Source organism: Castor canadensis, chromosome 13, assembly GCF_047511655.1.
Source record: "Castor canadensis chromosome 13, mCasCan1.hap1v2, whole genome shotgun sequence".
Lineage (NCBI taxonomy): Eukaryota > Metazoa > Chordata > Mammalia > Rodentia > Castoridae > Castor > Castor canadensis.
The window spans coordinates 50,697,867-50,769,955 of NC_133398.1; the positions used below are offsets into that span (position 1 = coordinate 50,697,867).

The window sequence follows — 72,089 nt, forward strand, 5'->3', positions numbered from 1 at the left end:
TGCAGACTGGAAATATTCCCACAGTTACCAGTTTCAAGCACAGTAAAACTTTTAAGAGCCCTTAGCAGAGTATTTCCCACTAAGTGAGAGATAACAGATTGTCCTTATTTTCATTTTTATTCATAAGGACCTATATGACAATAGTGAACTCTCCTATTTCTCTAACTGGTAGTAAAATGCAAATAGTTGAAAAAAGAGAAGTGGGACTTGTCCTGAAGAAGACTCAAATTAAATACATATGACATGAAGTCTTGAAGTTAATATTAACCAACAATTGATGAGTCTTAAATATCTTGTATACGGATTAGCATCCTAAACTGAAGTTTCACATAAACTAAAAGTGTATGTGAGCAAATATATAACATGTATGTGAATAATATATAACATATATGTAATAATACATTATATAGCATATATCATACAACATAGCAATAAGAAATAAACTGTACACAATTTATACATATATGTACATATATGTGAATACATGAACAAATTTAATTTTCGGATTCCAATATGTTCCACAATCTCCCTCTTTCCCTGCTTTTCTGGACCCCATTCTTCCACTCTAATATCACAACACTGTCCTCCCTTCCTAGTGTAAAATTCCCAGGTGCCCTCCTCACTTCTCCCTAACCTGCCCTGCTCATTCATACAGTTGCTTCCTCTTCCATCTTGGTTTCTCACTGTCAATTTTCCTTAATGTGTACACAACCACCAAGTGAAAGAAAAGATCGAAAGTTCTACTCTTGTCAGAAACTCCCCATGAGAAGCTTGTTTCTGCTCCTGGTAAGTATTTTTAGAAATAAGGACATTTCCTTGCTAGAATGATGTAACAGTAGCTGTTGCAAAAGGGAAACAAGCAGGATCCCTTTTACCCTGGGAGGTTTTGTGACACTTGGGAGAATGAGAGCCACCTACTGGCCAAGGAGGGCAAATACTGACGCTAAGTATAGCAATCCTGCACACCCACCCGCCACATCTACTCATCCTAAGAAGGGGCACCGGGAGCAGCAAGCAGACACAAGTGACAAGGAAAATGCAGCCAGGGACCAAGATGCAGCACGTGCTGGAGATGGCCAATGTTTTCAAGTTTTAGAACAAAGAATGCAAACGGGCACACCTGGACCCTTCCTATCATTTCAGTCTTGAGTTGTAGCGATCAAATCCACTGCTGTGCAGCCAGGCCCAGAAGCAGTAAGTACAAGGAGCTCTGGCCATACGTCCATACACGATGATCTGCTAAAGACTGCAGCTGCTCACCTGTTACCCTGTTTAGAGGTTTCATGTTCTGAATTCACTAGAAAGAGACTGCAATAGATACAGCACTCTCACTTGTTTAAAAGACCAAAGTGCACGTGCATAAACATGAAAACTTTGAAGGGTCCAGCTTGAGGACATAGCTGGAAACAGAGGTACTGAGGCAGTCTACTGGAACAATGGCAGATCCTCAGGAACTGGAGCAGTGCCTATTGAGTGAATTATTCCTTCAGATCCTAAGATCTGAATTCTGGATACAGAATCTTCCAGATTTTCTTCCATAAGAGGGAGAAGGATTAAAGTGGTGCTGAGAGCACAGGGTTCTCCCACCAAGACCTACATAATATTAATGTCTCCGGGTAGGTGACATGAGACCAAGCAGCCTTCATTGTATTGGAAGGATCCAGGGACACTCCAGAGAGGACAACAACACATCACAGGGAAAATTATTCCTGAGACCAGTGCCATCCAAGGAACCTCTTAAATTCTGGTCATCTGCAGTGTTTTCTAAAAACAAATGATGTAAAGATAGTAGGTTCACAGAAGGGATTTGAGTATATTTACAAAAAAAAGTTGAGACTATTCTACTCAGTTGCAAATGGGGGAAAAGTATGTTGAATCACACAGGAATATATTTAGGGTCCAAGGTTGTACAGGAAAACAAAAATCACTGTCAGTCATAATAAAATGGCCTGAATTTATCCTAATATGTTACCTAGGTAAAGTTGGTGAGGTAGGAAATCTATTTGGGTGGGTTACAGGAAGAGAAGACAAGTTCTTTAAATGAAAGCATTCTTCATTTTTTACCTATTTATAACGATATTTAAGGAAGAAACTGAACCTCCTTTTTACTGCAGACACATTGCTAAAAATGATCCATCCCAAAGTCTAATTTCACAATTCAAACTCAAGCAAGATATCATGCATTAAAGGTCACAGCATCATTGACTCTTTAAGGAAGCACTGAAGTTGGTTCCCAAATGCATAGTTGAAGTTAAAAAGTGGCCAAGAGGATGGGAATAAGGTCTTGGATCTCATTGTAAATTTCAAGTTGTGTCTTATGACCTGAGAAAAGGAGGAGAGGATAAATAGGAAGTTCACTGCAGGGCCTTGAGGATCATGAAACAAAAGTGGCATGTGAGTCTTCCTTTTTAACCAGGCCATTCATTTTCATCTCGTACTTAAAACATTTGAAAAACAAACTTGAAGGAACTATCCATTTGGCACAATGAGGAAATGCCAGTAGGATATTGCTTCCCTTCTTCCATTGTTACCACCTTCAGTCACGACTTTGTTATCTTTGCCCTTAGTCATTGGAATGCAAAAAGTGACAACTTTTGCTCTCTATGAAAGTGAAAATGAGAAGGAAAGCTTTGTGCTATATTGCATGCTATCCAGGAAAATTTTACACTCGCTCCATTTAGCTTATTGTGTTCATGTCCAATTACTCACATTAGTTCTCAGTTTTCTTTCCTTTTGTAATACTTAGCTAGATCTGGAATCTCTTAGGGAAATTTGAATTGTAAGGACAAAATTTTTCTTTAAAATTCAAATTGATATTTTCTCAATCTTATATTCTAATTGGGGATGATATACCTCCCAATTAGTTTGGGGGATATGAACAAATCTTAGATATTACAAAGTTTTGTGACCCTCCAAAGCTGAACTCTATTAAAAAAGTTTATAGTGATTATTTCCTCTTCTTGATTTTCCTCTTGTATCCTAGAGAAATATTGACATTGAATTCGTGGAATATGCAGAAAAATATATGTAACATCTGTGCTACAACCCTACAGACAATAAATGACGATAACTGATGGACGAAGTATCTCTCCTCATTACATGTTTGATCACAGTTTGCACAGTATTGGGCTGCCATTGTCTACATTGTACGTGTGCTTATGTTTAAACTTCTGTGCTTCCAAACGTGATGTGATCTATGACAGTAAAACACAAATTATTGTATTACTTATTTAGTATTAGTAAATGTATTCAACACATTAATAATTATGTCAATTGACTTTGATAATATTTATCAGCTAGTGAAGTTAAAAGTTACTTTCTCAAATGAAGGAAAAGTAAATGTTTTTACACAAAGAACAGATACTAAAATACTTTCTATTTCAAATATTTTTATGAGTTTATGGATTTCTTTACACTGCATTACATATTTTATAAATTTAAAATTGTATAATAATGTAATTTATTACATGTATACAAGTACATATATTACTTTAAAAGTCACTAAGTTATGAGTAAAATATAACTCATAAAACAGTAACAATTTCTAAGCAAATTGATTCCACTTAAAGCAAAAGTATGCTAATGAACCAAGATAAGGCTATTAAGAATTGGCACAAGAAATACCCTTTACAATGAATATATGCTAATAAAAATGAAAAGATATGAAGAAGGTAATTAATTAATAACATAATGTCTTTGCAATGTTTAAATTGTCAATTATCAATTTATCTACAATAGAAAAAATATTTTATTAAATTTTATTTGCTACCTAATTACCATTCACTTATGAAATATGCTAAAACATGTGAATATGTTCTGTCTGTTATATTAATAATAGGAATGGAAAATAGTATTTTATATAATATCCTTTATATTGAGAATGCTTTAAAGTACTTTATAGAGTAAATATTGGTAATGAATTTTTTTAAGTATGTTAATGAAAACAAATTAAATATTGATGGCTTTTAATATAACTTTCAACTGAAAATGTTTGCTGTCAATAAAAATTTTACACTTTCCTTTTTATGTATAAAGGAAAGATATAGTGTACATAAATATGTTACCACTTATCTGTGTCGTTGAATTGTAATCAGGATTTCTATTAGTACAAAAAGATCTAAAAGGCTCTGTTAGCACCAAGAGGGAGGGCTATGATAAAAGTAAAATGTTTGAGAAATACTTCTCTAAACCCAAGTACTGAAAGCATAAAGAAAGCAAAAAGAGAAGCAGAAAGTAAGAGCAGGGCATTGTGAAAGTGGAATCTCAAATGTCCCCAACGTTAGTCAAATGCACATGAAGGCCTTCAGAGACCAAGAGACAAAAGTCCAGGATCACTCACCTCAGCCAGGCCTGCAGCGTCTGCACCATCCACAATGACCTTGCCCTTTGCCTTACTGGTGGCCCTGGTGGTGCTCAGCTGCAGGCCAACAGGCTCCCTATGCTGTGACCTGCCTCAGATCCATATCTTGGGTAACAGAGGGGCCTTGACACTCCTGGGACACATGAGAAGAACTGTCCTTTCTTGTGTTTTTCCCGTTTTTTGATTTTGAGGTGTGTGTGTGTGTGTGTGTGTGTGTGTGTGTGTGTGTGTGTGTTTTGTAAGAATCTATTCTGTTTGGGACCTATGAAATTCCTTTGGATAAGTTGTACATAAATGCAAATGTACCTGCTGTCTGAACAATGACCTGCATCAGACCCTTAGGCTGGGTAGCAGAAGGGGATACATAGTCCTGGAACACATGAGGACAATGTCTATTTTCTCCCTCCTGAAGGACAGAAATCACATTGGATTCCCACAGGAGGAGGTAGACGGCAAGCAGGTAGAGAAGGCTCAAGCCATCTCTGTCCTCTAAGACATGACCCAGCAGATCTACATTCTCATAAGCACAAAGGATTCCTCTGTTGCTTGAGAGAAGAAAAATGATTCCTCAAAATTATTTAAAGGTCCTGTTTTAGTACCTTTCTCTTTTCCTTTTCCTTTGTTATTTCAATTCTAACGTTAAGTGGGGAGAAAAAAAAAAAAAACTGACTCCCAACCAGCATGGCACTCCTTCGCCCAGGGAAATCTGAAGTCAAATAATGTATAAAATAAAGATTCCGTTATCATAATAAAAGCTCAGAACCATATGTAACATTTAGCACCACATGTGAGCTCAAGCACCAGGAAAGCTGACCCAAGGAGCTCACACTGACCAAAGCAGAAGAGCCAGGACTGGGGGCGGGGTTCCAGTGAAAGAGGCCTGACAAGCAAGGGCAAGGCTGAGCCAACCTCAGACTGGGAAAAAAAAAAAAGTTTCTGTCTTTGAAGTGGAGAGGGAAGAGATCCGGAAAAGCGTGTCCGTCATTCCGTCATTCCCTCTACACTCTTCCCGTTTGTAAAATATTTTTCTTGGTGCCCTGTATGCGACCGACGCACTTAAAAAATTCATTTTAATATATCAAAGATGTTTCCATTAAATCATCGCACACACGAATACAATACAATCAGTACTCCAATAACAGTTCATTGGCATTTTAATTAGTACATGTAAACAAAGGGAGGCTACACAGTTGTTAACTTGTTGGGCGGAAGTAGGCAAGTAATTCAGTCCTCCATCCACCAAGGATGATGTGATGATTCCTGGACATTACTGGGTTTTTTTTTAACACGTTATTGAATTTGTGTCCTCACACGGTTTTACTGCAACAGATTTAAAACAAAAGTTCACTGGCACGGCCGCCGAGAATTCTTTTACCTACCTCCTCGCAACTTTCCTCCCGCTTCTGTGAATATTCCGCTCTCACGTGGATCCCGAAGATCGCCAAATTACCACGACGTAAAGGCTGACACACTTCCCATCCAAAATGAAAGTAGGAAACTGCATCGGCGAGACACAGTTACTCAAGACGTCAAAAGGTCAAAAAGTGGTAACCACCAGCTTCCATGCCACATAAACTATGGATCCCTTCTGGACAGGACCCTCTGGCCTCAGCAAAGCCCCCATCACTGAACCCCAAGCTCCCCTCCCTGACCTTGGAGTCCTTTTCTACAACTCAGCCTCCTGGGTTTCCCCGCAATCTCAGCCCAAAGCCGCGGACGTCCCCAAAGTGCGGCCCCGCGCTGCTGCCCACGAACACGCCGTCCCGGGAGCTGGCGGAGCCTGGCTGCTCTGACGTCCGGAGCGGCCGTCCTGGAGGATTAAATATGAAAGCAGCACAGGGCGACGTGGCCAGCCGCCTGCGCCTCGCTCTCCTGCTGCCGGACTCCCTAATCCTGAGAGCCGCCAGCTCGCCCCCTAGAGGCCGTAGAGAGAATCGCCAAACTCACTATGCTCCACACCTGCTCATGGCAGGAGTGATGCTCAGCTCCAGCCCTGCCTGCTCCCTTGGGGCACACGCCTTGGAGGCGTGGCCTGGAAAACAGGGATACCCTTCAGCTCTTAAGTCAGCTGAAAAGAATCCCCTCTCACAACTGCCTGACTGACGGATTCGTTTTCAAACGTCCTTGGAAAATGGGAATATCATCCAAACCAAGAAGACAGAAACCACCTGTTTCTATAGCCAGATGCTACAACAGATCTTCAAGCTTGTTCAAGGCACAGGACAACCGTGCTGCCTGGGACAAAATAGTCCTTTGTAGGCTTTGTCAGAGTCTGAAAGGACCGAAGAGGAGAAATGAAGAAACTCCGTTCCGTTGATACTAGGGAGTTGCTGTCCAGAGCTATTTCCATGTAATCCTCCACTATCTGCAGGGAGAAGAATACATCGCCTGTGCCTGAAAGGTGGTCAGTTGGTAAAGTGAAGCTTCGTGTTCCCTCCTCAAGGACCCTAAAAAAAAAAAGCCAGTCAGTAGACAACACTCATGGGTCTCTCTAAGCACTATAGCGTCATGTTTTCTAACTCAAAGAAGAAAAGTCAACTCAGATTTTTGCACCAGCCAAAAAATATTTGAAAACAAATCCATGAGAAAATTTTAAAAGTAGTTTTTACATTGGGCATTGTAAATTTGCACAAATGTTTGGCGTTTTTGTTTTAATATTGGGGTATACAATCTTGTGATTCCAAATTCTGCAATCTAGTTTTTATAGGAAACTTTTTTTTCTTTTATTGCTGTTCTGGGTTGAGGTACATGTGAGATTTACAAAAGTTCTTGTAATATACCAAATATATCATACTTGAATTCACCCCCTTCAATGTTCTACTTTATACTCCCTCCCCTCATTCCTGGAATAGTTTCAATAGGTGTTATGTTTATATTTACATACCATGCATACACAGTATTTGTACCATATTAACAGTCCTACACCCTTTCCCAGCCACATCTCCCCTTTCACTGGTACCAACTCTATCGTCCCCTCCTCTCTTCCCCCAGCAAGACCTGTTCTGCTCTCCTGTTTTCCAATTTTGTAAGAGAGAAAAGAAATAATGACCTTTTTTTCTTGTTTAAGATAGCTACATGGAGTTTTCTTGAGACATTTCCATATACACACACACACACATATTTATTATAGCCAGAATTTGTTCATCTTCTCTGTTTTTCTTCATTCTCCTTTAGTCCTTTTCTTAAGTGTCTGTACTAATTCTTTGTTTTTTTAGCTCCTCCACTGTGAGGCTTCCTCCACAGCTGGGCTCCCACCAGGGCAAGGCTCCCTCCAAGGCTGGGATACCTCCAGCACAGGGTACTCCACCTCCCACACATGCTCCCCATGAAGAATGCCCTGTATTTTTCTTGTATAGAGAGTACATCAACCATATTCACCTTCTTAATTTTCTTCTTTTACCCTATCCCTCTTGTACTTGACCTCCCCTTAGCATGGCCTCTTTTTCATAATGTTGCTATATTTTTATTAGATCTATGTTCCACATGTGAGAGAACACATAGGGCTTTTGGCCTTTTGAGTCTGGCTAACTTCACTTAGGATGATATTTTCCAGTTCCATCCATTTACCTGAAAATGACAAGATTTCATTCTTCTTTGTGGCTGAATAAAACTCCATTGTATATAAATACCATATTTTCTTAATCCATTCATCAGTTGTGGGGCATCTTGGCTGTTTCCATAGCTTGGCTGTTGAGAATAAAGCTGCAATAAATGTAAAATGCAGGTGCCTTTATTGTAAACTGACTTACCTTCCTTCAGGTATATCCCCAGGAGTGGTATTGCTGAATCATATGGAAGTTCCATTTTTTACTTTCTGAGGAGCCTTCATACTTTTCCATACTGGTTGTACTAATTTATATTCCCACCAACAGTGTATGAGGGTTCCTTTTTCTTCACATCCTTGTCAACATTTGTTGTTATTTGTGTTCTTGATGGTAGCCATTCTAACAGGAGTGAGGTGAAATCTAAAGTGATTTTGAGTTCCATTTCCTTTATGACCAGAGATGATGAGCCTTTTCTCATGTATTTTTTAGCCATTTGGATTTCTTCCTTTGAAAAAGCTCTGTTCAGTTCATTTGCCCATTTCTTCATTGGGTCATTGATATTTTGGGAGTTTAGTGTTTTGAACTACATGTATATTTTGATTATCAATCCCTTGTCAGATATCAAGCTAGCAAAGATTTTTCTCCCATTCTGTGGGCAGTCTCTTCAATTTAGAAAACATCTGTTTTGTTCTGCAGAAGCTTTTTAATTTCATGTAGTCCCATTTGTCAATCTTTTTTTTAGTTGCTGAGCTATTTGAGTTCTATTGAGGAAATCATTGCCTGTGCCTATTCCATCCAGTGTATGCCCTATTCTTTCCTGCACTAGCTTCAAAGTTTCAGGTATGCTATTAAGGTCCTTAATCCACTTTGAGTTCATACTTGTACAACATGAGAGACATGGATCTACTTTAAGTTTTCTGCAAGTAGATATCCAGTTTTTCCAGCAACATTTATTGAAGAGGCTGTCTTTTCTCTGTTGTATGTTTTTGGTGTCTTCATCAAAAATTGGGTGGGTGTGGCTGTGTGGCCTCATATTTGGGTCTTTCATTCTGTTCTACTGGTCGTCATGTATTCTTTTGTACCAGTACCATGCTGTTTTTGTTGCTTTGACTCTATCATATAGTTTGAAGTCAGATATTGTGATACCTCCAGCTCTGCTCTTCTTGCTCAGTATTCCAAATGAACTTTAGGGTTGATTTTTTCAATATCTGTAATGAATATCATTAGAATTTTGGTGGGATAGAGTTGAAAAAGTAGATGGCTTTTGGTAATATAGCTATTTCACTATGTCAATTCTATCAATCCATGAGCATGGGAGATCTTTCTAACTTCTATCTATAGTCTTCTTCAGTTTCTTTGTTCAATGGTTTGCAGTTTTCTTGTAGAGACTTTTCATATCTTTTCTTAATTTTATTCCTAGTTATTTGGGTTTTTGAAGGTATTGTAAATGGAATTGTTTTCCTATATTTTTTCTCAATCTGTTCATTGTTGATATATAGAAAGGTTGCTGATTTTTGTAAATTGATTTTGTAGCCTACTACTTTGGAGAAGCAGTTTATTGTGTTTAGCAGTTCTTTGCTAGTTTTTCAGGTCTTTTAGGTATAAAATCATGTAATCTGAAACTAGGTATAGTTTGATTTCTTCTTTTTCTATTTGTATTCCTTTTGTTTATTCTTCTTGTCTTATTGCTCTGACTAGGAATTCCAAGAATATGTTGAATAAGAGTGGAGAGAGTGGACACCCTTGTCTATTCCTGACTTTAGAGGAAATGGTTTCAGGTTTTTCCCTTTAAGTATGATATTGGCTATAGGCTTGACATATGTAGCCTTTATTATGTTGAGTTACATTCCTTCCATTCCTAGTTTCCTCAGAACATTTATCATGAAATGATGTTGAATTTTATTGAAGGCCTTTTCAGCATCCATTGAGATGATCAAGTGGTTCTTGTCACTGTTTCTGTTAACATGCTGTATTACATTTAATGATTTGCATCATGTTGAACTATCTCTGCATTCTTGCTGTAAAACCAACTTGATCATTGTGTATGATCTTTTGGATATGCAGCTAAATTTGGTTTGCTAATATTTTATTGAGGATTTTTGCATGTATGTTCATTTAAAAGATTGGCATGCAACTCCCTTTTTTATTGTGTACTTGTTCAGTTTTAAGATGAATGTAATACTGGCTTTATAGAGTGAGTTTGGCTGCATCTCTTCCATTTTTATTTCATAGAAAAGTTTAAGGATTGTTGGTATTAAGATCTGGTAGAATTCAGCAGAGAATCTGTCATCTCCTGGAATTTTCTTTTTGGGAGACTCTGTATTGCTGCTGTAATTTAATCGCATGTTATAGATTATAGAAAAGACTTTTAACAATGGTATATATTAAAAACATTTTTCAGAGAAGTTGAGGCTAGCTTTTGTAACTGATAAATAAAAAGGTATCAGTAATTAGCTCACAATACAAGTTTATCTTCCCCTCAAACATGGGTAAAGATGGTGGGAAAGGAAGTCTAGTTTGAGACAAGTTTCTTCATTGAGACCACTCTTCATTTACATTTTCTTTTTCTTTTCTTTGTGGAGGCAGTGCTGGAGTCTGCACTAGCTAGGTAGCTGCTCTACCACTTGATCCATAACCTCAGCCCATCCTTTATTTTTACTTTGCTTGTACTAAGTATTTTAGAAGGAAAAGTAACAAATTTTCTTGCTGTAAACATGACAGAAATATCTTTTCATATTCTTACTGAATTATTTACTAATGAAACCATATGCAAAATCTGAATTATTAACCTTCACATAATCTCTTGCGTATATTTGCACTGTGACTAATTTAATAAAAATACATTATTTTTAGTCAATTACTTATTTTGCTTTGTTCATTAAAGTTTTCCCTGGAAAGGTAGTCCTCAAAGTAAATAGCTCAGGTATTCAAAGCCATATGACTGACTGTGTGTCTAGTAGATAGACATGAGAGTATATACATGTATAAAGAAGAATGAGAACTATTGGAAGCATAGATTCAAAATCTGTTGATTTTAAACCTGAAGAACTGTAATTATTATATGCCAAGGTTTCAAAATCAAATTGAAAGGAAATGCATTGTCCCATAAAAACAGATGGATATGCAAGAAGAAAATGGTCATTTCCCATTTCTGTGTGTGTCTGGAGAGACTCCAGTGAGCCAAAGGATAAGATTATTTATGAAATGAAGGATCACGTCTATGTGAATATCTTCTGGTAGGAAAAGAAAATCTGTGAAATAGCTGCTGTATAAATTACTATTAAATGACCACACTGGATAGTGAGGATAACACAGTAGATAAGACTTTTTGGCAGTTTTTAAAGAGCTGATTTGTTAAAGCTGTTCCCATACCCAGTTAGGAAATTGTCTCTAGTGGTAGTGCAACTATTTACCAATCTCGAGGCCTATGATTCAATCCTCAACACCAAAAAACACAAAACAAACAAAATCCAAAATAAAGAAACAACCATCCCTACCCCCCTGACAAACAACATATTCCCATTTCTCATACCAACAAATGCTAAAGAAGGAATCTACAGTGCTAGGTGACCTATCTCCCTATTAAAAATGTTTATACAGTTATAAGCCTAAGACAAAGATGAATTCTTTTCTTTGATAAGAATCTGTTTCCTTTGGCACCTATGAAATTCTACTGGGTAAATTATCTTTAAATGCAAATATGCAAAGAACATTTCAAATTGATGACGTTGAATGAATCATATGTTATTAATGGTCTTCATATCACTTCCGCAAGTGCAAAAGTTTGTTTTTGGATTGCACAAATCTGAGAAGATAGGATAGTCTGTGGTCCTCCAAAGCCTGATCCTATCTATTAAATTCTGGTTCCTTAGTATTCCTTTTTTGCTCTTGGGTTAACATCTGCAACATCAGTGAAGCATAGATAGTATCTTATGGAAGACAGACAAAATATTTGCAAGATTAGAACATGTGGTGAGTAGATATGGTGAGTAGATGGGCGAAAGAGAAATTTCCTCATTTGTATGATATCAAAGTCATTTTGTTGAGGTGACCTTCAGATAATAGGGGCTGGTTTTGGCCACGCTGTTGTTTTGATTATACTTAAGCATCAGAGCTCAAGGTAGGTTTTTAAATTAAAGCAAATAGTTGACATATTATTGTATAATTCTACTGAAGTGTTTTAATAACACATCAATAATTTTGTGAAACCATGAAAGAAAGCTGGTGACAGTGTTTAGAAGAATAGCAGCAAATGAAGTTTCAAATCATTTTTCCCATATAACTCAAAAGAGTAAATTATCACCAAAACTATGATGAAAATGATTTAATTTTCCACCTTTCTCTCCCAGTAGCCAGTCACTTTCTGGCTTTCACTTTCACCGTATTCAGACCTGCATTTCTTTTCCTTTCGCTTCTGTATTCTGAATTGCAATGGCAGCGTTCTAGGAATTTTGACAAGAGAAAGAAAGAAAAAACAATCCCTCAAAATTATTGAAAAACCATTTTAGAACCTTTTGTTCTTTTCACATTTACTTTGCTATTTTATTTCTAGCATTAAGGTGAAAAAGAAAGTAATTCCCATGTAGCGAGATACCCCTTTGCCTAAATAAATATTAAATCAAAAGAATGTATAAAATTTAAAAGACTCCAAAATCCTAAAAATGTGCAGATTCACTATATTTGGCATATTTGGATGTCAAGTACCACATCATGTTTGTGACAGGGAGAAACTGACCCAAGGAGCTCAGTTGAACTACCTCACCCTGCACAGAGGGGAACAGCAAGGACTTGGACATGGGTCCAGTGACAGAGGACTGCTTAGAAAGGGCTGGGCTGAGCTGCAATCCTATGACAGGGGAAAAACATTTTAAACAAGTTAGTGTCCCTGAAGGTGAGATGGAAAAGGAAGAGATCCAACTGAAGCTGAAAGTGCATGAATAACATACATGAGAATAATGTTATAAAACATAGTATACAATATACAATAAGTAATCTACATGCACATATCTAATTTGCAGATTCTGATCTGTCACACACACCCTTTCTCCATGCTTTCCTGGGCCATTTTCCACTCTCACATCACAACAGTGTCCTCTCTCCCCAGTGCACAAATCCCAGGTGCCAGGCTCACTCCTCACTAACCTGCCCTGCTCATTCATACAGCTGCTTCTTCTGTCTTGGTTTTTCACTGTCACTTTTTGTTAAAATGAGCATGACCACCAAGTGAAAGACTCCCATATGAGAGGCTTTTTAACCAACCTGGTAAGTATTTTTAGAAATGAGGAAATGTCCTTGCCAGGATGACGTAACAGTACCTGCTGCAAAAGGGAAACAGCAAGCAGGATCCCTTTTACCTTGGGAAATATTTTAACATTTAGAGAGAATAAGAGCCACCTACTGGCCAAGGCAGGTAAAGACAGAGTCCGAGTATGGCAAAGTCTGTCCGACTTTCTTTAGAACTAAAGCAACGCATTCCTGAAAAGAACAGACTCCAATATTGAAAGAGTCCATTTACTTAATGTTTTATGTTAGAGATGGAAAATCCTTCAGGCTTCAGGCAGGTCTTGTCCTCTTTGGGCACTAGACAGCTCAATGGGAAGACCAAGGTCAGTATATATCCCTTGCTTGTAGCCTGCTATGGATTGAAGTTCACTGAAGAAGCCACTTCTGTGCCGAAAATCCTGAGCTCTGGTTGACTGACTAGAATGAGATGATTGTGGAGAGATGGAATTTTTCAGCTCAATAGCCAAATTATTTTGTTGTCTAAGTCCACTTAATAGCTATTTACTACCAACATCTGTATCAGCTCTAACACCATTGTGACTATCAGGCAAAACTTTTGGAGCATATTGGTAGTTATAGCAGTACACTGCCTTTCACTAATCATAAAGCTAAGAATGTTATAACATCTGAAATCTATAGAAAAGATTTCCCTTCTCAACTATAATCTGCATACCTGATATTCCCGTCAGTGTCTTTGCTAAATGAATTGATTTATGACTTTCTTTGTTCTGTGGGTATAAAAGTACATGAATATCTACCACACTGGAACATGATATTCATGTTAACCTGAATTTGTGTTCCTTGGCTGTGGTCATTTGGATATGGCCCAGCATAAACTATTTCTAATTTCCTTTGGAACAAGATTCATGTTTTGTGTTGTCACTATTAAGCAGGCCACAGCTTTCTTATCCTTTGGGTTCTGCAAGACAAATGGAGGGAGGAGGAGCATGCCCATCAGGGTGTGGAGCTGCAAGGGAAGTCAGGAAGGGTCCAGGGATGTCATCACAGAACAAGGGAAATATTTGTGAGACCAGCACCAACCATGGAATCTCTTATATTCTGGTCAGATGCAGAGTTTCTTAAAACGAATAATATAAAAAAAACAGGGTCACAGACAGGGAACTGAATACACTTAGAAAAAATTGAGCCTCTCTAGGTGGACAAATACTAGCAATGTGCATTCTAGAAGATTACAATTTCTAAATGGTAAAGACCCTTGTGAAAATACATTTATTTAACTTCATTCATTGAAAAGAGGACACTGGTGAATCAATTCTCACTCTTTTTCTTCTAGCATGTGAATGCTGCACTGTTTCGGCATGTTTAGAATTTGAGACTCTTGCTAAGGATAAGGGTCCACAATGCAAAAAATACAGAACATACACAAATAACAGATTAAAACCATTCACCTTTAATGTGAGTATCTAAAGAGCTATTTTATCTCATGCTGTACAAGTTAACCATAAATATAATGATGGGATTTTTTAAGAAGATCAAGTACAAAGAAGACAAAAAATTATTTTCTTTTAAAGGAAACTCCTGTGGAGACCTTAAGGAATCATCATGAGCTCCACCTGCTTTGATTCAGTGTAAAGCAAGCACATATAGTACTGAGGGCTTAGGTCACCTTCCCAACTCCCCAGGCAGCCATCAAGACTGGACAGAACTGTGTTGCCCATGCATCATGGTTTTTACCACATGTGATCTGTGAGTGTGTAGTCTGGGACCAGAGGAAAAGTTCTGTGTGACTCTGAGCCTCTGTGGGTCATTTATGTTGTGCATACACAGAGACAGGCCAACATCTCAGCAATGATGGTGCCTTTATTTCAGATTTTTGTAAAAGTTTGCACAACCAAAATGGCATCTTTTAATGCTAAAGATACATAGACAATATAGAGACCAAGTTGTGGGGAAATCATCAATTTGGATGCCTCATTTAGACAACTGTGTTAAGGTGATTGATTTCAGAGTAAAAGCAACCCTGGTTGGTTAAGGAGCTCTTTAAAGGTGCTCACCACCTTTAGATGTTTGATTTTCTATTATAGGAAGATTAGAAAACACATTCACTGTTCCATTCTAATAAATATTCTGTTTTGTCATTTATTATAAAAGTTGGATTTGTTACTTCTAAAATCAAAATCTAAATGCAGTTTTCTGAACCAAATAGAAAAATGGGTAGTCATATTTATTTCCTTACTCACTGTGTTCAAATCATATATATAAAGTATCCATGTAGAAAAATTTGGAATCTCCATCAAGAAATACAAATTAATAAAACACAGTTCCTTCTCTTCTGAAAATTTCAGACTTACAGAGAAAGAGACAAAACACTTCATAGCCAGGCACCAGTGACTCACACCTATAATCCTAGCTACTGAGGAGGAAGAGCTCAGGAGGATGGTGGTTTCTAGCCAGTCCAAGCAAATAATTCGCAAGACCTTGTCTCAAAAAAACACCACCACAAAAAAAGGGCTGGTGCAAGGGTTCAAGGTGTTCGCCCATAGCTCAAGCCCAGTACCACCACCACAATAACAAAAGGCTGTACAAAGGTCCTTACATGAAATATTACACAGAGAGGTAAGAAATCATTAGATACAAATGATGCCAGGAAGGAAAATAATACTAAATGTCCTTTCTAAAGTGTCTTGCAAGTACAAAAGTCCAGAAGTCTTATTGGCAGAAGGAATATGATCTAGAATGAATAGCAAATGGCATGGCATGGACAGAGAGAGTAGTTTAGGATTTTCCATTGCATGTCTCAAGGCATGGAAATGGATCTGGTTACCCGCAAATAGAGTGAATGAGGGCTTAGCATTTAAAGATAGGTCAGAGAAGGACAGTATGCAAAGGACACTGAGGTATAGATACCAATGCATTAAGAAATAGAAACAGTAAGTGTGTGGAGAGATGAATGAAGGAAAGACGGTAGTATTTTCAGGGCAGGTGAGAACTGCATTATCCCACTAGACATGAAAACAGATGGTTTTGGTGATGTCATCAGAGTCTGGTTTAGTAGAAACAATGGAGTAGAAACTCTTTAGGGGATGGTTGAAGAGGACACATAAAAGTGAATTAGAACACTGTGATTTGAAAATTATTTGACAGCTTGTTTGTTGAGTGGAAGAATGAAATAAGGTGGCACCTGGAGGAGAAGATGGATTAATAGCTCTTGCATTTTTTCATGCTTTTGTGATGTTTCCAAAGAATTATTTTCAAACAATGGATGTATTTGCACAAAATACTTGAACATTTTAAATACTTAAATAATTGCTTATTTGGTAAAATAGTAGCTTATCATAATTCGACTTAATATTACTTTGTAATAAACTTCAATGATTATTATTTCCTTGAAAATATCAGTCTTTTTTCAATCAAACATTACAATCTTTTTTTTTCTGTAAATTAACTTACTTTAGTCTTTATGTTGGTTATTTGCATTATGTTCTTATGATTTTGCAATTTCTAATCATTGACACACACATTTTCTGAAAATTAAAACCATGTTGTTTTGATCGATGCTTGGTTTTTAACTTTACTTGTGTACAAAGAGCTGGTATTTAAATTATGGAATATCAAGGTCAGATAGCCAATCCTCTCCTTAATCATATTCCTTTTTGACCTGAGTATATTCAGCACTATCTCTTGCAAATATATGTTTAGGTTCAATTCTTGTGCTTGATAAATTACTCCTCAGACTTAATCAGGGTCTGGAATATCTTAGGCTGAGATTCAAAGAAAATCTGTTTTGTCCTTATTTGGGGATAGCTATTAACAAGTATTTCCAAGGAATCATCCACTATTTGCAAGAAAAAGAATACAGACAACTCCTATGCCTGAGAGGTTTGAGAGGAGAAAGTTAAATGTCCTTTTTCCTCTTCATAAATCTTCAGAGAAAAGTTAGCAAGTAACTCTTTACTTCATTTCCTAAGCCCAAAAAGAAAATCTCAGCTCAGATTTGTGTACCAATTGAAAAATATACAAAACTAAAATTATGAGATTATTTTTAAAGTATGTTGTATAAGATGCATATGAATTACAAAACGTTTAGAGAGTAGACCATGTGTCACTTTTTATAATAAATGTGTTATGGTTTAAAACTTTATTTGCTTTAATTCTTGAAAGGTATTTGCAGTTCCCATGTTTTAAATTTTTTTTAGTAAAAAAATCTCCAAAATAGTATGTTTAAAGACATTCACCAGATATTTGAAGCTAGTTTCTATACAGGTTAAAAAAAATTACCTGATCATAATACAAATTTTTCTTATATGAATTAAATGCACTGACTCCTAATCAGAAGATTTTTAGTGATGTTTAAGGAAGAAAACTAACCAATTCTCTTGCAGCAGACATTATTAAAACTATTCCACGCAGAATTCTAATCCCAGAATTTAAACTCAACATGTCATTCATTATAATTTATAGCACGCTTGACTCTTTAAGGAATTGAGTGCACAAGTACACAGTTAATGTTAAAACGTGGCCAAGAAAATGGGGGGTAAGGTCTTGAATCATGTTGTAAAATTCAAAAAGTATCCTTATGACCTGAGGAAAGGAGGAAGGAGTGAATCAGAAGATTGTCACAGATCCTTGAGGATCATGAAAACAAAAAGTGTCATGTGAGACTTCCATCTTACCCAGGATCTTCTTTCTCATTCTTGTATTCTAAATATTAGAAACACAAATTTGAATCAAATATCCATTTGGCCAAATGATACTGTTTTAATAAGATTATCCACACAATCTTCAATTGTGACTTTTCTTGATAGACTATGAAGAATTTAAAATAACCTTAGGTCTACTGTATTCTAAAATCATATATGTACTATGTATTTTATTGCTTTTTCTACCATGATTACAATTATGTACCCTTTCAGAAACATTTACTGAGCTCCTGAAATGTTAGGGACTGAATAAAATACCTAGGGGACAAGGTTGGTAAGATAATTTGGGTTCAGAGGTATCTTATAAATTCCTTGATAGACATTCCAAGGAGAAAATAGCTCAACTCTTTAAAGGTTGTATCAATATGGTAGTTAGAAGTGAGAATACAATCATGCAGAAAGAAGAATAAGAACATTTGTAGGCAAGAACATTAACCAAGGACTAAAATCTCCTCACTTTGCCAGCTGAGGTAGCACAATAATTATTGCCTAACAAATGTTACAAATAAAACCTAAATAGATCCAAATATCTCATAGAAATGGGTAGATACAAATGAAGTAAATGATCATTCCCCAGTTGTATGTGAGAAGACCTCAAAGAATTGAAAGATAAGAGTTGGTAGTAATCATATCAGTTAATATCAACTACAAATGGAAAGTCAAAAGCAGATCTTCTTCCATTTCTAAACTATTTTGCCAAATTAATTAATTTTTTATTTTTCAAAATAATGTTTCATTATGACATTTTCATACAAATATGCAATGCACTTCAATCATATTCAATACCACAAGACACTGATTCACTTCAATAGTCCTTTTATATTCATGTCTTTTTTCATTTCTTTTAGGTTTGTGTTATCTGTGTTAGACAAAACTCGTAATACTTCTGACACAGGCTTATTTCTTTTTTTTTTATTCATATGTGCATACAAGGCTTGGGTCATTTCTCCCCCCTGCCCCCACCCCCTCCCTTACCACCCACTCTGCCCCCTCTCTTTCCCCCCCACCCCCTCAATACCCAGCAGAAACTGTTTTGCCCTTATTTCTAATTTTGACACAGGCTTATTTCATTTAACATGATGAACACCAGTTCCATCCATTTTCCTGCAAATTTCATTCTTCCTTATAGCAGATTGATAATCCATTCTCTCTCCCTGTCTCTCTACATATATATACATAAACATATATATAAGTTTATATATAATTTTTATATATTTACATATATAATTTATATATTTATCTTATATCTCTATATATGTATATGTATCTGTGCATATATATAACTTCCTTATTCATTCTTTCATTGATGGGCACTTAGACTGATTCCAAAATTTGTCTTTTGTGAATAGTGCTACAATAAACATGGGTGTGCAGTGATCTACAGTATGCTGACTTTGATTCCATTGCATATATCCATAAATGGCAGAGCAGGATCATATAATAGTTCTAATTTTAGATTTTGTAAAACCTCCCTACTGACTTCCATTTTGTCTAGACTAATTCACATTTCTACCAACAGTTAAGTGTTCCTTTCTACATGCATCCTCACCAGCATTTGTTATTGTTGGTTTTCTTGATGATAGCCATCATCAAGATGATAGCCATTTGATTGAGATGGAATCTTAATGTAGCTTGGATTTGCATTTCATTCATGGCCAAGGATGGGGCATATTTTTTCACATAGTTATTGGTCATTTGTACTTCTTTTTTGAAATATCTGTTCAAATTATTTGTCTATTTATTGGTTCTTTTGAACTTTTTAACTCTTCATATATCGTGGAAATTAATCCCTCACCAAATGAATAGCAAGCAAAGACTTTCTTCCATTCTAAATACTGTCTCTTCACTGTGGTAATTTTTTTCCCTTGCTGTGAAGAAGCTATATAATTTGATGCAATTCCATTCCTCAATTTTATACTTCATTTCCTGAGCTGTTGGAATACTATGTCAAATTACTTACTTCAACTTAAAATATATCTTTTGTCTCAACTCCTATTCTTTAGTTTGATTCTGGCATTGTTAAAATTAGGCCCAGTTCCTCACAGGGTATAATCAATCTATCATCCAATTCTACAAATAAAAGGCATCAAGAAGTTGGCAAGGCAGGTGGTCCTGCGTCTCTTCTCATCTCACTGCTTCCCCACTGATGTGCTGGACTCACCTCATGTCTCCAGAACTGATTCCTCTTCCACACCTGCTATCCCATCAGGAGCCCTTCCAGGTATGAACTCTGAGCCTTAGATCCCTGGTTTAGTTCTGGTTTATCTCATGCCCCTAGGTTGATCATAACCCCGGTCTTAAGCTTGTGGTAACAGGAATCTAAAGCCTTATAAATATGTAAATAAATGGTTAGAAATATACAGGAATTCAATACTTTTATGTAAATATATAACTGGGTTCCACAATATGTTATAAAGACACATTCAATCTTATGAAGATGCATTTTTGTCTCACAAACACACACCCACACACTGCCTCTCTTTATTATAAACTCTTGTGAGTTGGCTTGCATGAGTTTTCTTAAAGCAAAAATACATTACTGAAGTCAAATTAAATTTGGATGGTTTTTATTTTATACTTGCTTTTTGGCTTCAACATTTTTTGAAATTTATTGTCATATTACCATGCTACTAGAGATACACTGAGTCATTTATAAAACTTCTTGCAATACATCATAATTGAATTTCCTCTCCATCGTTGTCCTAGATCCCCCTCCTATCATTCCTGGGATAGCTTCAGCATGATTCATTTTTCCATTTTCATACATGAGTACATAATTTTTCCACCATATCCATATTCACCCTCCTATACCCTTTCCTTATATTCTCCCTTCTTCCACTGGCACCATCTACCAGACAGGACCTGTTTTACCTTCCTGTTCTTTGTTTTTAAAAAAAGACATTTTTATTAGATTAAGATAGTTACACAGGGAGTTTCATTGTGACGTTTCCATGTATATATAATGGCTTTAAATTTTAACTTTCAGCTTACATTTTTTGATATGATTTAAAAAATTAAAATTTGGCTCTTTTTCATGAATAAAGCAAAGATATAGACAATATCTATAGATATATAACAATATATTTTTGTTGTTCAATTTTAGTCAGGATTTTTATTAGGAAAAAAATCTAAAATGCTCTTGTGGCATGAGGAGGGAGGGCCACAAGATGAAAACCAAATTGTTGGAAATTCCCCTCTAACCCCAAGTGGTGAATGCACAAATGAAAGCAAAAAGAGAACAAGAAAGTAAGGGTAGGGCATTCAGAAAATGGAACCTCAAATGTTCTCTGCTAAAGTCCAATGAGCACCTGAAGTTCTTCAGAAGCATAGCAGGAAAGGTCCAGGACCATCCACCTCAGCCAGGCCAACAGCATCTGCAACATCCTCAATGGCCTTGCCTTTTTCTTTATTGGTGGTTCTATTGATGCACAACTGCAGGTTAACCTCCTCTCTTAGCTGTGACCTGTCTCAGAGGCACAGCCTGGGTAGCAGTAGGGTCTCAGTACTACCGGGAAAAATGAAGGAGAATTTCTCCTTCTCCTGTATGAAGGACAGAAATGACTTGATTCCCCCATGAGAAAGTTGATGGCAACCAGGTCCAGAAGGCTCAAGCCATCTCTGTCCTCCATGAGATGACCCAGAAGATCTATAACATCTTCAGTACAAAGTACTCCTCTGATGCTTGGGAGAAGACCCTTCTGCACAAATTCTACACTGGCATTTCTTAGCAGCTGAAAGACTTGGAAACCAGTCTGACACAGTAACTAGGGGAAGAAGGGCCTCTCCTGATACATGAGGACTCTACACTGACTATGAGGAAATACTTCCACAAGATCACTCTCTACCTGAAAGAGAAGAAATACAGTCCTTGTGCTTGGAAGGTTGTCAGAGCAGAAATCATGAGATCCATCTCTTCATCAGAAAATTTGAATGTAAGATTATGACACAAAGAATGAGACCTTCTCCATAATGGAAATGACTCTCAGTGACTAATACACTGTATTATCTCATGTTGCCATTGCAAAGACTCATTTCTGCTATACATGTGACATGACTTGCATCCATTTGATAGATGTTTTAGGGGTATTAACAACATTGTGTTCAACTCTCAGGACAATTTTCCCTTTCATCCATGCAGATTTATCTATTCATCTATTTAAATATTTATTTAACTATTTATAAGACTGCAATTATTTTTGGTGGTATATTATTTGTACTTTTACCCTGTGATTATTTTAACAAAGTGTCTTCTTTTCAAATTGTGCTTTTCTTATTTTGCTTTGTTCATTAAATTTCTACTGTACAAAACTTCTTATATGTGTTTATTCATTAAAAAGAAACTCCAGGCCAGGTGCTGGTGGCTCACGCCTGTAATCTTAACTACTCAAGAGGCAGAGATGGAAGTTTGTGGTTCGAAGACAGCCCAAGCAAGTAAGTTCGTGAGACCCTGTCTCAAAAATACCTAACACAAAAAGGGCTGCTGGAGTGGCTTAAGGTGTAGGCCCTGAGGTCAAGCCACACACACACTAAAAAAAGAAACTCCAAAACTTATTACATAACCTTAGAAAGTAGTGGAAGTTAGAATCATTTATCCATAACTAGTATACTCAAATTATAAATAATAACTGAATTTTTCACATGTTGGGAATGTAATTCAGTAGACAAGTGCTTCCCTAATGATATTGAGGCCCTTGGTTGGATACTCAACATGGCAAAAAAAAATGACTTTCTCTAAACCAGATTGAATGTTGACCTCATGCTATCGTGGTGAACCCAGCAAATGCAAGTCCTGCTCATTTGTTTCTTTGATTTTTAAAGGAAAAAAAGCCCAAACACAATGATCATACTTAGTTAATATCAGTTCTTAGGTGGTTCAATAGTAAAAAAGGAAAACCTACAAAATTCTTTCAATAAAAGGCAGGTTGTGGCAGGTGAGGACTTAAAAATGAAAGCACAAATATATTCTATAAGGTGATGTGACACGTTCCTGGAACACATACTTTCATTATGGAATCACAGGAAGCTTTTTCCCTGCCTTCTAGTAATCCCTACATTGCTCTGTTCATTCACTCCTCCTTGATCTGCCTTAAATATTTATACAGCTATTTTCACTGTCTTTGTGGCTTCTGGCCATCAATTTCCTCATAAGAGTACCAAGTAACCAGTTAAAAATCAAAGTTGATTGAAAGTTCTCAGTTTTTCAGAAATTCCTAAATCCCTATATTTCTTTTTATTTTGAAAAATATTTTTAGAAATGAGGGAATGTCCCTGTTACACTGATGCAATAGTAGCAGTAGCTAAAAGGAAAGTATAATCTATTTTACTCAGGGAGGTTCAAAGATTTTAGGGTGAGGGCCACCTACTGGTGGACAAAGATAAGACAGAGTCAAGTCTGGACCACAGGTTCTTTCTATTCATGCAGAAGCCTATGTCCTTCGACTGACTTTGCTTGTTTATTTTCAGAGCTCTTTCTTGGGGAAAAATAACTGGCTCCAGTACTGGAAAAATACGTTTCCTTGTCTTTTGTATCTGACAAAAGGAAAGCACTCCCAGCTTCATGCTGGTCATTTCCTATTTAGACAGTGAACAGCTCTGGTGGGAGAGAAAGTGTAAGAATGTGCCATTTGCCTCCAGTCTCCTCAGAGACCTAGATCTCCTGACCCCTAACTTTTCTAGGTTCTGTAAGTCACATGTAGGGACAAGGAAGCCTTCTCATCTGACAGTGGAGTTGCAAGGAAAGTCAAGGACAATGTACCGCTTGATGGTGCATTAACCCTTTCCTAAGAGTAAATTGTCCATTTGACAAATTCCTTCATACACTCAGATCTTGTCCCTTGACCTCCCAAATCAGAAGGAAGTTCTCTCCATCACTTTCAATAGGAATATGGTTGCATCAGTACAATCTTGATAGGGTCCTTAGGGAGAACATAGACATAAGAAAAGGAATTTCAGAGAATGCAAAAGCTGTCAGCTGTGGCCCATGGATTATCTGTTTGGACAGAACTGGAAAGAACTAAGGTGATGCACACAACACTTGGAGAAGGGAATCAGGAGATGAGGGTGAATAGTTCAGATAAGAAGAAGGCACTTCAGTTTGGATCTTATCATCTCTAATTCACAAGTAAAATGATATTTTGTCCTTTGCCTTCTTTCCTCTTCTACCACTTTGTGAGGGAAGTAGTTTAGGAGCGGGACTATCTGGACTTGCTCAATAAACATGACTGCCATTGTTATTGATTAACACCCTTCAATAATTAGGACTCTTTCTGCTCCTCCTTACTACTTACTTTTTTAATGTAATTTTCTATCTATCTATCTATATAATATATATATATACACAAATTTATAAATATATATATACAAAATTTATGATTTAGCTCCATACTATCACATTGTTCTGAAAATCTCCATAGCCATATTTCATATCATTTCCTGGATTTATTCACTTGCTATATGTTCAACAGAATGGGGGAACAGAGAAGCAAGGCTGGAGGAACAAGGACTGGGGTGGCAGTGTGGGGATGCTAGGGACTGTCCTCTCTCCTTGCATTGCCATACAGAGCCTGACTTTACTCCACTGACCTGCAACACCCACATGTGCATCTAATCCATCTAAGAAGCAGCACCAGGAATCAGGATTGTGCTCAAGAAGAGTTGGCCAGTTATCAAGATGCAGCACAAGCTAGAGATGGTCAAGTTTTCTAAGCTTTGAGGACAAGAATGCAAAAATGGGCACAACTGGACAGTTTCTGAATGCTGATTTCTGAATTTCAGGGGTCAATATTCATTTACATGCAGTTGGGCACAAAAATAGAAAGCATAGAAGCCCTACCCACACTTCTAAACCTCATGACGTGCTAAAGACCTGGGATGCCCACCTGTGTCGCTGTTTAGAGGCTTTCATGTTCTAATTCCATAAGAAAGACACTACAATTAAAACAAAACTCTTGTTTATTCAAAAGATCGATGTGTACATGATTAAATAAGAAAACACTGACGGAGCCTGCTTGAGTATAAGGCTGAAACAGTGGTGCTTCAAGGGTCTACTTAAGAAGTAACAGGCCCTCAGAAATTGGAATAATGTCCATTGAGTGGATTAATCCTTCACATGGTAAAACTTTAATCCTTCAGATTCTCTCCAATAAGAGCAAAAAAGACAAAAGTGCTGCTGAGTGTAAAGCATGTACCAACAACACCTGTTCAACATCACTGCTCCCAGCTGAGGGACCATGAGACCCAGCAGCCATCAGAGAATTGAAAGGGTACAGGGATGCTCAAGGCAGAGAGCAAGTGTTCACTGCACAGGGGAAACTCTTATAGAACCTGCGACATCCAAGGAATCTCTTAAATTTTGGTCAGTTGCAAAGAAAATACATGAAACTTGTGGTGTGTAGGGAGTTATGTGTGTGTAGATTTAAGGAGCAAATGACTGGAGGTTATGGAAGGTGACTAGGAGGAGAAAACTCCCTTGATCTTTTCTCTTCCAGTAGCCAGTCACTTTCCTGCTTTCACTTTCATCATATTCAGACTCTCATTTCTTTACCATTTGCTTCAGTGTTTTGCACTCCAGTGGAAACTTTCCAGGAATGTTGACGAGAGAAAGAAAGAAAAATTGATCCCTCAAAATTATTGAAAAACTGTTTTAGGGCCTTTTTCTTCTCATTTTTACTTTGTTATTTTAATTCAAGCATTAAGGTGAAAATAAAAGGAACTTGCCAAGTAGCATGAATGACACTTTTTCCCTAGAAAAATTTCAAGTGAAAAAAAAATTTTAGAGTAAAAATTTAAATATGTATCATTTAAAAAACAAAAAGTCAGCTTCCCAGGGTGCCAGTGGCTACCACGTAATCCAACTACTCAGGAGGCACAGACCAGGAGAATGACAAAATTTTCAGGTGGTTTTATCTCCAAAAAACACACCACAAAAAAAAGGGGGCTGGTGGAGTGGCTCAAGGTGTGAACCCTGAGTTCCATTCCCAATACAGCAGAAAAAAAGGGAAAAGTGACCAAAAGTACTCACTCACAGGAGAAAGAAAAAAAATGATTCCTGAAAATTATTCAAAAGTCCTATTTTAGAAACTTTCTCTTTCCTTTTTACTTTGTTATTTTAATTTTAGCATTAAGGTGGGAAAAACAAAAAAGTGATTCCTAACCAGCATGGCACTCCTTTGCCTAGAAAAATCTTAACTCGAATAATGTATAAAAATTTAAAGACTCCTACATCATAATAAAAGCACAGAATCACTATATTTACCACCATAGTTGGTCTTAAGCACCATATCACTTCTGTGAGAGCAAGAAATCTGACCCAAGGAGCTCAACTGAACTCCTCACCCTGGCAAGAGGGCAAGAGCCAAGACTGGGGGCTTGACTCCAGTGACAGAGGCCTGACAAGCAAGGGCAAGGCTAAGCCAACCCCAGACAGAAAAAAAAAAATTGAAGTGTAGAGGCAAAAGAAGAGATCCAGAAAAGCATGTTGGTTTTTCTGTCTATACTCTTCCCATTGTACAAATATTTTCTTGGTAGCTTTTAGGCAACTGACACACTTTAAAGAAATCACTTTAATATCAAAGATGTTTGTATTAAATCATCACATGCAGGAATACAATACAAGAACTATTACAATAACAGTTTGTCAGGATTAATAGTACCATTTAAACTACAGGAAGCTACATAGTTGTTAATTTGTTATACCTAAGGACAGAGATGTCTTTCAGATGCAGACAGGAGTTTCCTGGGGAGAAGAAGTGTCTTCTTGACCTCCTGCAGTCTGTTCTTCAATACAATATTTAATATATATCAAGGTTTGAAAATCAAACTGAAATGGAATGTGTTATCCCATAAAAATGGGTGGATATAAAGAAAGAAAATTATTCTTTCCTATTACTGTGTGTGTCTGAGGAGACCCCAAAGAATCCCAGAATAAGAGTACTCATGAAATGAAGGATAAGGTCTATATGAATACCTTCCAGTAGGAAGAGAAAATCTGAGAAACAGCTGCTGTACAAATTATTCTTGAATGATTATACTGGGTACCGAGGATAAGACAGTAAATAAGATTATTATTGAGTTATTAAAGAGTTTATTTGTAGTAGTATTCCCATACCAGTTGGGGATTTGGTTCCGTTAGTAGACACCTATGCAGAAAGCATGAGATCCTTGGTTCAAACCCCACTTCCATAAGTAATAATACACTCCCATATCAAATGTAAAAGAGGGAATTTAAAGGGTTGAGGCCACCTAACTTCGTATACAACGTACCCACCCAGTTATGAACTTGAGACAAAGATGGCTTCTTTTTTTTTTTTTTGATAATTATCTACTTTGTTTGGGATCTTAGACTATTCCTCTGGATAAGTTATACTTAAATGGATGTATGCAAAGAAACATTCAAATTGGTGATATTGCATGGATCACATGTTTTCACTGGCCATAATAGCACTTGCAAAATGTAAAAATTTTTTCTTAGAGATTGTGCAAATCTCAGAAGGTATGAAAATTCATAGCACTCCAGAGCTCAATCCTATCCAAGAATATTTTGTTCCTTAGCATTCCTTTTTCCTGCTCAGTTAGCATCTGAGTCACAAGAGAATCGTAGGGATTGTCTTGATTAAAGACAGACAAAATATTTGCAAGATTACAACATGTGGTGAGTAGATGAGTTAGGGGAGAAATTCCCTCATTTATTTGATCTCAAAGTCATATTATTAGAGTTAGACTTTGGTTAACATGGCTGTCATATTGATTTTGCTGATATTTGAGACTCTAAGCTTTTGAATATACATTAGGCTTTCAGAATTAAAGCAAACAGCTCATATTTTACTGAATAAACCTATTAAAGAGTTTTCATAGCACATTAATAATTTTGTGAAATCCTAAAATAAAGCTGTCAACAGTCTTTGCATGACTACTCTGTAGCAAAGTTAAAAATTATTTTTATATGAAGAAAAGTAAAAGTTAAGTACAACAAAAATATGAGGAAAATTATTTAATTTTTCATTTTTAAAATAGTTTGATTTTGAAGGAAATCATTCTGTCAACAAAATTATTTTGTATTTTAAAACTTTACTTTCAGCATAATTTTATGTATTATAATTTGTATATATAAATTGAATTAAAAGTCACTCTGAAAATTTAGCTATAAAATTAAAGTTGAAAAGATTAAGTAGAATTGTCGGCATTGTTTTGTCATTCTTAACTCCTCTTTGGTAAGAAGAGAAAATGTCACAAGATTGATGTATATAGTAGATATGTAGATATAGTACATAGATAAAATGTAGTATAGATAAATATAGAGTATATATATATGTCCTGTTAAATTTCAAGGACATTTCAGTAAGATATAAATTTCAACAAAACATTGGAGGAAGGGAGAAGAGGAGGGGGAAACAAATATGAAAACCAAAATGGGTAAGAAACCCTGCACAAAATGCAAGTAGAAAATGCTTAAAGGAAGCAAAGAAGCAGCAGAAAGAAAAGGGCAGGCAATCAGAAAACAGAACATGGATTGCTCTTTATTTAAGTCAAATGAACACATCAAGGTCTTCAAACAACCTAAAGTTAACAGTTACTGGATCACCCACCTCAGCCAGGCCAGCAGCATCTGCAATATTCCCAGTGGCCTTGTTGTTGCTTTACTGGTGACCCTGGAGCTGCTCAGCTGCAGGTCAACCTGCTCTCTGGGCTGTGATCTGCCTCAGATCCACACCCTGTGTAACAGGATGGCCTTGATACTACTGGAACAAATAAGGAGAATCTATCCTTTCTCCTGGATGAAGGACAGGAAGGACATTGTACTCCCCAGAGAGGAGTTTGATGGCAAGGAAGTCCAGAAGGCTCAAGCCATCTCTCTCCTCCTTGAGATGACCCAGCAGATCTACAGCCTCTTCAGCACAAAGGAATCATCTGGTGCTTAGGAGAAGACCCTTGTACACAAATTCTGTACTGTACTTTCCAGCAGCTGAATAGTCTGGAAACCTATCTGACACAGAAGATAGGGGAGGAAGAGCCTCTCCTGATACATAAGGACTCCACACTGACTGTGAGGAAATACTTCCACAGAATCACTCTCTACCTGAAAGAGAACTACAGCCCTTGTGCCCAAGAGGTGGTCAGAGCAGAAATAATGACATCTTTCTCTTCATCAGAAAAGTTCCCAAAATGATTAAGGAGTGAGGAATAACACCTGGCCTACTACTGAAATGACTCTCAATGACTAATGTCCTGTGTCTTATACCCTTCAGTTCTACCATTACAAAGATTCATTTCTGCTATATTTCTGACATGGTTTCCATCAATTTGTATTTCCAGGAGTATTAGCAGCAGCAAATTTAACTCTCAGGACAGTTTCACCCATGCAGATGTATCTATCTATTTATGTTGGGATAATTACTTACTTTGAAGTCAACCTTAAACAAAGACAAACATCCACACTTAGTAATTTGTCTGAGATTGGCAGTAAAGTCAGACTTTCCTTAGGAAATCCCCTCATTGCTTTCATAGAAAGTGCATAGTGTTTTCTATCTTACTCAAAGAAGATTTTTTGCTGACTGGAGAAAAGGGAGAAGAGAATCTTTATTTGCTTCTATCACCACTCAACACAAAATTAAGTTTGCCCTTAGGTCAGAAAATGAGTTATCACCCTTGGGAATGCAAACAACCAGCTGGTCTGAAAACATGGAAGCAGAGAGGACCTGAAAGAAACAAGTCAGTATCCACCTGGCTGAGGTGTCCTTAGAATGGAAATTATTTACTTAAACTCACAGGAATCTCAGGAGTCCAAAATAACTCCAGAACTGCAATTAATGGGTTAATACAGTACTTTGAGTGTATTTTATTGAACACATCACTCAAGTGTTAGACTGATATTCACATGTCAGAAACATCTATTCCATTATGACCATTTCAAAGGTAATTTGTCTAATTTCCTTTGAACATAAAGTCACTTTAATCCACATATTGCATAACCCCTGTTGCTCTAGAAAGCAGTGAACAGCAACACTGGCATTTGAAGTAGAGCTCAGATCTTTGTTGTTCTACCCTCCATGCTCTACTGATGTCCTGCTATGGAGTCTCCTGGTTCAGGAATCCATGTGCATTCCTGTTCTTCATTTCTTGTAATGAGTCTTTCAGACAAACCATTATCCAACCGCACTGTAAGGTGCTGAACTGAGATATTTGGCCTAGCCCTCCAGATGTATTTTTCTATCCAACCACTTGTATAAATGAGTGTTATCAAATAGTGTTACTGAGAAGATTCAATTAATATTAGCAAAGATCTTGCAACAGTTGCTTGTCCATAATTAGTATAAATCAAGTTTTACTCTTATCACTTTTTAATGTGAACATAATACTGTACAGATTAAGAACAAACTCTTTTGGGGTCTTTAATTTCCTTTCTTTTAAGTTACAGATTTATGAAAGGAGTCTTTTCTTTGTTTCAATGGATTATTAGCTAGGTGGAATACTAAGGCAAACTAATTTCTGCTATCCTGCCAGACAGTGTCTTCTTCATGAAATTCTCAGTGATTTTTTGCAAGATTTCTTCTTTGTAAGTGTTTATGTGGTCATCACTGGGTTCCTTTGTGTCTTTTATCATTGATTTTTGGGGGTCAGGAACTGGGTATCCATTTTTTACATTTCCCTCTGACTCCTGTATTGAATTATTTTTTTGAGGAGAGTGGTTTCCATTCCTTCTTCTTCCCATCACTCCACTTGGTGCTGTACAACTATGCTCTTGATAGCCTAGTTGGTGGTTTTAATTGCTTGATTTCTTTCCCTTGATTTAAATTTTGTGTTGTGACTGTCTTGGTTGTTAGCTAGGTTGGTGTGCTATTTCTGTCTCTGGCCTGAAAGTGTAATTTAGCAATAACTAATTCACAGGTTCAATGCCCGACCAGTTATTTATATATTGTACAGAAGACCCCTTGGTGGTATTATCTATAAATAGTGGGAGTGTGGAGGGGTTAATGCTTGTTGGACTTGCTATAGAAATTTGGGGAATTAGTTAGGTGGCACTAAAAGGGGAGGCAGAAAGTGGGGTGGGTGAGTGGGAGAAGCAATATGGGGGCCACTGGGTTTTGTGGCCCTCATGTGTGTTTTGGTGTATTTCTGTTGTTGTGGTGTAGGGTGCTTGTGTCAGGGATTTCAGGGGGTTGTGGGTGTGTAAAATTGGTATAATAGGTCAGTCAGCAGGTAGTGAGTGTGTAGGAGGGAGGGTGTGGTGACAGGTTCAGGGAGGATAGAAGGGAGAGGTGAAGGCAGGGGGACCGAGTTGATGAGAAGGAACTGAAAGAGTAGTTGGGAAGAAGAACAATGGGTTGTACCACAGGAGAAGGAGGGAGAGTGAAGGGAGTGAGAGTAGGGATGAGAAGATAGTGATGGTGAAGTTGATAGTACAGAAAGAAAAAAAGAAAATAAGAATAAAGATAAAAAATTTTAAAAACCACAATAATAAAATAAAATAACAACAAACAAACAAGAAACAGGGAAAAAATGTAATAAAAAACCACCAGGCTCAGGAACAGTATAATTTCAGTCTTAGTTTAAGTTCTGGAGTTATTCCTCTGGCATCCAGTGCTGGTATTGGCATATAAGCAGAAGCTTTGATGTGGTCTCACCAGGTGACTGGCTTGTGAGTAGCCCTGTTTTGGGAGGTGGCTTGTTGCTATGTTTATTCACAGTTTCTCACTGAGAGTTTAGTTCTTTGTCCCACCCCCTTTCTCTAGGGCAGGGTCAGCATTCCACCCACCCCCTCCACTGTTGGTGTTTGAGTACAGTACAGTGTTTTCCAGTTTTATGGGGCAGTTTGGTCTTGGATGCTGCTCTCTGGTTCAGGAGATCAGCTCTGTGGTCTACTATCTGGTGCCTTGCTACACACCCACTCTTAGCCTTTGTTGCCTTTCCTGTGTTTATTTACTGAGAGTTTAGTTCTTTGCCCCACCCCTTTTCTCTGGGGTAGGTTAAACTTTCCACTTACCCCCTCTGCTGTCTGTGTTTGATTACAGTTTGCTGTTCATTTTTTAGTTTTGTTGGGGAGGGGGGGATTCAGTCTGCATAGGGGCTGTGCTGGTTTATGTTTCCAGAGGGTGGGTAAGGGAGTCTTGCATGGTGTGTGGTGCTCACCTGTTCATTCTGCCAATTGACATGCAGGCAGGTTTGGAGCCTGTAGCAGCAGGGAGAAATAGCACCAACTTTTCTCAGTGCAGTGCACTATGGGGAAGCTATCCATGGGCTAGGGGCTCAGAATGTGGAAGAGTTGATTCTGATTGATTCTCTGTCTTCGGATTGATGGAGGAAAGAGAAGAGAATGAAAAAAAGAAACAAAAAAAAATAGAACAAAAGGAGAGAGAAATCTCCATGGTGAAGGAGGGTTTCCCAGGGCCAGACCTGCCTTACTGGCTGTGCTCCAGGTTGCAGCTGTCAGGTGCAATTAAAGGCTGATTTCAGGGTCAGTCTTTGAATTTTTTTCTGCACCTAATGTGATGGCAGTTATTATTGTGGCTAGAAGCAGTCAGAATTACTCAAGTATGGCTCAAGTATGACATATAGTATCCTATATGTCAATTAAAACCAAAAATTTTTCAATATGAAATGACACATCTAACATAAAATTTACATCTTAAAAGTTTTGAAATAAATAGTTCAATAGTGTTTATTATATGTTGAGGTTTGGATATGAAATGTACCTCATGCTTAGTATGTTGAGACATCTTTCTCAGTGCAACAGTATTCAGATGTTGAGCCTTCAGAGGTGATTAAGTTTTCAAGGCCGTAAGAAATTATGTTTATACTATATCTAGGTCTATTAAGTGGTCAATAGATCATTGATGCTCTAGCTTCATCAATAAACAAATCCACTGATGAATTCATAGCTGAATGTACTGTTAGGAAATGGGTCCTATTTGGGGAAAAATCACAAGACCCAGGTCCTTCAAAGGTACCTCGTTGCTGGTTCCTAGCTTTCTTTCTGTCTTTGCTTCATGAATAATATTTCATTGTACGTATATGCACATTTTGGTTAAAAAATCATAAAGTAGAAACATATTCCATTGTATAAGGCAGAATAATATCCCATGGTATGGGTGATAGAGTATAATATAATATTAATATAAAGCTTAATATTATTCCACTATACATGTAAATCATATTTTTTATCTTTATATATGCATTAATGAGCACTTTAAATTTTTATTGTTATGAATAATGCTGTTATTATTATGAATTACAAATGTATACTCAAGCCTCCTTTTAAAGAGGGCTAAGGTGTGGCTCCAGAAGTACAGCCCCTACCTAAGAAGGGTGAGGAACTGAGTTCAAACTCCAGTACTGTAAAAAAAAAAAAACAAAGAAAAACAAGATTCCATTGAAAACTTTTGGCTATATACCAAAAATTGCTGAATGTGTAAATTCTTTTTTTAAAAAAAAATAGTGCCATTTGCCTTTGTGACTGAATTGTGCCATTTTACATTCTCACCATCAGCTGCACAAGGAGTCCAAATACTACAACTCCTTGCCTGAACTTACTCTTTTGTTTTCTAGATAGCAGACCTCCTTATAGACAGGTGATATCTCATATGAGTTTGATATGCATGTCCCTAATGTTTAGTGTTGTTTCTTAGTCATTTGGGCTTCTGTAGCAAAATATCATTAGTTGATAGCTTATACATAATATAAATTTATTACTATTATGTAGGTTGGAGAGATCAAGGTGCTAGCAGATTTCATGTCTAGTGAAGGCGTGTTCTTGGTTCAAAAGAAGGTAATTTCTTTTTTCATCCTTACATGGCAGAAGGGACACTAGCTCTATAGATTCCCTTTATATGGGCACCAATCCCACTCATGAGGGCTACAGCCTCGTTACTTAATCACTTCTAAAAGCCCTATTTCCTAAAAACCTTATTCTTGGGTTAAGATTCTAAATACGAATTTTGTGGGGACACAAATACTTAAACCAGAGCATGTCGTTTTTAGCCATTTATGTCTTATTTGGGAAAAACTTTATTCAAGTTTTTACCTATTTTAAATTATGTGGGTTTTGTTGTTAAGTTGTAAGAGTTCTTTCTATATTCTGTTTATTACCCATTTATCAGAATTCATTGCCAAACACAATGTCATGGAGTAGTGCATGTAAATTCTTCCTGGGATTTTATAGTGTGAAGTCTTACTTTTTAGTTGGTGCAGAAATACCTTGAAGATAGTGCAGATACAGTTCAGATGTGAGTCACATGATTTTTTTTTGTTTTCAGGGGTACGTGAATATTATATTCACACCATGTAGGTCTACTGAGGGTTCAATAGAATTATATATAAAAAGATGCTTCCCTTAATTAAAAACTACTTTGTTGCTAAAAGAAATTCTAACAATCATCTCATCCCTCAACAAATCTTAATGTTTTGCTGGTGGAGGGACTTACCTTGTATTGATGGTCACTGACCAATGAGGGTGGTGGTTCCTATAGGTTCAGGTAGCTGTTGTAGTATTTTAAAATAAAACAAGACTGAAGTTTGCCAGATTGACTCCTTCTTTTAGCATGTGGTGCTGATTTTCAAAATCAAGTCAGTCCTCTCAAACCTTCCACTGCTTTACTAAGATTTGACAATATTCTAAATCATTTGTAGTCATTTAAAAGAATGTTTACTGTATTTTCAGGAGTGGATTCCACCTTGAGAAATCATTTTCACTGCTAACATTTAAGAAGCAACCCCATATCCATTAAACTTTTATTATGAGATTATTGCAATTTAGTTATATCTTCAGGCTCACTCCTAAATCTAGTTCTCCTGCCATTGCTATCATATCTGTAATTATTATTCTCTCTGAGAAAAATAGATAAAGCAGAAAGTCGGCTGGGGTCTTGGCTGAAGTGGTAAACCACCTGCCTACCAAGCATGAGGCCCTAAATTCAAATCCCAGTTTCTCAGAATAATGATAACAGATATCATAGTAGAAAAGTTCAACGTATTGCAATTACCAAAAGGTGGAACAGAAAGTGAGCACATGCTGTTAGAAATGTTGCTTAATAACAGAATTCCTGTGCCCCTTAATTTGAAAAAAATGCAATGTCTGTGAATCTCAGCAATGTGAAGTGCAATTAAGTGAAGTATTTCTGTAATCTAGTTGAGTTAATTTTAGTATGTGGTGTAAGTTAGGGGTCAAATTGTATTCTTATGCATCTGAGTGCACAGTTCTCCCTATGTCATTATTAAAGAGATCATGTCTTCTCATTGTGTAACCTTAATACCCTGATCGAAGATCATTTGACCTTATACATGAGGGTGATTTCTTGACTATTCCATTGGTCAGTATGTCTTGCATTGTTTTAGTACCATATTGCTTTAATTACTATAGCTTTGTAGAATGTTTTAAGATCAGGAAAGTTGAGACCTCTAGATTTTTCTTTCTCAGATTAATTTGGCTATTCTTGTCCTTTTGCATTCCATATGAACTTTAGAATAGTATATTCTATTTTGACTTAACATGACTTTTTTATCTTGTTAGGGCTTGCATTGTATCTTCGATTACTTTGTGTAGTATGAATATGTTAACAATAACATCTGTACCATCCCCAATGGCCTTGTTCTTTGCTTTACTGCTTGCTTTCATGGTACGCAGCTGCAGGTCAACCTGCTCTCTGGGTTGTGCCTTAGATCCATAACCTGGATAACAAGGGGATCTTGATACCCTTAAGACAAATGGCAAGAATCTCCTTCATTCCCTGAAAGAACACGGATGACTTTGGATTCCTCTAAGAGGAGTCTGATGGCAACCAGACCCAGAGACTCAAGCCATCTCTATCTTCCATGAGATCACACAGTAGATCTTCAACCTCTTCAGCACAAAGAACTTCTCTGCTGCTCAGGAGAAGACCCTTCTGTTCAAATTCTTAACCGGCCTCTTTCAGCAGCTGAATGGCATAGAAGCATGTCCCTCATAGAAGGGAGAGGAAGAGCAAATCTTGATGAATGGAGACTCCATGCTGGCTGTGAGGAAATACTTCCACAGGATCACTCTCTACTTGGAAGAGAAGAAATAAAGCCCTTGTGCCTGGGAAGTTGCAGAGCAGAAATGAGATCCTTCTCTTCATCAACAAACTTGCAAAAAAATATTAAATAAGGAGTAAGGAATAAGTCCTAATCCAACATAGAAATCACTCTTAGTGATTGTTATTGTATCACACTTCTACAATTTCTACCATTTTAAAGACTTTCATTTCCACTAGAGTTGTGCCATGAATTAAAATAATTTCTCAGAAATTTTCAGGAGTATCAGCAATACCATATTCAACTCTCAGGGCCAGTTTCCTTCCATGCATGCAGATGTAGCTTTCCATCTACTTGAATAGTCATCATTTAATGACTTATAAGATTTAAATAATTCCAAAAAATATCATGTATACCTATACATTGTGTTTAGTATTAAAAGATTTCTGTATGTTTAGTTAATTTATTTTGCTTGTCCATTAAATTTTTACCATAGAAAAACATGTAGAAGGCATCTTATGTTTCTTAAGCCTTTACATTCATTTTAAAATTTATTATTAGTGAGTACATAAAATGTAAAAATTATACATACTAATGGTGTACCAGTTACAATTTGGCACATGCACACATTGCATACTTTTTAAGTCAAGTTAAACATATTTATCAATTTTTTATTCATCTTTTCTCACTTTCTTTTGGTGAAAATATTAAAAATTCTCTAGCTTTTTGAAATATACAACACATTGTTATGGATAGTCAACTTACAGCACAGTTGTTCACCACAGCTCCTTGTCCAGTAACTTAGCACCCATTTATGAACACTTCACCATCACTGCCTCCTCTTTTCTCTGACCTCTGATGACCACTACTTTATACTGTTTTTATAAGACAAAGTCTTTCAGATTTCCCCATATGAGTGAGGTCATGCAGTGTCTTTCTGTATCTGACTTATTTCACTTAACATAATGATTTCCAGTTCCATCCATGTTGGTGCTAGTAAGTCTTTTATTCTGTATTTTTGAATAGTATTCCAGTGTCAGTATGTCCTACATTTCTTTAAACATTTACCAGTTAATTGGCACTTAGGTTGTTTCTATCTGTTGGCTGCTGTGAATAGGGCTGCGATGATCATGGAACTGCAGATGTCTCTTCCACAAATTGATTTCATTTCTTTTGAACACATATCCAGTAGTGTCCTGCTGATTATACTGTAGTTCTTTATTTTAGTTTTTTGAGGAATCTCTAAAAATACTGGTTTTCATAATAGCCTTACTAATTTACATTCCCACCAAAAGTGTACAAAGGTTCTCCTTTGTACACATTCTCATCAGTACTTGATGTCTTTATTCTTTTGATAATAGCCTTTCTTACTTGTATAAGGTAATATTTCATAGGAGTTTGGTTTATATTTCCCTCATAATTAGTAACCTTGAGCTTTTTTTCATGTGTCTATTGGTTATTTGTGTGTCTTCTTTTGAGAAATGTCTACTTAGATCTGTTGCTCAGTTTTAAGTAATGCTATTTGGGTTTTCTTAACTGCTGAATTTTTGTGGTTACTTATATATTCTAGTTATTAATCCAATGTTAATTCTTTTAAAAGAAACTCCAAAACTGGCTTGTAAACTGATTCAAGAATAGATAGTACTATTACTTTGAGCATGGTTTTTATATTTAAGCAATAAATAAAAATAGAATATTCTAACTCAAGTTGTGTGTTGCCCTCAGGATAGAAATATGATAATTATAGTTCCAGATTTCTGTGTCTTTGGTTTTTGTAAGAAAAGTAACCTTAATGAATGATCATACCTACTAATATGCTAGCTTATTTGCAACAACAAAAAGATGGAAAAACCATTGAAATTCTCTCAGCAGATGCTAGAATGAATCAGATCTAGGAATAAAACAAAAGAATCAGAGCTCCTTTGCAGTTGACTGGTAGATATCTAAGTGTGAATGCTGTTTGGATATTTGAATCCGTAGCTTACAAAAAATGCCATGAACTGAAAGCACAGTAATTGAAGTGTTCATGTAGAGACTATAAAGAATGAGAAAAAGATTCAAAATTCATTTGTGTGAACTTCAAGTTTAAATGGAAAAAAAGAAACAGAGTTGTAATGGCTGCATATTAGAAGGACAAGAAAGAGTGCTGATATGAGCTTATTTAAAACTAAATGCCTAAGAAAAATCAGTTCCACTTTGTCAAATGTGGATTGAAATTGTTCTGTGCATTGGAAAAATAGATGGCCTTGATGATTTTATTGATGAGTGTCTGGGCAGAATTAGTAAGTTGAAATCATGCTGAAGTAGATGGCAGGATAAACTAAAGAGAAGTTACTTACAGCATTCTATAGAAAATAATGTTGAAAAGTTTGCATTCTGATGTGAAAGAGAGAAACAGGGTGGGACTTGACAAAAAATATAGACATTTTATCACTACTTTCATTGTTTTCTTTTCTAATGTTAGACATCAAACTGAGGGCCTTGAGCATTCAAAGTATGTACTTTACCACTGAGATATACTTGAGTCCAGTTTTAACTCTTAGAAAATATCTGTGTCCAGGAAGAGAGCTAAAGATCAGCTAAGTGATTACTGTCTTGTCCCATGGCATATTCCAATCCATGGAATAAATCTCCTTCCTCTGCCCTTCACCATGACTCTGTGTTTGGCTAATAGGGATGAATAGCTAGATCTGATATATGGAAGTCCAGAAGTTTGGGCCCAAGATCCAAAAGTCCAGTTTCAGTTTTCCAAGCTGTACCAGGAGAAAAATGCACCAGTGACTAACAGCTCGTTGATCCTGAATAGACAGGAAAGATGGAATTGGTTCTGTAAAGCTGGTGGAATTACTTCTATTCCAGGACATTTTCTTAGGTTTTACTTCAGCCAGCCTTGACTATCCTTTATGCCCCTCCCCCCCCATTCCTGGAATAGTTCCAACTGGTATCACTTTTGCATTTACATACAGGTGTACACAGTTTTTGTGCAGTATTCACCCTCTTTCCCCCTTTCTCTGTCCCCTTCCCTCTCCCTCTGGTAAAGGAAAGAAACTAAGAAGGTGAATATGGTTGATATACACTCTAGATAAGAATGGATATAGAATTCTTAAACCAACTGAAACCACCATAAGGTAGAATAAAGACAAATAGAGGAGATGTAACAATTGGGTTTATAATGCATATACACATGGAAATATCACAAGGAAACTCCCTGTGTAGCTACCTTTATCACAAACATTATTTTACTTTTTCTTTTTTGTTCTGCAACAGTTCTATTGAAGACTGACTAAAACACTTTCCTAGCATTAACTCTTGCTGCACTATCAAAACCCTTTCAAAGTGACTCCAAAAAGGACAGCATTTGCACATCTCAATTTGTTCCTGAAATTCCCAAAAATAACTGAGCAATGTACTTGTGGCCAGTAAGTAAATTTTTGCATTTTCTTGGGCTCATCTATAAGTACTTGATATTTATGGCACGCTTAACTTAAAACTTTTTTGCACATGCAAAAATGTATGTGTTTGTATATGTGAGCATCTTGAGATGATTCTTATTGTAGATTTAATATAAAGGAACTGTTGCTTCTGTTCTGTTCTGTTTTGTTCCCTGTCTACGAAAACCAGTTTTACAAAGTTCTTATCTCAATCAGGCCTAACTAAAATACAGGCATTCAAGATTATCCTCTACCTTAGGACTGAAGAAAAATAACTGTATGGGACAGTAACTTTAATCTGTTTTATTCTGTTGTAAGTGTAATTTGCATTCCACTGTTTTATAATTGGATCTATTAAAATGTGTTTTTATGAATTACTATTATATAGAGAAACAGCTTAAGATTGCTTTTGTTCCTGGGTCTCCATTTAAAATATAAGGCTACTGAGAGCATTTTATTTCATTAAAAAAGAAATAATTTTGTCTAAATTCAAAGTTTTATAAAATTATTCAAAATGCAGATTAGAAACTTATCAAAACTTTGTGTGTGTGATTAAATTGGCTATAATTTAAATATTGCCCTAGAATTTTCTAAGGTCAAAAATCTAAGATCAAAATTTACTGTACTGATATGAAATTAGAACCTAATTCTCTTTGTTTATAATAAGGATATTCTAATATTCTGCTGTTATTAATATTTGTAAGAAATTGATTTTAAAGAAAGATTTTATATTTTATCAAAATAATTGCTTGTGTTTTTTGTTAATCTTGTCTACCTTTGACTACTTAGGAAACTAAACCTTAACTGAAAAAGATTTCATGTAAAATTCTCTTAAATGATCACATTATAACTGCATTCTAACACAACTAGTGCTCTATATATCTGTGACTAGAATTTGTACAGCTGTGTGTCTAGGCTTTGTTTAAATATTGTGTGAATATTTATTAAATTAACTGTGTTAGTTTAGTACATGTAAAATGACCAGCTAATGTACTTATTAATTCAAACTGTATTACACCTAAACCTATGACATATAAAAATGATAAATTAAATATTTGGCATTTCAACTTACAATCAGTAACACTGAGGAAAAATCTGTCATTTGGGCAATCCAGCTACTTAAAATCTGGCCTACAATTATTTGTCTTAGCCAAGTGAAAGTTACTGTATGTATGAGTCACATTTGCACATTAGTATATAAGACTACTTGGGATCATTGGCACTGCCTCCCTAACTTAAAAGAGATCTAAAGGCTTAACTTTTGTCAGTGTTATATACCTAATTTGAAAATCTTGCTGGCTCCTTTGTAATGTACTATGCTGACAAAGTTTATAACCCTTCTGAAATATAAAGCTTAGGAAGAAACTTTACCAAGCAGGTATACTCTAAATTACAACTGTTAATATGACTAGATTTTTTCATGTTTATGTCCATTGTTCCTAATTGTAATAAGAAAGGCTTGATGGTGATGTAATGCTGTCAGTCAAAATTATTTTCCTAAAATTCTGTATGCAGTGGAAATAACTAGATTTTCTGTCCATTGGTAAACTGCTTTTTAAAAGTTTAATTACAGCTCTTCAAAGTCTTGTCATTTGTAATGAGGGTCCTTCTCTGGAACATTTGCAATCAAACACATAAAAAATGACCCTAACAAGTACTCATTTGTCAAAGGAGTTAATTCTTTTAAATTTTTTGTCTTTCTTTTTTGGTGCTGGGATCGAACTCAGGGCCTCACACATGCTAAGCAAGCACTATACCACTGAGCTACATCCCTGTCCCAAGTCTTTTAAATATTTGCTGTTGTTGGCTTTGTTTGGCAATTTCCTTCAAAAATACTTTGTAACTGTTGTCTGTTGACTTTCTGCAGCATTTTTAAGATACTAATCCATCATCCATAAGACAGACATAATTAGACTTTAAAATGGACTCCAAATATTCACAGCCTAAGAGTCACTCCTTCAAAACCACTTTGCTGCTAAAGTTGACTCCCACCTGACCTAACTGCTACATCTCCTCTGACTTGGGATCAGAGCAGCTCATCTGGAAAAAGCTTATCCTGGCAATGATGGGCTTTCATTAACCAGAATGGTTAATTGGAAAAATCTTCAGAGAAAACCTGTTCAGAAAAGAAGGGAAGCTGTCAGAATCCAAATGGAGTTAACTGTGCCTGATCTCACAAAGTTACTAAATCCAACAGATTTTAAAAAAGTGTTCTTACTCATAACTACTAGACACTAAAGTCCTCAAGGCATCTGTGAAAGAAGGCAAACTCATATTTTTGGCTAAGCACTTCTATTTAAATAGAGACAAAAATGACCATTTCAATTGACTGCAAACCAACCTTTTAGTAGTCTATGTTCATGGAATTATTTTATGTTTTCTCTTTTATCATTTTTACATTTACTCACATGTGTACATATTGTTTGGGCCATGTCCCCACTGCTTCCAAGCAGAACCTGTTCTGGCCTCTTATTCTCCAATTTTGTCAAAGAGAAAACACAAGCAATAATAAGAAAGACACAGTGTTTTTTCTAGTTTGAAATAAGGATAGCTATACAGAGAGATTCCTAGCATTGTTTCCATGCACATGAGTATTGCAACCCACGTTGGTTCATCTCTACCAGACCTCTTCACTACTTCCCGGTCACCTTCCCACAGTGGACTCTGCTAATTTAAGATTACTATATTCGCTCCTCTTCAGTGAGCACATCAATCACATTCAAGTTTTAGATTTCCTTTCCTTTCCCTATTCCTAACATGTGCATTCTTCCCCTAGTGTGTGACCCATGTCCAATAATATTACTGCCTTTGTTCTAAGTCTATAATCCACATATGAGGTAGAACATGAAATTTTTGGCCTTCTAAAGCTGGCTAACTTTAGTTAAGATGATGTTCTCCAGTTCCATCCACTTACTTACAAATGACAAAATTTCATTCTTCTTTGTGGCTGAGTAAAATTCCGTTCAGTATAAATACCACATGTTCTTAATCCATTTGTCAGTAGTGGGCCAACTTGGCTACTTCCATAGCTTAGCTATTGTGAATAATGTTGCAATAAACATGGGTATGCAGGTGCCTTTATAAGAACCTGAGTCACATTTTTCAGTTATATCACTAGGAGTGGGATTGCTGGATCATATGGCAGATCTATGTTTGGTTTTTTAATGAAGCCTCCATATTGTTTTCCAAAGTGGTTGTAATAGCTTACATTCCCACTATCAGTGTATGAGGGTTCCTTTTTCCCTGCATTCTAGCCAAACATCTGGTGGTGGTGGTGTTTTTGATGATAGCTATTCTAACAGGAGTAAGAACCCTTGTGCGGTTTTGATTTGCATTTCATTAATGGCCAGGGCTGGTGAGCATTTTTTCATGTCTTTTTTGGCCATTTGGACTTCTTCCTTTGAAAAAGTTCTGCATAGTTCTGTTGCCCACTTCTTTGTTGGTTCATTGGTTATTGGGGAATTTAGTCTTTCAAGCTCCCTGTATATTCTGGTTATCAGTCGTTTATCTGATATAGCAAATATTTTCTCCCACTCTGTGGGTGGTCACTTGAAATTAGAAACCATTTTTTTTTTTTATTGTGCAGAAGCTTTTTAATTTCATGTGTTCCCATTTGTCAATCCTTTCTCTTAGTTGCTGGGCCAGTTGAGTTCTACTGAGGATGTCCTTGCCTATACCTGTTGCTTCCAGTGCAAGAGCATCATTGAATCTTGTATGCCCTGCTTAGAAACTTAAGAATAATTAATGTTCAACAGTTTAATAAATTGAACTCAGTGTAGAAATCAATATTTGGGTAAAACAAATCAATTGCTCTTTAAGGTAAAAATCAAGCCTGTCTGGAGGCTATGAAAACAAATGACACTCTACTACATAGTCAAAAGAAGAGTAGATAAGAACTTCCAACCTAGGTCATTCACAGAAGCACTCTTTGATGTTGGGCTGTTGATTGTTGTGGAGATCAAAGCATTCACCTTCCAATAAAGGTGTGCTAAACCTTTGAAATTGTGATGCACTAACTCATGCCAGCTTATTAAGGGTAAGTTAGCGAAAGTAAAATTGGAACATATTTGCCTACAAGCACAATAAGTCACATTTCGTAAAAACGAAAAATATCTGCTCTAACTGGAGAGATGATAGGGAAAAGGAGAAAGGACAAAAATGCTGTAGGTTTTGGAATTAGATTAACACACTCATGTGCACATTAAATAGTAAATTTGATAGCAACCTAAAAATCACTAGCAAGAACATACTGAAAGCTGAAAACATCTGTTACTATTTTGGACATGAGGTCCTGGAGAAGCACAGGCGCATGTTTGCATTTGAAAGTCAGCCTGTGTAAGAGAAAATCTAAGAATATTGATTGTTATTGATAATATTTCAGTCATTACTATGAACATTGTGAAAATGATAAATTACGATAGAAATAAAGGCCTTTGTCTTAAGAAGGTCAATTTTCAAAATGTTCTAATACATTTTTCCTCAAGAAGACAAATTACATATAAATTAAATTACAGAATAGTTAAAATTACATATAAATTACAGAATAGTTAAAAAAAAGAGTACCTCATTGTCAGGCATTTTCTCATTTGAAAGACTTAAATCTTGCCAAGAATTCATCTCTATGATTTCTTTTTTTTCTGATTGAATTATGATTTTATCTATACATTGGGCAATGATTTCATAAAAAGCATAAATTCCTAATTATGAATTTGCAATGCCTTTAATAGTCTGGAATATTAACTGCACAAAATGGAAAATTGAAACTTAATCAAAAATTTTCTCATCACCCATGTCTAATGCAAAGCAAAATTGAGTGAAAATCAGTTTTTGTTTTTAAAAAAAGTTAGCAGCAAAGCATCTATCAATTAAAGTCAGAGAGAAGAAGAGAATGTGTAATTTGATAATTAAGATTGTTATAATTTCAAAAAATGAAACAAGCAATTACTTATAGTGAACAATGTAGGATTTGGTCTGACTACATTCTGCCAGGACTAAATTAAAACCTTGGTAATGAACTTAACCTGTCTGAGCCACAGTTTTCACAAATGTAAAGTAGAATGAAAATATTACTGTAGTTGTCAGTATCAAATGAATTAAATCATTGAAAACATTTAGAAATGCTTAACTGACTGAGGGCATAAGAGGTGGTGACTACTTTCTTGTTTTTTCATACATCTGTATTTCATGTAGGTCTAAATGAGAATAGCAAACTCATCCTATCCCTCTATGATGGAAAAATTTGAACTGTATAAAAAAGGTAATCTTCCTGGAGAACAGTCATTATTAGATAAATTTGAAACTGATGATAATTCTGATTAATACTCAATTAGAAAGTGATGGTTGTAAATATCTTGAATGTGGATTAATATCTCTCAGTGAAATTGAAAGTATGTAAATATACACACATATATGAATGAATATAGTATATCCAGTAGTGAGTAATATAATATATATAAAATATACATACATGTTTACATATGTGTGAATACACACACATATCTAATTTGCAGATGCCTGTTGTGCTGTAATCCCCTTTTCTCTCTGCTTTCCTAGACCCCATTCTTCTACTCTCATATCACAACAGTGTCCTACCTCTTTAGTGCAGAAACCTCACTCTTCACTAACTTACCTTGCTCATTCATACAACTGCTTCCTCTTTCATCTTGATTTCTCACTGTCAATTTTCCCTAAAGTAAACATAGTCACCATGTGAAAGCAGAAATTGAAAGTTTTAGGTTTGTTAGAATCTCCCATATGAGAGGCTTTTTCCCCTCTCCTGGTAGATATATTTGGAAGTGAGGGTATGTCCCCATTACAATGATGTAATAGCAGCTGTAGCTAAAAGAAAACAGAAAGCTGGATCCCTTTTACCCTAGAAGCTATTAAAATATTTACCAAGGATGAAAGCCACCTAGCCAATAAGGCCAAAGACAAGGTCCAAGTCTAGCAATCAGAATTATTTCTGCATAGAATTGTCTCCTGGCAAAAGATTCTTCTCTAGACCTAAAACCAGACTATTTATGAGTTATAAGGGAGCTTTAATCTTTGCTCAGATTATGGATGGAAACTTCCGAATTCTTTACAGATGGGAAGAGGAAGGGACTGGGAAATTCAAACTTCAAATATATGATGGTATCTGTTCTTCCCTTTCTTTTTTCCTCCACCACTATTGGAAGACTCAATTTTGGAGAAGGCAAGAAGATATTAAAATTTTTGGATTCATCTGGTGCTCTCTCTCTCTCTCTCTCTCTCAATCCTTAACACATTTAAAATACTACAATCCTTTCTATACTGTGATCATTTTGATATATTTAAGATGTATTTCATTTACTTTTCTCTAGAACATAAAGGTAGTAACATTATTTCATAAAACACCTTCCCTTGGCCAACAAAACAATGAACAACACTTTGAATTTGAGGTGATAATTAGCTTCCTTTGTCATGACAAACTCTCTGCTCTATTGATTTCATAATATGGCCTCTTCTTGGATCATAAATTCCATGTCAATTTCTATTCTTCACTTCCTTTAATTGACCCTTCCAGACAAGCCATCATCATAATTCTTCCTATGGTGTTCACCATAGATCATTGCTGTGTGTGAAATAATTCATCTCTCCAGATTTGTGATTCTCTCCAAAGTTGTATAAATGACCAGAAAAAGAATAGACCTATTTAGAGGACAGAGAAAATATTTTCCAAGATTTTAGAACAGTGGTTGTTCTACAGTTAGTATGCTCTAATTTTTGTTGCTATCATTGTAATACTATTACTTGCACTAATAGTATTAATGTTATCCAGATTAACACCAAAGTGTTGAGATCATGCTATTCTCCTTTTCTAACTTCTGGGATTCTAAAAGCAGTGTTTTCATTGCCTAAGTGGATTATTAACGAGGTGCAGTGCTCAGGCAAGGCTATATCCAATACCCTGCCAGGCAGGGCTAATGTTCTACTAAGTGGAGTCAGATAACTGGTTCCCTGTGAGTTGATAGGTTTGACTCTTCCCTTCTCTCCTCACAGGTGATCAGATCTCCATTAAAAGAGAGTAAAGTCACACAAAGTTAAGGGAGTCCTCAGACACAAGAGTGGCTATTCTTTGAGCCTGAGTCAGAAGCAGCCATTTTCCTGTTTTTGTGCACTTCAGCATTGGCCATCAGTCTTGTTCTTGCCATAGCCCATAGTTCACAAGATTGATGCATTGAATTTTGCTAATTTATATTTGCCATTTTGACAACAAAGGACACTTACTTTCTTCTGATTCATGAAAATTGATACTATAAATTTGGGTTTAGTCCACAATCCACTATAGCATTTTACTTTCTATGAAAGTGAAAAAGAGAAATAAAAAGATAGATGTAATGGAAATTATGCACAAAAATAATGCTACATCACTCCCTTTCTTTTGCTTTCCTCTAAGGAAATTACTTCATCATAAATTAGTATAGTAAAAGGAGATATGAACAAACTTGACTGTTAAATAGTTACAAAAATTAAAACGAAAAATTATAAATAAGTGAAGTGCTAAATGCTATTTCACCCTGACAGAATAACCTGGAGCTCTCTACAGTGCCTTGATAGTATTAAACAGAGACAGGGGTAAAAACACTACTAGAATCAGAATGACTGGAAAACATCTGGAGGTTAATTGTTCCTGTGTCACAAGGTACCAGTTGAGGACACTGACATCAATGAATCCTGTCTGTCCACCTCAGAAACTACAAGCTGACCAAATATTTATCATTTCAGTACTGATTATAAAAATAGCATTTAGCATAAAAAAGTAATTGTCTACTAAAAATAAAATTCAATTTCTATACAAAATTAGTATCTTAGCCTTGTGTTTTAGGCTACACAAAGAACACATAAATGGAAAACAAAAAAGGAAGTAAAAGTGTAGAGATAGGTTCAGAAAATGAAAATTATGTTTCCTACTTCTTAAAAGCCATGCATAGACAGAAAGTCTTCACAGAACCTAGGAGGCAAGGTTCACTGAGCTCTCAACTCAGGCAGACCAGCAGCATCTTCAATTCCCCATGGCCCTCCTGTTCCCCCTACTGACTCTCCTGGTGCTGTGCAGCTATGGACCTGTTGGATCTCTGGGCTGTGACCTGCCTCAGAACTCTGTGTTGCTTAGTAGGAAGATCTTTGACACACTGGATCAAATGAAGAGGATCTCCCCTCTCTTGTGTCTGAGGGACAGAAGGGACTTCCAGTTCCCCCGGGAGATAGTGAATAGCAGCCCGTTCCATAAGGTCCAGGCTATGTCTGTCCTTCACTTGACACTCCAGCAGATCTCTAACCTCTTTCACACAGTGCACTCCTCTGCTGCCTGGAACATGACCCTCCTGAATGAACTCCACACTGGACTCCATCAGCAGCTAAAGGATGTAAGGACTTGCTTGGTGCCAGTGATGGGAGAGGAAGATTCTGTCTTGGCAACTGAGGATCCCACACTGAACTTAAAGAAATACTTCCAGGGAATTCGTCTCTACCTGGAAGAGAAGAAATACAGTGACTGTGCCTGGGAAATCGTCCGGGTGGAAATCATGAGAGCCTGGTCCTCAATAGCAAAGTTGCATGAAAAGATAACAAGCAAGGATGGAGACCTGGCATCATCTTGAAAAGATTCTCCTTCACAATTCTGACAGCTCAGTCTTGCACATGTACTTTTGGTCATTTTATAGACTCTTATTTCTGCTTTAGTCACATTTTATGGACTTAAATTTAGCAAATGCTATTATTAAATACTTTAATAATATTTAGCTAGTATATGTTTAAAATATTCATTTTGATGGTCATTAGTACTTCAGAGATATTGTGGTTGATTTTATTTATTTATTTATTTATTTTTCCACTCCTTTTTATGTATTGTATTTATAATATTTCCTTGCTATATATGTAATAATATGTTCATTTTTATATTCTATTAAAATTAATAAATTATTTACTATTTCATGTTACCCACTGTGTGTTTTGTTTCATTAATATTATTCATATCACCAAAATTCTTATATTTGTTTATTATAAAACAAATTCATCAGATTTCTGGAAACCATAGTAAAGAAAGAATGGTAATATTTGTTGATATTATTATGGATATCTAAATTGAGTGTCAGATCATGATAATTATTTCAAGATATAAAGGTGAATAAGGAAAATAGTTCCTGATGTTTGGAGCTCTCAGTATTAGTGGGAAGGGAATAAAGAATAATTTTTAATACTTATTTTATTTCACTTAACTAAGTGGTACAGAGAAATAAAGGAAAATAATCTCTCACCAGAAGTTTTTGAATGAATAAGCCTGGAGTTAATTTTTTAAGAATAGATATCGTTCTCCATGTTCTTTGAAGACATGAAAGTGAAAAGTCTGATGGACTTCTACAGAAGAAAATAAAATTAATGAAATTTCTGAGAAACAATTTTAAAACAATGTTCAAAGGAAACACAGCAAGGTACTGGAGAATACATTGAGACCATAAGTGAAATTAAGAAGACACTTCATGATATTCAGTGAGAAATTAATCAATTAAGGATTATGAAAAAGAACACAACAAAAATCTTAGAATTGAAAAATGAATGAAAAATTCAACAAAGAGATAGAGAGTATCAAAAAGAATGAAACAGAAATCATGGGGTTGAAGAGCTCAATTAATCAAAGAACAGTCAGTATACCTGAAAGTCTCACTAATAGACTAGGTAAAGCAGAAAAAAAGAATTTCAAAACTTGAAGATAAGACTTTTGAAATATTCCAGTGAGGTGAAAAAAAGAAACAAAGGAGGAAAACAGGAAGGAAGTGAAAAAAGGAAAGAAGAAATTATTCAAAAATCAAGGAAATGAAGAAAGGCTTTGAGAAATATAGGAAACTATTAAATAAATAATATTCGAATTATGGGTATTCCAGAAGGAAGTGAAATCATAAAAACCTATTCAATGAAGTAATAGTTAAAACATTCCTAATCTTGGGGAAAATGTGGATTCAGGAAAATATAGGTTCAGGAGACCGAACAGATTTGTTCAAAGCATATTATACTTGAACTGTGAGATTTCTACATGAAGAGAGATGTTAAAAAGCAGCAAGAAAGAAAACAGGATTAAGGCACATCTAAGGGAACCCCATTAGACTGACAGCAGATTTCCCAATGGAAACTGTATGAGCCATGAGGGAAGAAGAAGACATGAAAAAAAGCCCTGCCAGCCAACAATGTTATACCCAGCAAAGGTATCTTTCAGAAATGAAAGAGAAAAACTTTCCAAGATAAATGGAGAGAATTCATCATTACTGAACAAGCACTAGAATAAATGCTCAAAAGTGTCCTGCATCTAGAAATAAAAAGATTATAACTATCATCATGAAAGCATATAAAAGAATAAAAGTCACTGGTAAAGAATTTAATTCAATACCTACAGAATCCACATCCTATCTCACTGGGACATTCATTACACCACAAAAGACTGAGTAAAGCCAAAACAAAAAATTATAAATAATTTTTCAATGAAATAGCTGTGTACCCATGTTTATTGCTGAATTATTCATGATAACAAAGATATAGAATCAATTGTGATGTTTATCAGTGGACAAAGATTTTGAAAACATACACAATGCAATATTACCTAGTCATAAAAAAGATGACATGTTGTCATTTAGAACAATGTGGTTGGAATGGAGGGCATTATGTCAAGTAAAGTAAGCTGGGCACAGAAAGAAAAATGCCCATATTCTTTTTTAATAGTAAGGCTAAAAATGTTGGTCACATAGAAGTGCAAAGTAGAATAAAGACCACTAGAGAGATAGATGGGATGTGGGGTGTGGACAATGACAGAGTGTGTAAAAGGTACCTGAAGATAGTTAGAGTTAGGGAAGTAGAATTAACATTCCTTAGCATATTAGAATAAATACAATCTACAGTAATTAATTTTACAAAACTTCCATGGAATACACAAAATTAATTTTTTTAATTTTTTCATAAAATAATTACAGAAGAGTTTTGAAGTCTCTGAACACATAAAAATTATCATATTTGAGAAGAGTGCAATAATAATTACTCTGATTTGATAATTAAAGTTTGTATACACAAGCTAAATTATAATATTATATCCCATATAAGTATAAACATCATATGTCTATTGAAAAACAAAAATTAATAAATACAATAAGACATACCTTGCATAAAATTTATTGTTTTCAAAGGTTGGGCCTTGAAAGATGATTGGATCATGAGGGCTCTAACTTCATCAATGAATTACTGATGAATTCATAGCTAAATGGACTAATATGTGGTAGGGCTTGGTCAGATAATGAATGTCCCTGATGCCATTTCCAAGAGGAGTACATTTTATCCCTGGTCCCTTGTACTTACTCTTTCCTTGTATCTTGGTCATGAGGAAATGTGCAGCCTCCTCCAACAAATGCTTCTACTGCCATGATGTTCTGTTTCTCCCAGACCCAAATCAATGAATCCATCCAGTAATGGACTGAAACCTCCAAAACACTTCCTCCTTTAAGTTGTTTGTCATATGAAAGAAAACTGGATAACACAATATATTCACACTGTTGTGCAACTAATCCCCAGAGCTTTTTCATTTTGCAAAATTGAAAGTTTACATCCATTAAATATCAACTTCCCATTTTTGCCTATCTTCTCTTTAGTATCTACCAAGCATTATTGTACTTTATTTAGATACATCATACAGATGGAACAATACTATATTTGTCTTTGTGTGACTGGCTTGTATCCCTCAGCAAAATGTCTTCAGGGTTTAATGATATTGTAGCTTATGTATGAATCATGATTAATAACATTCCTTTATATGCGTATGTTACATTTTGGTGAATAATATCATAAGGCAAAATAGTATTCTATTGTATAAGTCTGAAAAATATCCCATGCTAAATATTATAGAATACATACAAGACTGAATAATATTCCATTAAAAAATATATATATATGTCATGTTTATTTATGTTCATTTATCCATTGGTACACACTTGGACTGGTTTTGACTATTATGAGCACTTTTGTTATGCATGTCAGAGTATAAACATCATCAAATCTTCCTTTTAATTCTTTGGATCTATACTCAGACTTACAAGTGCTTGAGTGTGGGAATTTGACTTTTTTTCGTGAGGAGCATCATATCATTTGCTTTTGTGGATGGGCTGCAGCATTATACATTTTCTCCAAGAGTTGCACAGGTGGTCCAATCCTATACCTTTGCCAACACTTGCTATTTTGATATTTTTGATAGTACACCTCATAGTGGATATGAAGTGATATCTTATTGTTATTTTGATTTCCATCTGCCTAAGGGTTAACATTGTTGAGCATCTCAACATCATATAGATCTTAGTCCATTTGCAATGCTATAACAAAATATAATGAGCTGGGTAGTTGATAAATAACATGAATTTATTGCTTTCAATTCTGTAGACTGGGAGGATCAAGGTGATGACAGATTTAGTGTTTAGTCAGGACTTCTTGCCTAGCTCAATAAATGGTAGCTTGTTTTATCCTTTACATGGGAGTAAGGGATATTGTTTTATAAGGGCACTAATACCATTCATGAGGGGTTGGTGCTCAGGACTTTATCACTTTCTAAAAGCCCCACTTCCAAATATTACCACAATGTGGATCAAGATTGTCTCATAGGAATTTGGGGAGCACACAAAGATTCAAAGAAGAATAATATGCTAATTCACCATATATGTATTATTTGAAGAAATGTCTTTCAAGTTCTTTCCTCATAAATTGAGTTATTTATTTTTCATTGTTAAATGGTAGGAGTTCCTTACATATTTTGGATATTACTCCTATATCCGATATATGATATGCACATATTTTCTTCCACTATGGATGTTATCCTTTTACTCTTTTGATTATGGTTTTGGTTCAGAAAATTTTTTAATTTTGAGGTAGTCCATTGTACCTATTTTTTCCTTAGGTACTTGTGCTTATTTGTGTCACATTAGAGAGTTTATTGCCAAACCCAATGTCATGAAGTTTTCTCTGTAAGTTTTCTTTCTGGGTTTATATACTTTCAAGTCTTATGTGTAAGTCTGCTCAGGCAAGCTTTGAAGGTATTATAGTTTAGATACAGACCATCACAAATATCACAATAATCAGTCACACAGATTTTTAAGTTTCCCAGTCAATATACTCTACTATGCATGTATTCAATAGCATTATAACTAAAAGACTTGGTTTTCTTCATTAAAACTATTTTATTGCTGAAAAGTATTCTAACAATTCTTGAGAAACATAGATGGAAAATACAGTTTCCAAAAAAAATGGAAAAGGTGAAAATGAAAAACTCAGTTCCACAAATAAAAAACATCTATTGATAATGAAAAGCATCATCAGTATACTATATCAAACAGAAGGAACAAACTCAAGTAAATATGGCATTCAGACATTAATACCATAACTTTCAAGAACTCTGGGACATGATCAAGAGACTACAGGAAAAAAAATTGAGGGATAGAAAAAAGGAGCTCAGAAACAAACCAAAGTCACAGAAAATGTGTTCAATAGAATTATGGCAAAACCAGATCTTAGGATACAAGTCTTATCTGACACTAGAAAATTGAAAATTTCTTGTACCTTATCAGATTGTAGTGGAATAAAATTAGACATCAACATTAAGGAAAGTACAAAAACTATAAAAACGTAAGGAATTAAATAATACACATTTGAATCATCAGTGAGTCATTGAAGAAATCAGGGAGGAAATTTAAAACTTCCAGAATAAAATGAAAATTAATATACAACATACTAGAACCTATGTGATACAGAAAACGCAGTTCTTTAAAAAAAAGATTATAGTTATGAGTGTTTATATTTACAACTCAGAGTGATTTCAAATTACTGAACGATGCATCTCAAGGTTTTAAGAACAAACCAAACCCAAAATGAGTACAAAGAGAGAAAAAATAAAGATCAGGTCTTGAGTTAATGAAATGGAGACTAAAAGAGCAATAAGCATCAATGTAAGAAGGAGGTGGTTCTGTGAAAAAATAAACAAGAGTAACAAATCCATAGCTAAAATAACCAAATGAAAGAGAAGACCAAATCAGTAAAACTGAAGAAATAAAAGTAGATATTGTAATAACTACAACTGAAATACAGAGGATCATTACTTTCAAACTTATGTTCCAATAAGTGGGAAAGTCTAGAAAAAAATGAATATTTCTAGATACATATGACCTACAAAGTTAATTCAAGAGGCTATAAACCATTTATACAAATCTAAAATGAACAATGAGATTGAGGCTGTAATAAACAATCTCCCAACAAAGAAAATCCTATGAGTGTATAGGTTCATTGCTGGTTTAAAAAAGACCAATGCTCCTCAAATTAGTCCATAAAAAATAAAGGGAAGAAATACTGCTGAACTCATTCTATGAAGCCATGATTACTCTGATATCAAAACCAAATGAGGATACAAGAAGAGTAAGTTTCAAACCAACTTGCTTTATGAGAATAAGTGAAAAAATTCTCAAAAAATGCTTGCAAATACATTCTTTGACACATTAAAAAGACCATGAACCATAATCAAGAAGTTTCATTTCAGGGATGCAAGAATGATTTGACATATACAAATTAATAAACATAATACACTACATAAATAGAATCAAGGACAAAAATTACATAAACATCTTAATGGATGCAGAAAAAGCCCTAATGAAAGCCAACATCTCCTCATGATAAATTCCCTGAAGAAACTAGGAATAAAATAAAAAATTGAAGGCTATATATATAAACTTGACATTAGGCTGAATGGAGAAAATCAAAAGCATTTCTCCTAGAATCAGGAATGAATGGCACAAAAGTGGCAAAATTTTTCAGACAATATTATCCTATATTAAAATACCTTAAATACTCATGAGAAAATTCTTAGATATGATAAAGGCACACACTAAAGTAGCAGGATACAAAAACAGCAGGTTTCCAATGTACCAGCAATGAACATGCTAAGAAAGAAATGGGAAAACCATCCCATTCATAATAGCCCAAAAATACCTAGGAATAAAGGCGACTAAAAAGATGAAAGATCTCTGTGAAGAAAACAATAAGACATCAAAGAAAACACTAGATGAAAACACCTCCCTTATTAATGAATAAGCAGATTTAATACTGTGAAAATGACTGTATCACCAAAAGCAATCTACATATTCAATGGAATCCTCATTAACATTCCACTGACATTTTTAACGGAAATAGAAAAAAACTAAAATTCATATGGAAACACACACACACACACACACACACACACACACAAAATAGCCAAAGCCATTCTGGGCAAAAAGAGCAAAGCTAGCAGTAACACAATGCCTAACTTCAAATTTTAGTAACAAAATGAACCATAGTAATAAAAAGAGCATTGCACTGGCATACAAAAAAAGACATGTAGACCAATATAACAGGCTAGACAACCAAGAAAGAAACCAGTAAAGGTACAGCCACCACATTCTGGACAAAAGTTCCAAAACCATGCATTGGATAAAAAATAGTCTTCTCAGCCATTGATGTTGGGAAAGCTGATCTCCACTTGTAGACAATGACTACATCTCTATCTCTCTCCCTGTACAAAAATCTGTTAAAGGTAGACCAAAGACTTTAATGTATGACCTGAAATTTTGGAACTAATAGAGGTAAGCATAACACTTCAAGATGTAGGCATAGGCAACGACTCTAAGTAGGACTCCAGTAGCTCAGGAAATAAGAGCAAGCACTGACAATGGGATTGCATCAAATTAAGTGCTTCTGCCCAGTAAAGGAAATAATTACCAGAGTGAAGAGACAAACTGCAGAATGGGAGAAAATATTGGACAATAAATACATGAAAAATTTTTGGCATCCCTATCATAATGGAAATGCAGATCAAGAGTATGAGATTCCATATTACCCAATCAGAATGGCTATCACCTAACTATAACACCATTATTCACAATAGTCAAGCTATGGGAACAGCCAAGATGCTCCACAACTGATGACTGAAACTAGAGAAAAGGTTAGATCAAAAAGGAGTAACCTAGAAGGTAACACACACGCACAGGAAATTAATGTGAGCCAACTCCCTGTATAGCTATCCTTATCTCAACCAGCAAAAACACTTGTTCCTTCCTATTATTGCTTATACTCTCTCTTCAACAAAATTAGAGATAAGGGCAAAATAGTTTCTGCCGGGTATTGAGGGGGTTGGGGGAAGAGGAAGGAGGCAGAGTGGGTGGTAAGGGAGGGGGTGGGGGCAGGGGGGAGAAATGACCCAAGCCTTGTATGCACATATGAATAATAAAACAATTTAGAAAAAAAAGAATATGTACTATTTATACACAATGGAATTTTACTCAACCATAAAAAGAATGAAATTTTGTCATTCTCAGGTAAATGAATGGAACTGGAGAAAAACAACTTAAGTGAACTTAGCCAGGTTCAGAAAGATAAAGGTCACATGTTTTCTCTCATTTGTAGAATATAGATCCATTACAAAAAAATTGTCATATATACATATAAATATATACAGAACTTGTTTCCCAAAGTGGAAATGTTAGAGGAGACTAAAGGAGAAAGAAAAGAAAATCATAATAGAGAGAAATTAATAATGAAATACATCATATCTGTGTAGGAACAAGACACAAGAAAACACACTGAAAAGTTTTAAAACACAGGATTGGGGGAAAAGGAGAGGAAGTGCAGTGGAGGAGAATTACAGTAACTTAAGCACAATGCATGTACAGGTATAATACCAAGGCAAAAATCCCAGTGAACAATGAACAGGACAAGAATGAAAAAGTAGTCATCCTATGGGCTCAGTAACAGAAGAGGGAGGGCACAGAAGGAAATAAAGAAGGTCAATATAGCTGATGTACGTTTTATACAAGAATAAATACAGAACATTTGAACTTGTTGATATCACCATAAGAAGGGGACTAAGGTAGCAAGGAGAATAATGGAGAGGATGAATGAATTTGAAATATCATACATATGTACATGGAAATATCATAATGAAATTCCCAGTACAGCTATCTTAAACAAACAAAAATGTCTTTTTTCAAAAATGAACAACAAGAGTATAAAACAGATTCTGTCTAGGGGTTGGTACCAGTGGGAAGGGGGAGAACATAAAGAAAGGGAAAAGGAGGGCGAATATGGTGGAAATATGCACTCTTGTATGAAAACGGAACAATGAGACCTGCTTGACATTGTTCTAAGAAGGGGAGAAGGAGCACAAATGAAAATGATGGAGAGGAGAATCTAACTAAAATATATTGTAAGCACCTTTTTAAATATCACAATGTACTTCCACTACAACAATAATATGCTAATAAAATAAATGAAAGAAAAAGATATATATATACATATATGATGGAGCATTAGTCAACCATAAAGAATAATTAAATTATGTTATTTCAAGAAAATGGATGGAAATGGAAATCACCCTGTTCAGCAAAATATGCCAGACTCAGAAAGATAGATATCACATGCTTTCCAGCATATGAAAATCCAGATCCAAAAACCTGACATGAACATAGAAAGGGAACTATGAGGGGTGAGCCTGTGGAAGAGGAAGAGGGAAAAGAGATGGTGAAGGAGAGTTTTATGACCTAAGAACATTGCATTTACAAATAAAATGAATGATGAAACTTACTTATAAAATTCTAAAATTCATCTGAACCTTTGGTAACACCTAATATTTTCCTGGTGAAGACTCTTGCCTAAATGTTTATGGTTACCTGGCTGATCAGGGTAGTGGTTACTGAAGGTTGAGATGACACAACGATGAAGTTGTCAGATACACTGACTCTTCCTTTTATGAAAGATCTGTATGTAGCATGCGATGCTGTTCAAAAGCACCCTCAAATCCAGTTGGGAAGTAGAGACCAATTGTAGAATTAGTGAGAAGTGGCTGAGTAGAATTATTCAGCATATTTTTATGATAACAGATGTGAAGAAACTAGGAATAGAAGAGATGTACCTCAACATTATACAAGCTATATATGATGAATCTATGTCCAATCTGAAGTCAGGGTCAAGACAAGGATGTTCATCCTTCCCACTATTATTCAAAATGGTATTAGATTTCCTAGCCAGAGCAGTAAGACAGGGGAAATAAATAAAAGGGGTACAAATAGGGAGGAAGAGGTCAAATTATTCCTATATACACATAATATGATCTTGTACCTAAAAGACCCTAAAAACTACACCTTAAAACTCTTACACATCATAAACACTTTCATCAAAGTAGCAGGATACAAAAACCAATATATAAAATGCAGTACCACTGGGCGCTGGTGGCTCATGCTTGTAATCCTAGATACTTGGGAGGCTGAAAGTGTGAGGATCACAGTTTGAGGCCAACCCAGGCAACCCCCATGTCCAAATAAACAGACCAAAATGCACTGGAGGTGTGGCTCAAGCATTACAGTCATTGCTTTGTAAATATGAAGCCATGGGTTCAAAGCTCCAGTGCCACCCAAAAAAATCAGAAGCTTTTCTATACAACAACAAGGAACAGACTGAGAAAGAAAAAAAATCCCATTTACAACAGCCTCAAAAAAAAGTCAAGAATAAGGTTAACTGAGTAAGTGAAAGGCGTCTACAACAAAAACTATAAATCACTAAAGATATAAATCATCATCATCAGAAGATGGAAAGATCTCATAGATAAGCAGAATCAATACTGTGAATATTATGAAAAATGATATGGTATCAAAAGTAATCTATGTGTCCAGTCCAATCCCCGTTAAAATTCTAATGACATTCTTCTCAGAGATAGAAAAATCAAGTATAAAGTTCAAAGGGAAGCACAAAAGACCTCAAATAGCAAAAGCCATCCTGAGCAAAAAGAGCAATACTGGAGATATCACAATATCTGATTTCAAACTATACTACTGACCCATTGCAATAAAAAGAGTATGGTATTGGCACAAAACCCCATAGAACATAGTAGAAAACACAGAGATAAATCCATACAGCTACAGCATTTAATATTCAACAAAGGAGCCCAAAAGACATGTTAGAGAAAAGACAAAAACTTCAACAAATGGTACTGGGAAAACGTAATATCCACATGTAGAAAAATGAAACTAGATCCCTGTCTTCCATACTGTACTAATATTATTTCAAAGTGAATCAAAAATATCTATATAAGACCTGAAACTTTGAAATTACTACAGGGAAGAATAGGGAAAACAGTGGAACATACAGACATTAGCAATAAGTTCCCAAGTAGAACTGTAATAGCTCAGCAAATAAAGGATTGATAAATGGAAGGAATTACATCAAACCAAAAACTTTCTGTATAACAAAGGAACAGTCAATAAGCTGAATAGACAGCTGAATAGACAGAATGTGAGAAAAATTTTGCCAGCTATACATCTGTGAAGGATTAATAACCAGAATGTACAGGAAGTGCAAAAAACTGAACTCCCAAAGAATCAACAACCCAATGAAGAAATGAGCAAATGAACTGAACAGGCCACTTTTGAAAGAAGTACAAATGCCCAATAAAAATACAAAGAAATGCTCAACATCCTGCCATTAGAGGAAATGCAAATCAAAATGACATTGAGATTTCATTTCACTCCAGTCAGAATGGCTTTCATTAGTAACATCAACAACAACAAATGTTGGTAGGGATGCAGAGAAAAAGGATCTCTTACCCACTGTTTTGGGGAATGTAAATTATTATGACCACAATGGAAACCAGTATGGAGGTTCCTCAGAAAACTAAAAATAGCACTGCTGTATGATCCAGCAATAATACCACTCCTGAAAATATATGAAAGGTAAGTAAGTCAGGATACAATAGAGACACTTACACACACATGTTTATTGTAATGCTATTCACAGTAGCCAAGGTATGGAACTAGCCCAGATGCCCTACAACTGATGAGTGGATTAAGAAGATGTGATTTATATATAATGCAATATAGTTTAGCCATAAAGAAGAATAAAATTATGTAGTTTACAGATAAATGGATGGAACTGGAGATCATCTTAAGTGAAGCAAATCAGGTTCAGAAAGACAAAGTTTGCATATTTTTTCTCATATGTTAAAGATAGATCCAAAGGGTAAACATATATGCAAATATAAATATGATCATATATATATAAATGTAGATACGATTATATGTGTGTGTATATAAAACATGCTGTAACAGTGAGCTGTTTGAAGGGAAAGTGATAGGTAGAAGAGGGAAGGGAAAAGAGAATGATAGAGTATGAATAATATCAAAATATATTGAGCCTGTATAGGAAATTGGCACTGAAAGTCATTGGATAACAGGAGGTGGGAGGAAGGGGAAGTGAAAATAATACAGGGCATTAAACTGATTAAAATACGATAAGATTCCACCTTACTTCTGTCAGAATGGCTATCATCAAGAACACAAACAACAAATGTTGGCGAGGATGTGAGGAAAGAAGAACCCTCATACACTGTTGTGTGTGAATGCAAATTAGTACAACCACTATGGAAAACAGTATGGAGTCTCCTCCATACCTAAAAATAGAACTGCCATATGATCTGGCAATTCCATTCCTAGGGATGTAGCAAAAGGAATGTAAGTCAGGTTACAATAAAGACACCTGCACACTCATGTATATTGCAGCTTTGCTCACAATAGCTAATCTCTGGAAACAACCACTATTGATGAATGGATTAATCAAATGTGGTATTTATATACAATGGAATTTTATTTTGCTATAAAGAAAAATGAAATTTCATCATTTGCAAGAAAATGGATGGAGCTGGAGAACATCATCCTAAGTGAAGTTAGCCAGGATCAGAAAATCAAAGGCTGAATGTTTTCTCCCATATGTGAGGATAGACCCAGTACAAACACAAGCAATATTACATATGCATAAAAATATGTACAGAACATGTATCCAAAAAAGTGAGACTGGTAGAGGAGACCAAGGGAGGAGGAAAAAAAGAAAGGAAGATTGTGAATATTAATGAAGAACATCACATCTGTATAGGAATAAAACACAAGGAAACATACTGATAACTTTTATTAAATAGCACAGGATGGGGAGCAAGGGTAAGGAAGTGCAGTTGAGGGGAGTTACATGGATTTAAGCACTGGATAGGTATAATACCAAAACAAAATTCCTAGTGAACAATGAACAGACAACAAAATAACAGGAGACAAGGTGAAAAACAGGTCATGTTATGGGGAGGACACTAACCAGAGGCAGAGGATAAAAGAAGGAAGAAGGTGAATATGGTTGATATACTTTCTATACAAAAATAAAATTTTTAAACCTGGTGAAATCATCATAAGAAGGGGACTAAAGTAGAAAGGGGAAAAATGAACATGAACCAATTCTGTATACAATACATATATACATGGAAATGCCATAATGAAACCTCCTGTAGATACCTTAAACAAACAAAAATGTCTTTTTTCAAACAGACGACAAGATGGTAAAATAGGTACTGTTTCCGGGACCAGTGGAGTGGGGAGAATATAAGGAAAGAGGGTAGGAGAGTGAATATGGTGAAAATATTACATACTTATGTACAAAAATGCAAAATGAGACCTGTTAAAACATTCTAAGAAGGGGGGAGAAGTGGATATGAGATTGATGGAGGGGATGAATTTAAATAAGATGTGACTTTTGTAAGTGTCACAGTGTACACCCAGTAAAACAATAATGTGATAATTAAAAAAAAAACAAAACCTTCATTTAGAAAGCTATCTCCACACTTTAAAGGAATGGGGAACCCTAAGCCCTTGTGTAAAGACATTAAACCCTGCAGCGATGTGGGCCCTAACACCTACAACCCCTGCCTTGGCAGGAGACCTTAAAAATCACCTTGAAAACTGCAGTGAACACCAGACCACCTAAATATTCCCTGGTCTCCTCCATCCCTGGTCCCCTAAGCCCAGCTCCCACCCCAAGGTGGTGCCCTTGTCACCAACACCACCATCAGTGAAGACAACGCAGGCAACCTCGCCTCCCAGTCCATGGAGTCCTTTTCTAAACTTCTGCTTTCACAGGTTCTGAGCTTGCTTAGAAAAAATTAAATCAAAAGAATGTATAAAATTTAAAAGACTCTGAAACCATAAAAAGATGCAGATTCACTATATTTAGCACCATATTTGATAGCAAGCACCACATCACATCTGCGAGAGGAAAAAACTGACCCAAGGAGTCAGCTGAACTGTCTCAACCTGTGCAGAAGGGGAGAGCAAGGACTGGAGGTATGGCTCCAGTGGTAGAACCCTACCACGCAAGGGCTGGCCTGATTTCCAATGCAAAGACAGGGGAAAAAGATCAAGAGGAAAAAGGAAGAGATCCAACTGAAATTGAACATGCATGTGTACAACTATACAATAAACATGTGAATATGTATAGTATAATATAAACAATAAGTTATCTACATGCATTTATTGAAAGTGCAGATTCTTATATGTGCCAAACTCAGCCTTTCTCTGTGTTTCCTGGACCCATTCTTCCACTCTCACATTACAACAGTGTCCTCCCTCTCTAGTGCAGAAATCCCCAGGTGCCCTCCTCAGTCCTCACCAATTTGCCCTGCTCATTCAGACAGCTACTTCCTCTCCATCTTGGTTTTTCACTGTCAATTTTCAATAACATATACACAGCCATCAAGTGAAAGAAAAGAAACTCCAATATGAGCTGTGTTTTAACCCACTGGGTAGTATTTTTAGAAATGAGGAAATGTCCTTGTTAGGATTGATGTATCAGTAGATGTGGCAAAAGTGAGACCGAAAGTAGGATCCCTTTTACCCAGGGAGCTATTGTAACATTTAGAGAGAATAAGACCCACCTACTGGCCAAGGCAGGCAAAGACAGAGTCCAAGTACAGCACTCAGGTTTCTGTTCTATGCAAAAGTCTGTCTTCTGGCAGACTGACTATCTTCAGAACTAAAACAGCACATTCCTGGAAAGAACTGACTCCAATATTGGGAGAGTTCATTTATTAACTTTGTATCTTAGAGAGGGAAAATTCTCCCAGCTTCAGGCAGGTCTTGTCCTCTTTGGGCTCTGGACAGCTCAATGGGAAGACCAAAGTCAGTATATATCTCTTGCCTGCAGTCTGCTATGGATTGAAGTTCACTGAAGAAGCCACTTCTGTGCCGAAAATCCTGAGTTCTGATTGACTGAGTAGAATGACATGATTGTGGAGAGATAGAGTGTTTCTGATCAATAATTAAATTGTTAGTGTTTTCTAAGTTCACTTAATAGCCATCAACTGCCAACTTCTCTGTCAGTCCTAAAATTATCATGACTATCAGGCAAAAATTTGTGGAGCACATTGGTAGTCATAGCAGTACATGTCCTTCCACTAGTCATAAAGTTAAGAATGTTATAACATCTGAAATCTACAGAAAAGTTTTCCCCACTCAGCTGTAACCTGCATACCTGATATTCCCACCAATGTCTTGTGCAATGAGTATATAAGTTCATGAATATTCTTCCACAGTGGAACATGATATTCATGGTAACCTGAATTTGTGTTTCTAGGATGTGGCCATTGGAATATGGCACAAAATAAGCTACTCCCTTGGAAAAATATTTGTATTTTGTGTTGTCACTGTTAAGCAGGCCAGTGCCTTCTGACCCATGGATTCCTTTGGGTTCACAGGATACATCGAGGGAAGAGGAGCATGCCCATCTGGGTGTGGCTCTGAAAGGGAACTCAAGAAGGGCCCAGGAATGCCCCAGAAGGACAGCCTGTCATCACAGAACATAGGAAATATTTGTGAGACCAGCAGCATTCACGGAATCTTCTGGTCAGATGCATATTTTCTTAAAAAGAAACAATATGAAAAAAACAGGGTTATAGGGAATTGAGTACATTTAGAAAAACTTGAGCCTCTCTAGGAGGGCAAAATACTAGCAACGTGCATATTGGAGCATCACAATTTCTTTTTTTTTTTTTTTTGTGGCACTGGGGCTTGAACTCAGGGCTTACACCTTGAGCTACTCCACCAGTCCTTTTTTGGGATTTTTGTTTCAGATAGAGTCTTGTGAGCTATTTGCCTGGTTGACTTCAAATTGAGATCTCCCTGATCTCTGCCTTCTGAGTAGCTAGGATTACAGGCATAAGTCACTAGCGCTAGGCTGGAAGCTCACAATTTCTAAATGGTAAAGACCCTTGTGAAAATTCATTGATTTAACTTCACTCATTGAAAAGAAGACACTTTTGGATCAACTCTCACTGTTTATGTTCCCGTATGTGAACACTGCACTATTTGCACATGTTTAGAATTTGGAACTCATACTGAGAATAAAGGTCCATGATACAAAGAATACAGAACCTATACAAATAACAAATTGAAACTATTCCCCAATAATATGAGTATCTAAAGAGCTATTATATCTCATGCTATAAAAGTTCACCAAAAATATAGCAATGATGGGATCTTTAAGAAGATTAAGCACAGAAGTCTCCAAATTAATTTCTTTCAAAGGAAACTCCTACACAGAGACCTTAAACAGTCATCATGAGCTCTGCTTGCTGGAATTCCGTGTAAATCAAGCACACTTAGTACCAAGGCTTTGGGCACCTTCCCAACCCCCTAACCTTTGCTAACACTTTGCCAGTTGTCAGAGGAAATTGACTTCCCTTCTTTCACTTTCATAACATTTGGACTCAAACTGATTTTCATTTTGCCCTCAAACAACTGTGAAAAACCTTGAACTTTCTAGGAAAGTTGAAATGAGAAAAAAAATCTGTCTTAGCTTAAGGTGATTGTTTATGCTGCAATTTCATCATTCAGGAGGTCACAGCACAAGGATCATAAATTCAAGGACAGCTCAAGCTATATAACCAGCCTTGTTCAAAACAAAACAACTGAAACAAATCTTATGTATTAAAAATTACAGAGAAAAGGCTAGGTACTAGTGCCTTACACCTGTAATTCTTGTTACTTGGGAGGCTGAGATCACAAGGATCATGATTTGAGTCTACCCCATAATTTGTAAGAGCCTATCTCTAAAATAACCAGACTAACATGGACTGGAGGTGTGGCTCAAGTGGTAGAGCACATGCAAAAATGGTGCATCTTCTTTGCCTTTCTTTTACTTCCTTTGTTATTCAATTAACTTCAAGATGAAATAGAAAGTAATACAGAGGTAGTAATACTCACCCTTGCCAACAAAACACTATTCAAAAAAGAAGTTACAAAAATTCATTAGTTATTGCAACTTAGATCTAAAATGGAAAATCTTGAATAAATAAGCAAATAGAAGTTACTACTCTTTAGCCTATTTAGGCTGGGACTCACTGCCCTGACTTGTCAGAATGAGTCATAGATAGAGCAAGCAAATAGAACCATGCTGACTGTGTGGACTGAAAGTCATTAGCTTCTCTAACATTAGTTCCTATTGAAAGACAACATCATCAATAAATCCCCTGATCCCCAAATCAGAAAATTTGAGGAAATCAATAGCTCAATAGTTTATGTGTTGGAGAATAAGAATTATATTTAAGAGAATAAAAATTATTTGGCCACTGAAGGAAAAATGACTTTTATAGGGTAAGTCCTAAGCTACATAAAAATAAACATTTGCTATCAGCATCTGAGGGCTGCTGACACTTTTGATACTGCAAACATTTGTCAGGAGAGGAGATGGTCACTGCTGAGAACCAGGATCCTCCAGGTAACTGTCCACTTGATACACCAGATGTCCAACCTCTGCCACCCACAGGGTCCTGTGCTGACTGAAACATGACCCTCCTGGATGAAATCCAGAACAGTGCTCCATCAGCAGTTGGATAACCTGGGGACCTTCTTTGTACAGGTGATTGGAAAGGAAGAGTCTATCCTGAACACCAAGGATCTGACATGGCCTTAAAGAACTATATCCTGGTAATCCATCTCTACCTGAAAGAGAAGAAATATAGTGATTACCTAAGAAATGGTCAGAGTGGAATCATGAAAATCTCTCCCTCATCAAAGTTGCAAAAAAACTTAAGTTGGAATGGAAACCTGAGATCATCTTGAAATGAGTCACCCTGACTAATTGGCCATATCACACTTACACCTGTGTCTATGGTCATTTCATGAAGATCTTACTTATGCTTTAGTTAGAATCTATTAAATCAGTGTTGAAAGATGTGATGTTACTTATTTAGCATTTAGCATATGCATATTATTTTATTTTTCATACAACAGATGTTTGCTTTTATATTATATGAACATTAGAAAACACATTCACTGTTCTGTTTTATTAAATATTATTTTTTGTTTTATATTATAATAAAACTTGGATTTGTTGCTTCTAAAATTAAAATCTAAATGACAGTTTTCTGAACTAAACTGAAAAATGGACAGCAATATTTATTTCCTTTTTCACTTACTCTGTTCACATCAAATATATATATAAAGTAATGATGTGAAAGATCTTGGGATTGCCATCAAGAAATACAAATAAATAAAAGACAATTTCTTTTCTACTGAAAATTTCAGTCTTACAGAGAAAGAGACAAAAGCATTGTACAAAGGTCACTTACAGGAATTATTGCACAGAGAGGTAAGGAATCACTAGGTACAAATGATGTATGGAAGGAAAATATACTAGATGTCCTTTCTAAGGTTTTTCACTCAAACAAAAGTGCAGAAGTCTTATTGGCAATGGGAGTATGATCCAGAATGAGAAGCAAATGGCATGGCATGGGTAGAGAGAGCAATTCAGGATTTTTCATTGCATGTCTCAAGGCATGGAGCTGGATGTGGTTACCCACTAATAGAGTGACAATGAGATGAGGACTTATGCTTTGTCCTGTAGATCCTTAGCATTTAAAGGTAAATCAGAGGAGGACAGTGTGCAAAGGGCACTGAGGTGGAGATTGGAGATGCCAGCACAGTGAGAAGGAGAAACAGGGAAGTGTGTGGAGTAATTCATGCAGGGAAGATGGTGGTGTTTTCAGGACAGGTGAGAACTATATTGTACCAGTACACCTGAAAACAGGTAGTTTCGGTGATGCCATCAGTCTTGTTCATTGAAAACAATGGGGTGGAAACTCTTAGGGGGTTGGTTGAGGTGAACACATAAAAGGGGAAATTAGAACACTGTGATTTGAAAATTATTTGGAAGCTTGTTTGTTGAGTGGAAAACTGAAATAAGGTGGCACCTGTAGGAGAATGTGGATTAATAGGTCCTGCATTTTTTCACGCTTTTGCAGTATTTCCAAAGAATCCTTTTCAAAGAATGGATGATGTTTTGTCACAAAATATGTGAATATTTTAAGTACTTTAATAATTAGTTATTTGGGTAAAATAGTAATTTATCATAATTCTACTTAATATTACTTTGTAATAAGCTTTAATGATAATTATTACCTTGACAATTTCAGTTCTTTTTTCAAGAAAACATTACAATCAGTTTTCTTTCTGTAAATTAACTTACTCTAGTCTTTATGTTGGTTATTTTCATTATATATTTAAGATTTTGTTATTTCCAATCATTGACATACATATTTTCTGAAAATTAAAACCATGTTGTTTTGATGGATGCTTGTTTTTTAGCTTTACCTGTGTACAAGGAGCTGGTAATTAAATTATGGTATATCAAAGTCAGATAGCCAATCCTCTTTTAACCTGAATATATTTGGCACCCTCTCTAGTAAATATGTGTTTACATTCAATTCTTGTCCTTGATAAATTACAGCCCAGGTTTGATCAGAGTCTGGAAAAACTGAGAATAAGATACAAAGAAAATCTGTTTGGTCCATATTTGGGGATAGACATCGACAAGTATTTCTAAGGAATCATCCACTATTTGAAGGGAAAAGAATACAGAAAGCTCCTGTGCCAGAGAGGTTTGAGAGGAGAAAGTGAAATGTCCTTTTTCCTCTTCAGCAATCCTCAAAGAAAAGTTAGCAAGCAAGAAAGAAACAGATACTCTCATAGAGAATCTCTACATAATTTTCTAAGCTCAAAAAGAAAATCTCAGTTCAGATTTGTGCACCATCTGAAAAATATACAAATCCAAAATTATGAGCTTATTTTTAAAGTATGTTGTACTTGATGCATATGAATTACAAAAACTTTAGAGACTAGACCTTGTTTTACTTTTTAAAATAAATAATGTTATGATTTAAGATTTTATTTGCTTAAATTCCTGAAATGTATTTACAGTTTCCAAGTTTTAAATTTTAATTTTCAGTAAAAAAAATCTCTAAAATAGTGTTTAAAGACATTCATCAGATACTTGAGGCTAGCTTCAGTAACAGATAAAAAATTACCTTATCATCGTAAAAATTTGTCTTTCTTTCTTATATGAGCTCAATGCAATGACTCCTAATCTGATGATTTCTTGTGATGTTTAAGGCAGAAAATAAACCATTTTTTTCTTGCTGCAGAAACATTATTGAGAGTATCCTGAAGTTTAATCCCATAATTTAAACTCAAGTGAGATGTCATTCGTTATAGTTATAGTGCCATTGACTCTTTAAGGAACAACTTAAGTTGGTTCACAAGTGCATAAAGTTAAAATGTGGCCAAGAAAATGGGGAGAAAGTCTTGAATCACATTGTAAAATTCAGAAAGTATCCTTATGACCTGAGGAAAGGAGGAGGTAGTGAACAAGAAGATTGTCACTGATCCTTGAGGATCATGAAAACAAAGGGTGGCATGTGAGACTTTCATCTTACCCATGCCCTTCTTTCTCATCCTCACATTCTAAATATTAGAAACACAAACTTGAATCAAATATCCACTTGGCCAAATGAAACTGTTTTGATAAAATTATCCACACAATTTTCACTTGTAACTTTTCTTGATGGGTCATGAAGAATTTAAAAGTAACATTAGATGTATTGACCTCTAAAGCCATATATTTACTATGTACTTTATTGACTATCCTACCATGATTACAATGGTGTATCCTTTCAATAACACTGTCTGAGCTCCTGAAATATTAGGGACTGAGTAAAATGCCTAGGACACAAGGTGGGCAAGTTGATTTGAGCTCAGAGGTAGCTTATAAATTCCTGGATAGGCATTCCAAGGAGGAAATAGCTCAAGTCTTTTGTTTTGTTTTGTTTTTTGTTTTTTAACATCCAGCATTTATTTTTCTTGTTAATCCATCTGCAGTGCAGCTTGTGGGCTTGGTTCCAGGCTTCAGTTAAGTTCTGGTCTACTCCATATAGCTCAAGTCTTTAAACGTTATATCAATGTGGTAGTTGGAAGTGAGAATATAGTCATGCAGAGAGAATGAGAACATATGCAGACAAGAACATTGACCAAGGACTAAAATCTCCTGGCTTTGTCAACTAACATAGCATACTAATTGTTTTCTGACAAATGTTACAAATAAAACTTAAATAGATCCAAACGTTCCATAGAAATGGATAGATAAAAATGAAGCAAATGATTATTCCCCATTTGTGTCTATGTGAAGAGACCCCAAAGAATCGAAAGGTAAGAGTTGGTAGTTATCATATCAGTCAATATCACCTACAAATGGAAAGTCAAAGGCAGATCTTCCTCCATTTCTAACCCATCTTGCCAAATTAATTATTTATTTTGTTTTTGGAAATAATTTGTTTCACCACATTTTCATACATATATGCAATGTACTTCAATCATATTCAACACTCCATGACACTTTTGTTCAACATACTGTCTCCCACTGGTTTACTTCAATAGTTTCCATTTGATATTGATTGCTTTTTTGTTTCTTTTAGGTCTATATTATTCGTGTTACAGAATAATGATTACCAGTTCCATTTATTTTCCTACAAATTTCATTCTTCCTTATGACTAAATGATAATCCATTATATATTATATATTTACATATGTTATATATATATTAAATTTCCTTATCCATCCATTCATTTATGGGCACTTAGACTGATTTCATAATTTATCTATTGTGAATAGTGTTGCAATAAACATGGGTGTGCAGTGATCTCTATAGCATGCTGACTGTGATTCCTTTGCATATATCCATGAATGTTAGAGCAGGATATGGCAGCTAATTTTCATTTCTGAAGAACCTCCATACTAATTTCCATGTTGTCTGGACTAACTTATATTTCTACCAATATTATGTGTTTCTTTTTGCATGCATCCTCACCAGCATTAGTTATTTTTGGTTTTCTTAGCGATAATCACTCTGACTGAGATGGAATCTTAATGTAATTTGGATTTGCATTTTATTTAGGGCCAAGGATGAGGAACATTTTTTCATGTATTGGTCATTTGTATTTCTTTTGTAAACTACCTGCTCAAATCATTTGTCTATTTATTGCTTCTTTTAAATTTTTGAACTCTTTTGTATTGTGGATGTTAATCCCTCATCAGATGAATAGCTAGCAAAATTTTCTTCCATTCTAAAGACTGTCTGTTCACTGTGGTAATTGTTTCCCTTGCTGTGCAGCTATTTAATTTGATGCAATTCCACTTCTCAATTTTATACTTTCTTTCCTGAGCTATTGGAATACCATGCCAAATATTTTCTTTGACTGCTTTTTCCTCAACCCCTATTCCTTTTTATCCTGGAATTGCCCAGTTTCTCACAGTCAATCAGCATAATCAGCCCATCATCCAATTCTACAAATAAAAGGCAACAAGAAGGTGGCCAGGCAGCTGGCCCTGCATCTTTTCTCATCTTACTCCTTCTCTTCTGATGTGCTAGACTCACCTCATATCTCCAGAATTGATTCTACTTCCACACCTGACATTCCTTCAGGAGTCCTTCCAGGTGAACGCTCTAAGCCTTAGCTTCCTGGTTTAGTTCTGGTTTACCTCATTCCTCTAGGTTGATTATGACGAGTCTTAAGCCTGTAGTAACAGGTATCTAAAGCCTTATGAATGTATGAATAAATGGATATAAATATATAGGAATTCAATGATTTTATGTAAATATATCACTGGGTTCCACAACATATAATAAAGGCACATTCAATCTCATGAAGGTATATTCACTCTCTCTCTCTCTCTCTCTCTCTTTCTTGCTCTGTCTCTCACACAAGCACACACACTGCCTCTCTTTATTATAAACTCTTGTGAGTTAGCTTGTGTGTCTTCTTTAACTCTTGAAGGCTGGATTGAACAAAGATGGAAACGATCCCTGAACCAGGGAATGGAGAGTTTCTTGGAGCCCACACTTGCTCATTACCTTTATATACATCTCTCAGACATCTTCTCTCATCCAACCTTGACTCTCCATCTTGCTGGACTGAATTTAGCTAAATCATGTTTTCACCAGTTTTTCTCACTGGGATATCGCTTCCCTTCTTTCATTTTTATCACATTCAGGTGTTATTTTGTTTTCTTTGTCCCCAATCATTGCAATGCAAAAAGTGACAAATTTCCCTTTCTATGAAAGAGACATTGAGAAATAAGTCTATATGCTATAATGCAGCTATACAGGAAAATTGTACACTTCATTTATTTTTTTCTCAATCTTGTATTCTGATTCAGGATGATATACCTCCCAATTTGTTTGGGGGATATGAACTAATCTTAGATATTGCAGTTTTGTGACCCTCCAAGTCTGAACTCTATTAAACTTTTGTGGGTGTGTTTATTTCCTTTTCTTGGTTTACCTTTTGTAAACCTAGAGAAGTGTTGACATTAAATTCATGGAAGATGCAGAAAAATATATGTAACATCTGTGTACAAACCTGTAAACAATAGATCACTGTGACTGATAAGACTGATAGATGAGGCTTTCTCAGAACTACATGTAAGATCACAGTTCACATAATATTGGGCTGCCATTAGTTGTATTGTGTGTGTTGCTTATGTTTGAATTTCTTCAATGCTTCTGAATGTGCTGTGGTCTATGGGGGTTAAACACAAATTGTGTTTTGTTATTTAGTTCTAGTAAACTTATTTAGCACATTAATAATTATGTCAATTGACTTTGATATAATCTAGCAGCTAGTGAAGTTAAAAGTTATTTTTTCATGTAAAGACAAATTAAATGTTATTTACACTAAGAATAAAAACTGAAATACTGTATATTTTAAATATATTTTATGACTCTTGAAAGATATCTGGATTTCTTTACACTGCATTATATATTTTTTAAATTGAAAACTACATATATAGTAAAATATTTGCAATTAACATAAATACATACATTGTATTAAAAGTTACTAAATTTTAAGTAAAATATAGTTCATAAAAATCACAACTTGTAAATAAATAAGTTTTGCTTAAAGCAAAAATACATTAATGAAGTCAAATTAAATATTGATGGCTTTTTTATTTTTTGACTTCAACATTTTTTTCTTTAAAAAAATTTTTATTGTCATATGACTGTAGTACTGAGATAGTATTGAGACAATTGTTTCAATGTATTGAGAAAATATTTCCACAGGATCACTCTCTACCTGAAAGAGAAGAAATACAGCCCTTGTGCCTGGGAGGTTGTCAGAGCAGAAATTATGAGATCTTTCTCTTCATAGCAAACTTATGTGAAAGATTAAGAAGTAAAGAATGAGACCTGCTCCATCATGCAAATGACTCTCATGTTCAACAATTTTAAATAAGCACAAAAAGTTTTATATAGTAAAATTTTCATGAACAAAGAAAAATAAGAAATGGACAATTTGAAAAGAACCCATTTTGTTATATTAATCACAATGTAGAAGTGTAATAAATATTAAACCACCAAAAATAAATGAAATGTTACAAATAGTTTTTTAAAAACCTTAAATAAATGAATAGATAATTTGCATGGGTAAAAGGGAAAAGTGTCCTGAGAGCTGAACACAGGTTGCTAATATCACTGAAGACATCTGACATATCGATGGAAGTCATGTCACAAATGTAGCAGAAATGAGTCTTTGCAACGTCAGAATCCTCCAAAAAAGTCAGTAAGTAAAGA

General features: G+C 35.7%; 1 protein-coding gene and 3 pseudogenes across 1 annotated transcript; all 4 read left to right on the forward strand.

Moving 5' to 3' along the window:
* Positions 1-4,373: 4,373 nt before the first annotated feature.
* LOC109690865 (interferon alpha-6-like) lies at positions 4,374-21,793 on the forward strand (annotated as a pseudogene).
* Positions 21,794-28,351: 6,558 nt separating this feature from the next.
* Positions 28,352-29,013, forward strand: LOC109690798 (interferon alpha-17-like; annotated as a pseudogene).
* A 6,406-nt stretch (positions 29,014-35,419) lies between these two features.
* LOC109690732 (interferon alpha-17-like) lies at positions 35,420-35,964 on the forward strand (annotated as a pseudogene).
* An 11,331-nt stretch (positions 35,965-47,295) lies between these two features.
* On the forward strand, positions 47,296-47,883 carry LOC109689035 (interferon omega-1-like). Its single transcript, XM_020167737.1, has one exon. The coding sequence runs from the start codon at positions 47,296-47,298 to the stop codon at positions 47,881-47,883; it is 588 nt and encodes a 195-aa protein (XP_020023326.1).
* Positions 47,884-72,089: the final 24,206 nt, after the last annotated feature.

What these genes read in the sequence shown, in the direction of transcription:
- LOC109689035 (XM_020167737.1), top strand. Translation starts at nt 47,296, where the DNA reads ATGGCCCTCCTGTTCCCCCTACTGACTCTCCTGGTGCTGTGCAGCTAT.